We start from the raw sequence: 72,089 nt of genomic DNA on the forward strand, positions 1-72,089 counted from the left end.
GCACTGCCACCTGGGTGCCAGCCTAGCACTGCCAGGGTGCCAATGACATCCCGATCTCTTGCTACACTGGGGAGTTCCGGCAATGGGCCAATGTGAGGCCTTGGCCACGTGTTCCCCATTCAGGCTCCCTTATACAATGCAAGTCACATTGAATTGCCATGTGTTTCTCGGCACTGTGAGCGCTAGAAAACACGCGCCTAAATGCGTTGCTTTGGTATTTTGTTCCAAATCATGCCTATACTCTGATTTAGAAGGGTTTTTTTTTGCTTTGAACTCTTTCAGAGTAACTTTCAGGGTAAAGCTGGCAGAACCATCCGAAGTTAGCATTTAAATCACTTCTGTCAAATGGTTCCCAACTCAGCTCTATTGTCCAGAGGAAGTTAGCACTTCTGGACAATTGCAGAGTAAACCTTTAATATGAGACCTTCCAAGAGGGATTCCAAGCACAACATAGCGATTCCTCCTAAATGTGCGGCTGGGGAACCCAGAGGTTGTGGGTGTCAGGAAAGAGGCTTGCCAAGTAGTTGATTGGTCATAATTAGGTTACAAGCAGCATGAGGTTACATAGAGTCAGCTATTCAAACCAACCACCTAGCCCAACGGGTCTGTGCTGGTATTTATTCTCCACATGATCTTCGTCCTATTCTGATGATCTCTTTCCAACCTGGTCCTCACCTAACTTTAATCTCTTCTCCCTCATGTTTGTGAGGTGATTGCAGCAAAGACAAATAAGGATATAGATTATGTCAAGATTTATTTCTCTTCACTCAGCAAATTAAAGTTGTTCCTCCAATCAGCTTGTGCTAGTTTCAGCAATTGAGAGTAGTGATGTGACAGTGCAACACCTCATCTACTATTCTTTGAATAGGTTGAAGGAAGCAGATTATGAAGACAGAGCAACCAGTAAAATTCAGTGCTATGGCTATACTTTGCCCAGAGCTGCAATGCAAGACTTGGGCAAATACAAACATGTGGATTGGAAACAAAAGGACCAGCTAGTGCATTCAATCTGTCCCTTACTATGATGATGCAACTTAAATACCAGGGGCTGAATTCTACGCCATGGAGATGCTCCATGTATCCAGCAGCCTGGAGGTTTCCCAACATTGACCCACAATGGAAACCCCATTGTCCAGCCAGCGAAACGGAGCATCCCCTGGTGTGCTGAATCAGAAATCTGGCCTGGTGGGATCGAAAATCCAGCCCCATGTTTTTCTCCCTCCCCTAAACCCCCAGTAGCCACAAACACAATCTCTTGGGAGAAGGATAAACTGCAAGACCAATTTGGGGATGCTGTGGAGAAGGAAATCTGAAAAATTCCTCTCCAGGTTGTGAAGGTGTCCAAAGCTGCTCTGGGTTTACACTTCAAATCGCTCCAGCTCTCTAAGCCTATCGTGGTAAATAAGGCATCAGTCTCATGGCCAGGGCCTCTTCCATCCTGTGAGGAGGAAATCAAGGGATATGGTGATAGGGCAGGTGGAGTTGATGGAATGTTCAGCTGTGATATTGAGTGGAGGAATAGGCCTGCATGATCTATTCCTGCTCCCATTTCTAATGAGACGAAAACTGGAGTAATTATTCTAGTTGAGACATAACCAAAATGTATACAACAGTAGAGTATTTTGATTTTGCATTTGATTATCCTGGAAATGTATTATGATTATTTGCTATAGCCTCATGGAACTATCTTTACCAGTTATCACAGTGTGGTAATGACATGCCTGCTGTTGTTTTGAGAGATTCATGGCCATTCTTCTGTTCAACAGCTGTACATTTGCAGCCCTTGATAATAGCCCTCCATAACACTACATGTATCTATACTAAAGGGCATTTGCCAGACAGGAGCCCATTGTCCTTTGCTGAAAAGAATTATCAGTTGAGGTGAATATGAGTTTGAGATGAACAATGTTATGATGAATAAAATGAAAATTTTAGGTAAGCTAAGTTTGATTTATTTGATCTTAGGATGTGGGTATTGCTGGAAGGCCATCCCTAGTTGCCCTTGAGAAGGTGGTGTTGAGCGGCCTTCTTGAATCACTGCAGTCCATATGGTATATAGGTGCACCTTTAGTGCTGTTAGTAAGAGTGTTCCAGGACTTTGACCCAGTGACGGAGAAGGTACAGCAGTCTAGTTAGTTCCAAGATGATGTGTGCCTTGGAAGGGAATTTGCAGATGGTGATTTCAGCTAAAGGTAGGCACATTGCCTGGACCTTAAGAACCTGAGGAAGGTAGGCAGCATGATGGTGCAGTGGTTAACATTGCTGCCTCATGGCACCGAGGTCCCAGGTTCGATCCCGGTTCTGGGTCGCTGTCTGTGTGGAGTTTTCACATTCTCTCCGTGTTTGTGTGGGTTTCGCCCCCACAACCCAAAGATGTGCAGGGTAGGTGGATTGGCCATTCTAAATTGCCCCTTAATTGGAAAAAATGAATTAGGTACCCTGAATTTATATTCAAAAAAAGAACCTGAGGAAGGAAATTGCTGAGGGCTTAGAAATTATTGTCAGCAGAGTGATGGCCTCACACACCAGGTTCAGGAATGTGAGGGGATTTATCCTCAATATCTTCCAAATATGTATACTCTCCTGTAGGAATCACTGAAGAAGTCAGAAGTAGCAATTCTGGCTGCTTTCTCCCTTCCCTATAGCATTGAAGTGTGATAGTGAATCGTAGCACTCCAATTCGCTGAAATCCGTTAACTCCATACAGAGAAGGAATTGAATCTAGGATTTTCCAGACACACTAGTTGTACTTCAGAAGGTTTTTGTATATTTTTGTAACCTGCAACATATATACACTACTGTAAAGAATATATTTTCTCATTTGCAATAAATGCGTAACTTTTACCCGGATGGATAAAATCAAACCGATGGGGTTACCTGTGCTTCAAGAAGGAAAGAAAGGATATGAGAAGGCACTGTTTGTCAGGGAAGGTCTATATTCTGAGCGTTAAGAAGGAGCATGAAAGAAATATAATGGAAAATATTAAGGATAAAATCAAACTATTTAAATATTAAGAGCAAGAGACAATTCTGGAGGGACATTGGACTAATCGTTAGTAGAGACAGAGTGGAATTAATCATTATTTGAGGCATCACTAAAAAAATATAAGTTGAGAGGGTATTTAAGGGAGAGTAGAAATCCTTAGTAGCACAGGGAAAGGTATATTAATAGTTTTGAAAGCTTAGGATGAAGCTCTGCTGGTGGCGTTGGCTGAGAAAACTGTAAATCCTTTCAGGGAGATCTTTCAAGTACCATCCAATGCAAATATCAGGGCACTATTGTGAAGGAAGTGTTCAGGGTTCATATAAAGAAAGCCATCTGGTTCATTAAGTTATAGTCTAGCAGTGTCAGTCTTAACTTTTTCTTTTAGAATGCCAATAGTTTCTCTTCATAATCACCTGAAGCAGTGCGTCGGAGATTAGTCTTTAATTTCTAAAGACTCCAAGAAAATCTTGGAGGGGGGTTGGCAAGCCTGTGAATGAGACGATGACTGGGTTTGCAGTCCCAATAATTTACCTGCAAAAGCAATTGGATAAATGCTTGAAGGGGGGTAGAATGCAGAGTAATGCTCTGGTTTGCTCCCACAGTCCAAAGAAATGCAGTTAGGTGGATTGTCCATGTTAAAATTGCCCCTTAATGTTCAGAGATGCAGTTAGGTGGGGTTATGTGAATAGGGTGGGGGAATAGGCCTACATAGGGTGCTCTTTCAGTGGGTGCAGACTTGATGGACTGAATGGCAGCCTTCTGCACTGTTGGGATTCTATGGTTCTTTGTGTTAGCAGCAAGAATTCCCAAGCTTGTAACAAGAAACAAAACTCATAAAATGGTACATTCTATGCACTTTCCTGTTTGCTTTGAAAATCTGGACAATAAGTAAAGATATGTGGAAGCCATGATCTTATCAAATGGCAGGAAAGGATCAATGGGCAGAATGACCGAATGCTGTTCCTGATCCATATGCTCATATATTCTAGACAGCAAAGTGGAGGGTAGCAGAAATAGGGGTCAACTGTGACATAGTTGATTGATGGAATAGAATAAAATAATCACATTGTCACAAGTAGGCTTCAATTAAGTTACTGTGAAAAGTCTCACGTCGCCACGTTCCGGCGCCTGTTCGGGGAGGCCGATACAGGAATTGAACCCATGCTGCTGGCCTTGTTCTGCATTACAAACCAGCTATTTAGCCCACTGTGCTAAAGCAGCCCTTGGAAAGTGGTTACCGAGGAGCTACAGTGGCTATGTGAGGGTGGCGCAAGACAGTCCATGACAGCAGCAGGGGCTGGACTCTCCGGTACCCCAGCTGCGTGTTTTTCTGTGCGGTGCTGTTCATTGGGATTTCCCATTGAAGCCACCCCATGCAGCCAGGAAGCCCGCGGGCGAGGGATACACTGCCACCTGAAAAAGAGAATCTCAACGGCTGGAGAATTCTGGTCCAGAACTTCAATCGGTGCAGCCCTTTCCAAGAAGCTGGATGGGCTGAATGGCCTCCTTGGCTCATCACCCCACAAAGCAGCCCGGTCGTGATGATGTAATCGCGCACTGGTCAGGGCGGGGCCACGTTCAGGACGCGCGCGCCTATCACGTGACGGCAGCAGGGCCTTGGTCGGTAACAGCCGGAGAGGGGAAAATAAAACAAGTGCTCAGTCGGTAGGAAACTCGAGTCAGACGGGCCTGCTTTGTGCAGAGAGTGTGGGGATTATTGTGGACAGTTCATCCCATTCTTGTCGCTGGGCCGACAATCACCGTTTCACCCACTGACCGCTTTCGGCGGCGGTGGTGAACGTCCCTGACAGCTGCTAAATTGTGAGCTATTAAGAGCAGGTGGGTAGGGGACGCATTATTTTGCAGTTGCTAGGGTTGGTCAGCTGCTAGTGCCCTAGACTAAAGGTGACTAGCAGTTATACAACACTGTTTATAATGTGGTCTATCCTGGCTGCTTCACTGAGGCGAGATAGAGCAGTCGTTTTGAGCCCGTGAGAGAGGAGGGCTATGAGGAGCAAGGGCAGATTTAAGTATTGATTGATTAAAGGCTACAGTTGGAGCATGGACTACGATGGAGGATGCTGCAGAGGCAAGATGGGGGTGAGGCCGTAAAGCGTCTTGTACCTAAGCTGAGGATTTTGAATTTGGTGTGAGTTGGGGATGAGTTCAAGGGCAGAGATAATGGCCAAGTAAGATTTTGTGTGGAATAGGATTTGGACTTTGTGGGGCATTGCTCAGAATCGTGGTGTAGAGGCTATTAAAGGAGTTGACTCTGAGATGATGCATGCACGGATATAGTTTTCAGTGACTGGAGAATATGATGCAGAAGTAGGTTGTCTTGGCAATAAGAATATGGGGTTTGAAGCTTTCTATAATATAGTGTCTCAGAATGGCAGCCTGTGATCATAGTGTCCAAATATTGTAAGTAAATATAAGTGGGGTGGCACAATAGTCAGCACTGCTGCCTCATGGTGCAAGGGACCTGGGTTTGATTCTGACCTCGGGTGATTGTGTGGAGTTTGTACGTTCTCCCTGTGCCTGTGTGGGTTTCCTCTGGCTGCTCTGTTTTCTTCCCACAGTCCAACAATGTGTGGGTTAGGTGGATTGGCCATGGTAAATTGCCCCTCAGTGTCCAAAGGTTTGGTGGGTTTGTGGGGATCTGTACGGATTCTATGATTCTATGAAGTAAAAAAAGTAGGTGAGATCATTCTAGGTCTGTTCCCAAGAAATAATTTCAGCCATCAGCAAGATCTTTTTGCCCCACCTCAAATTCAAATGAGAGGTTGGGGTGTGGCAGTATCATTCTTGAATGAGGTAACATACTGGAAATATACAAGGTTTACAAGCAATTGATTAAACAATAATATGTTGGATAAAAGCAGTTCAACCCCCTGAGCCTGTCCTGCCATTCAATTAGATCATGGCTGCTCTGTGACTTAACTCCATATTTGGTGCCTATCCCTTAAGTTTTTGTTAAGCAAAGATATTATCTATCTCTGATTTAACAACTGATCTACCTTCAACTGCTGTTTGTGGGAGAAAGTTCCAAACCCCTACAACCTGGAGTGAAGCAGTGTATCCTAACATCTATCTTTAATGGTCTGACTATGCTCCCTAGTTTTAGAATCTCCAACTAATTTTACCTTATCTACCCTGTCTTTCCCTGTTAGTATCTTGAATACTTCAGATCACCCCTTAAATCCTAGCTAAAACCGATCCAATTTGAGTCATTTCTCCTCATAACTCAACCCCTGTAATCCAGGTATCATTTTTGTAAACCTACATTGAGCACTCTCCAAGGCAAAAACATCCTTCCTAAGGTGTGGTGCCCAGAACTGCGCTCAACCTGAGGTCTAACCAGGATTTTGTACAGCTGCAGCATAGTTCTCTAGGTATAAAGGGTGGCATTTCATTAGCCTTTTGATTTTCTGCAAATTAGAATTAATTAATTAATCAAATTAGACATTTTGTAGTTGGCAAGGATCTTTTAGCAAAGAGTCTCTCCTTTTTAAAGATTATTTGTCAAGAAGAAAAGGCTGTTTTCTTTCCCCTAAACACAGTTTATTAGCTTATTTTCCACTTGACTAATGTGTTTGCCACTGCTACCAGTGGGGTTAGGTTGGTGTATTTTTGAGTACTGTTGTAATTGGAACAGGAAAGATTTTTTGGTGTCATTCATTTTTTCCAGGATGCTCCAGTACTTCACAGAAAATGTAGTCAGCGATATGGAGGGAGGCTAATATGTCACCAGTCTGCACAAAGCAAGGCCCCACAACCAGCAACTGAAGGACTGGCCAGGGATAGTTTTTGGAGTAGTTATTGAAGGAGGAATGTTGACCAGGGCTCTGGCAGAGCTCTGTTGTTCTAATATCATGGGATCTTTGACATTCAGCTGAGCAGGCAGATGGTGACTTAATGCCCCATGCAACCAGTAATGCCTCTGGTGATGCTGTTCAATTCCCATACTGGCTGAGGTTATTCATGAGGCTGCCTTCTCAACTTTGTCCCTCGCCTGAGGTGTGGTGACCCTCAGGTTAAATCAGCTTTCAAAAGGGAAGAGCGGCCGAGGGTCGTCTGGGACTGGGGGGACATTTATATTTGCACCATCAGCCCTGTGCTGAAGTGTCAACTTAGATTTTGTGCTTGAACCCTGAAGTGGGGGTTAAGCTGAGTAAGGATGCTGTCAGGATGGGACTAGACGTCCACCAGAGTTGGCCTTTTAGTCTCCTAAGCATCCTCTGCCATATTGTTAATCAGGTTGCTGTATTTTGTTGACCTGATGACCTAATGGGATAAAGATCACTTGAGGTCCATGTGGGGAAAAATGAGTGGTCTGGTTTGAAAATGTGCTGCAAGACAAAAGCAATTGTTTGCAGTTGAATTATGGGACTTGCATCAATTCAAGCTCTTTAATGAGTGGGTAAAGATGCGTCTGCATGAACGTCGCACTCGAATGTTCCTGTGCTTTGCTGCTAAACATATTTTCAGAATTTGTCATGCTGTAAACTGGTGTAAGTCTAGCTGCAGTTTACATTTTATTTTCTCAATTGCTAATTATCATGTTCCTGGTTTCTGAACTCATTGGTAAATTGCTAATCCCTGTTTTAGTAAAATAAGTCTCCTATCTTCCCCTTCCTGAATTTGTTAACTGTTGTTGGGTTCCTGTTTTACATCTGACCCCAATCCTGACGTCTTTGATATATATGCTCAATGGCAAGTGGAATTAGTCAACAATTTGGAATGAGATTGCTGACAGATTATCTCCTTTATGCACCCCTGTTGAATTCTCTGTTCCGATCAGCTAATTTAGCACAGGTTGAAAATTGAACCTTGGAAAATAGTTTTATTTCAAATTACAACATGTAACAAAAAAGCTAGCAGACTGAACATAAATCTGACATGTTTTCCTACAGCAATTTACTGAGCTATCACTTGCCAAATGACACTGATTTGAAATTGAGGCCTATCCACAATTCAGATTGAACCATCACCTTTTATTCACAGGTAAACTTTTGATCACACATTGGATGGAATGCCGTAAGCAGTAACCCGCTGAGTTTATCTAATGCATGTGGGAGGTTTATTTCATGCATGTGGAAGACCAACCACAGCTTTCTTATATCCCCTTTTGTTCTCCTAATTGCTTTCTTAAGCTCCAACCACTACAGCAGCAAAATGCAGTTGCAACAGAATATGGTGCTGTATCCCGACCCCGGGTCACTCTCCGTGTGGCGTTTGTGCATTCTCCCCGTGTCTGAGTGGGTCTCACCCCCACAACTGAAAGATGTGCAGGATAGGTGTATTGGCTATGCTAAATTGCCCCTTAATTGGGGAAAAAAAATAATTGGTACCTTAAATTTAAAAAAAGGGTATGGTGCTGTGAATTAGATCAATTATTGATTGCAATACTTGTGAAATCTGGACACTTGCAGATCTTTGCTCATTGGCCGAAAAGTAGGAAGAGAGAGTCCAGCAATTCAACCAGCAGGGTGGGGAAAGGATAGCGAAGTGAAAAAAGCTAAATTGTTCTTTCAGAATGACCACACAGGTTTAGCTGACTTTATTCAATATTGTAACGATTCTATTCTCTAAATGAATTGTTTGTTGCAGGTTAGTGGTTGGAGCTTAAGAAAGCAATTAGGAGAACAAAAGGGGGATATGAGAAAGCTGTGGTTGGTAAAAGTAGGGACAATCCCAAGATATTTTATAAGTAAATCAATGGGAAGAGGATAACCAAGGAAATAAATCTGAGTGGAGCTAGAGGACATTTGTAGGGTGAATATTTCATATCTGTCTTCACCCAGGAGCTGAGGTTGATATTTAAAAAAAAAAAATGTTTTAACTTTTAATTTCTCTCTGGCCTTGGGGGAGGTGTCAAGAGGACTGGAGAACAGCTAATGTGGTCCACTATTTAAGAACAATTGTAGAGATAAGCCAGGGAACTGCAGACCAGTGAGTCTCACGTTGGTGATAGGGAAACTATTGGAGAAAATTCATTTCCAATTGGAGAGGCAAGGCTCAGGAATAGTCAACATAACTTTGTCAGAGGGAGGTCATGCCTAACAAATTCGATTGATTGGATTTTTTGAGCATGTGGCATGTGTAGATGAGGGTAGTGCAGTTGATGCAGTTGACATGGATTTCAGAAAAGCCCATGTAGTAGACTTCTTAAGAAGGCTAATGCACAACGGACACAAGGCAATTTGATACGGTCGATTCAAAATTGGCTTAACTGTAGGAGACAGATGGCTGTTTTAGTGAGTAGAAGCCATTTCCAGTGGTGTTCTACAGGTATCTGTGCTGGGCCCCCTATTGTTTGTCATTTATATAAAATACTTAGATGACTATGTTTGGGGGGGGAGGTAGGATCAGTAAGTTTGCAGATGACACAAAGATTGGCTGGGTGGTTAACTGAGGTTGAGTGTCTTGGGTTACAGAAGGCCAATGGGCAGAAAAGTGGCAGATGGAATTTAACCCTGAAAAGTGTGAGGTGATGCACTTTGGAAGGAGTAATTTGACGAGGAAGTATTCAATGAATGGCCTGACGCTGGGAAGTTCTGAGGAGCAAAGGGACCGTGGCCTGTTTGTCCGTAGATCAGAAGGGTGGTGAAAAGAGCAAATGGGACACTTGCCGTTAATAATAATCTTTATTAGTGTCACAAGTAGGCTTACATTAACATGCAATGAAGTTACTGTGAAAAGCCCCTAGTTGCCACATTCCGGCGCCTGTTCGGGTACACAGAGGGAGAATTTGGAATGTCCAATTCACCTAACAGCATGTCTTTTGGGACTTGTGAGAAGAAACCGGAGCAGCCGGAAGAAACTCACTTAGTCACAGGCAAAACGTGCAGACTCTGCGCAGCCATTGATCCAAGTCGGGAATCGAACCTAGAACCCTGCTGCTGTGAAGCAACAGTGCTACCCACTGTGCTACCGTGCTGTCCTATTATTAATTGAGGCATAAATTACAAAAGCAGGGAGGTCATGTTTAGGTTTTTTTTCCTAAATTTAGAGTACATAATTATTTAAGGAGCAGAGAAGACTGAGGGATGACCTGACCTAGGTGTACAAGATTATGGGGCTGTTCCCCTTATCTGAAGGGTCAGTTATGAGGGGACACAAATTCAAGGTGAGGGGCCGGAGATTTGGGGGCGGTGGGGGGCTGCTGGTATGTTAAGGAAAAACCTTTTTACCCAGAGGGAGGAGACGGGAGGGTGGTAGAAGCGGGTTGCCTCACATTCTTTAAAAAGTTTCTGGATGAGCACTTGGCAAGTCAAAACATTCAAGGCTATATGAGCAAACTGTTGGCAAATGGGATTAGATAGATAAGTCAGATAATTTTTCATGCATCGGTGCAGACCCGATGGCCCCCTTCTGCTCTGCACTGTATCATTCTGTGATTCTGTCAGTGACCACATAGGCTCAACTGACCTTATTCTATGCTGTAATCATTGTATGATTCTCTAATTGAATTGTTTGTGGTCTTTACAATTTTTAAATTCTGAGTAAATAATAGGAGGAATGAAAGTGTAAATCCTCAATTGCAATAAATCTGAAATAAACAATTGATAGGTAAACTTATGATCAAACAGTACTTGTATGTGTATGAATAGCTATCTCGCATTGCAAGAATAATCTGCATTTTGCAATCAGCAGTGATGTTGGGGCATATGCTGTTTATCTTGAAGACAGCTTCCTGCAAAGATCTGTTTTCCTCTTTCCCAATGGTAGTTTAAGTCCGGTACCAAGTATATCTTTGGGTACCGCAGTAATGAAATCAGTTAACAGGTAAGCAGCCAGTCACAATGAAGTATTCTTTGAGAGCAAACCAGGAGATTAAAATAACTTTATATCCGTTTAAATTTTCAGATAAAGAAATGAATGACTGGATTAAGATTTAAACCAAAAGTAAACTGTTTCAGAAACTTAGGAATTTTTTTATCAATTATGGGAAAATTTGACATTTCCACAAATTCTATAATTTAGAAATTGAGCCGGTGCGAGTGTTTGCACTGAGGCCAAAGTCTAAAAGTGGAAGAACTCATAATTCAATTGCTTTCCCATTGATTGCAGTCCGGGGTGCCACACTCTCTGGAGATGCGTTGATCACTGGCAGTGAATTCTGACTTTTGGCATTATTCCAGACATGTGTGGATGCCAAAGTTGCTGTCAGTTTCTTTCTTTAAATAAATTTAGAGTACCCAATTACCTTTTCCAATTAAGGGGCAATTTAGTGTGGCCAATCCACCTATCCTGCACTTCGTTTGGGTTATGGGGGCGAAACCCACGCAGACACGGGGAGAATGTGGAAACCCAGAGCTGGGATTCGAACACGGGTCCTCAGTGCCGTAGGCAGCAATGCTAACCACTGTGCCACCGTGCTGCCCACTGCTGTCAGTTTCAGTGGAGTATGTTGGCAGTTTCACCATTGTCACCACTAAAATCTGGGCCTAAAGTACCATATTTGCCCTGAATACATCCTGGGATTCTTTACAATTGCAGCCAACAGTACGGCAACATGACCTGTTGATAGGTCAGTGAATTTGCTTTTAAATGATGTCTAATTTGGAAGCTGCCTTGCATATAAAATCTCATGGCAGCAGTGAAATGAGAAGTTTTTCACAGGGTTATGGATAAAATGTTGATCAGATCATGAGGGGAAGCTCTCTGCTCTTCAGGTAGTGTCATGGGAATCCTTACTTTCGAATGGCATCATAAGAACATAAGAACTAGGAGCAGGAGTAGGCCATCTGGCCCCTCGAACCTGCTCCGCCATTCAATTAGATCGTGGCTGATCTTTTGTGGACTCAGCTCCACTTTCCGGCCCGAACACCATAACCCTTAATCCCTTTATTCTTCAAGAAACTATCTATCTTTACCTTAAAAACATGTAATGAAGGAGCCTCAACTGCTTCACTGGGCAAGGAATTCCATAGATTCTCAACCCTTTGGGTGAAGAAGTTCCTCCTAAACTCAGTCCTAAATCTACTTCCCCTTATTTTGAGGCTATGCCCCCTAGTTCTGCTGTCACCCGCCAGTGGAAACAACCTGCCCGCATCTATCCTATCTATTCCCTTCATAATTTTAAATGTTTCTATAAGATCCCCCCTCATCCTTCTAAATTCCAATGAGTACAGTCCCAGTCTACTCAACCTCTCCTCATAATCCAACCCCTTCAGCTCTGGGATTAACCTAGTGAATCTCCTCTGCACACCCTCCAGCGCCAGTACGTCCTTTCTCTAGTAAGGAGACCAAAACTGAACACAATACTCCAGGTGTGGCCTCACTAACACCTTATACAATTGCAACATAACCTCCCTAGTCTTAAACTCCATCCCTCTAGCAATGAAGGACAAAATTCCATTTGCCTTCTTAATCACCTGTTGCACTTGTAAACCAACCTTCTGTGACTCATGCACTAGCGCACCCAAGTCTCTCTGAACAGCGGCATGCTTTAATATTTTATCGTTTAAATAATAATCCCGTTTGCTGTTATTCCTACCAAAATGGATAACCTCACATTTGTCAACATTGTATTCCATCTGCCAGACCCTAGCCCATTCACTTAACCTATCCAAATCTCTCTGCAGACTTCCAGTATCCTCTGCACTTTTTTCGCTTTACCACTCATCTTGGTGTCATCTGCAAACTTGGACACATTGCCCTTGGTCCCCAACTCCAAATCATCTATGTAAATTGTGAACAATTGTGGGCCCAACACGGATCCCTGAGGGACACCACTAGCTACTGATTGCCAACCAGAGAAACACCCATTTATCCCAACTCTTTGCTTTCTATTAATTAACCAATCCTCTATCCATGCTACTACTTTACCCTTAATGCCATGCATCTTTATCTTATGCAGCAACCTTTTGTGTGGCACCTTGTCAAAGGCTTTCTGGAAATCCAGATATACCACATCCATCGGCTCCCCGTTATCTACTGCACTGGTAATGTCCTCAAAAAATTCCACTAAATTAGTTAGGCATGACCTGCCCTTTATGAACCCATGCTGTGTCTGCCCAATGGGACAATTTCTATCCAGATGCCTCGCAATTTCTTCCTTGATGATAGATTCCAGCATCTTCCCTACTACCGAAGTTAAGCTCACTGGCATCAGGTCATTAGCTGCTAACAAAGTGCTCCATCAGTATTACACTTGAGTTATCAGCCCAGAAAATTTGCTCCAGTCCTGAAGTAGACTTTGAACCCACAGCCTTTTAACACGCAGATGAAAGCGTTATTGAAGAACCGAGTATTACTAACTGAACCAAGTTGACACATTGACCGAATTATATAGACTGAAAAGGGAGTCTGTTGTCTTGACTCTCGGCCAAGTTAAAAACAAGAATGTGGGCTAGTGAAGTCAATTCCAGTCTAATTTGAGCTTTTGGTTTGTGCAGTATACCCAAGGACACATGATATAGAATACTATCTAATTGTTGTTTATTCTATTTCCCAGTTCTTACTGGGATTATCTACTACAGTTGCTTTGTACTCTTACGGTATAGTGCCTTCGCATATGTTATTGGTAGTAAATGTTCCTCATCAGAATGGGTCTTGTGTTACCATCCCATCTTGTTCTGGGTCTACCTATGGTCTCTTGCATGTTAGGGATCATGAGCATCGCCTGAAATCTGACGTTGTCAGAGCAATGTCCACACCAGAGGAGGTAGTACTGGTCAACTAGCCAGGGAAGAGGCCATTGATTTATTAGATTTCCTTCAAAATCTTGTCCAGAATCTTGATCTTTGATATGGAAAGCCATCTAGAACCAAATGCACAATTTATCCATTTGTTACTTTGTGTAGCATGTTTCTGAGCCATTTGGATATTACTAATCTGTTGAAGAGTCATACTTTGAGACTGTGACTTCTTCTCAACCTCCATATATGTTTTGTGTTCATTCCAGAAGGTGGGAGCTCACTGCGTCAATGGCAATCTGAAAAACTCTCAATTGGAAAAAATCTTGCTAATTAAGTAAGTGACTGTCACTGAATTTCACTGTCTGGGTGGATGATCATCTGGTATGAAGGCAGCAAGAATGATATCGCATCCTGGGGATTGACACTTCTGTCTTGTTCCAACTGACCTGAATAAAAACACTAGAGATTCTTCTTGTTCAAAACTTGATAGGACTTCAGTAAGGATGTGCACAATTTCAAGTGCAATGTGCTGAAAGGTCACTCTTGTGCTGCTAAATTTCGCAACTTGTCTGGTGTGATGTGACTCTTGTAACAAGATTTTGATTTGCCAGATGCTGTTACAGGTAATAGATCTCGCTTGAAGGTGACAGGATGAGGGATATATTTTGCTATTGGGGAGGAGATCTTCTGGCTGTTCATGCTGCTGGGTTCTGCTAATGGTGCATCCTCACTGTGGGTTTCCTGGTGGCATGGAATAGATTCAGTGGGAAATCCCATTGACAACCCATGTTTATGTTTCTGCTTCTCTTCCAGTCTGCAGGGGTCATATTGGACTTCAAACATCATTGGTTTCTCTTTGCAGATGCTGCCTCTTCACAGATGCTGCCTATCTGCTGAGCTTTTTCTGCACTCAATTAAGGAAGAATAATCTTTTCAGAAGGTGTGCAATGAAAGTTGGATTTACTGATTTCTGGGAATTATGGCATTATCGGAATGATGGAATTATCGTAGGAGGGGAGGCTGAGTCGTCTTAAGCTTTTATTTTCTGGGATTTTAGAAGAACAAGGGTGATCTCCTTTGACTGAGGATTTCCAAGATTGAGAGTCCAGAATTAAGGGGTAACAGTCTCAGAATAATGGGCTGGCATTTAGGATTGTGAGTGAAATTTCTAACTCTTGTTTATGTTCTTGTGTTCTTATAGTAAAAAAGCTGTGTTTTGCATTTATCAATTTTGTCTTTCCAGATTTGGCTTTTATGTATCAAGTTTTGAATATTTACCCTAATTTTATCCTCTTAGGTTTGCAGGAAGTGCTGACATTTCTGACTCTTCACTGCTGCTCATTTTGGGTCAGCGCTGACCTCCTATGCAGCTATGTCTTATGGACGAATTGAAGATAGTCGTTTGAGCTACCACTCTCAATCCCAGGACTTCAACACACTCGCTCAAACATGCAGTGCCAACATCCAGAAGATCTCACGGAATAGTAAGTTGAAGTCGGTTCTGCTGCAGGAACCTTGGTTGGTGGTGGGGGATGTTTGGCGTTGGTTCTTTCCGCTAAAAAATGCCTGCTTTGATTATGGTTATTTTTGTTGTTCAATCACGCTAATTTGTAAGGAGAGAAAATTTTGTTGAGAATTTGCTTCCTGGTGCATGTAGCTTTAAAACTACTATAAACTTTACTTACAAAGTGGCTCTGCAATCTAGCCAGGACTAGCATTATCTATTATTTAAGGTATTGCAACATCCCTTCAGGAAAACAGAGGAAAACCAGTGTGCTGTGCCATACTGGAAAATGTGGGGGGTGGGTGGGTGGGTGGATGGATGGATGGATGATGTGTCCGTGCGCATAGAAGTGATAATGAGCAATGATTACTGCCTCAATTTACTGAGGCTGGACTGTTGATAGCTATGAAATATGAGTGTTGGGTTCCCTCTTTTTTTTTAAAAAAAAACTTATTTTCCCCTGCCAAAAAGGTTTTAGTTTTGAATTTCCCAATAAAATGAAAATGTGTGTATTTTGAACTTGCCTCATTGATTAGCACCAACTATCAATTGGAGTGCAACACTTGCTGAAGGACTAATACCTTTTTATTATTTTGCATGGAGACTCAGTAAAACTTCAATTTTTACTGTTCTCTCTGCATGTTCATTGTACGACAGATCCCATTCACAAGCTCTTTCAACAACATTTGAAAGCATAAATAACAGTTGCACCATGGTTAAAATGCCAAAACCCAGTATAATATGCTGCCTTAATTGATATGTAATTTTAGTTATTCGCAGTGGGTAAGTTTCCTTGGTCTGAACCGCCTGCTGTTTGGGGAGAGAAAATGTCGATGGAAATTTGTGCATCCTTTTCGAAGTGTTCCTGTGACCTGTCAGCTTATAGAATTGTACAGCACTTCAGCCATTCAGCCCATCATATCTGCTGGCTCTTTGACCAAGCCATCCATTTAGTTCCATTCCGCTGCACTGTTTTTTTTTCTCTCCCTGCCCCCACTTACCCTGAAAATCACACTTTCCTTTTTTTTGGAAGTATTTATGGTTTTACAACAACAAAATAAACAAACAATGTTTATAAATTCATGTACATAGTGCAAAAGCCGTCTTCCTCCCCTCCCTTACAGGTCCCACCTTTTACTAATAACCCTTCCCTCTGCTGAAGGTTAATTTTCCACAAAGAAGTCACCGAACGGCTGCCACCTCCGGGCGAACCCTAACATTGACCCTCAAGGCGAACTTGATTTTCTCCAAACAGAAAAAGCTAGCCAGGTCTCTGTCGTCGGGGGCTTTGAGTCCCTCCAAGCTCATAATATCTGTCTCCAGGGAAGCAAAGGCTGGAACATCTGCCTCTTTCTTCTCCTGGATTCTCGGGTCTTCCGACACTCCGAAAATCTCCCACCTCTGGACTCTGTACCACCCTTGTTTTTAACACCATGGGCATAACCTCTGCAAACCCCTGCCAGAATCCCCTAAGCTTATGCCCAGAACATGTGGACATGGTTCGCTGATCCTCCCATGCACCTTGCGCACCATCTTCTACTCCAAAGAATCTGCTCATCTGGGCCACTGTCATGTGGGCCCGTTGAACGACCTTAATTGTATCAGGCTGAGCCTGGCATATGTTGTGGACGCGTTGACTCTGCTCAATGCGTCCGCCCAGAGACCATCCTCTATCTCTCCTCCCAACTCCTCTTCCCACTTGCGTTTCAACTCCTCGGTCTGCGTCTCCTCTGACCCCATGAGTTCCTTGTAATTGTCAGAGACCCTCCCTTCTCCCATCCACACTCTAGAAACTACCCTGTCCTGTATCTCCCTTGGTGGTAGGAGCGGGAAGGTTGAGACCTGCCTGCGTAGGAAGGTTGAGTCCCGCACCTGCAGGTACCTAAATTCATCGCCCCTCGCCAATCTAAATTTCACCTCCAGTTCCCTCAGGCGAGAAAAGCTCCCCTCTATAACCATATTCCCCCATCCTCCCAATCCCTGCTCTCTGCCATCTCCGAAACCCTCCAACCATCCTTCCCGGAGCAAACCGGTGATTATTACAGATTGAAGACCACATTGATGCTCCCTCCACCCCCACATGTCTCCTCCATTGCCCCCAGACCCTCTGGGCCGCCACCACCATGGGGCTGGTGGGAGTATCGTGCCGGCAGGAACTGCAGAAGCACAGTTACCAACGCCCCCAAACTGGTGCCCTTGCATGAAGCCGCCTCAACATGCTCCCATACCGGACCCCCCCCCCCCCCCCCCCCAACACCCATTCCCTCAGAATCCTCTTCTATCCATGTCCATCGGTGTCCATGTACATAGATCCCTGAAAGTTGCCACCCAGGTTGATAGGGTTGTGAAGAAGGCCTATGGTGTGTTGGCCTTTATTGGTAGAGGGATTGAGTTCCGGAGCCATGAGGTCATGTTGCAGTTGTACAAAACTCTAGTACGGCCGCATTTGGAGTATTGCGTACAGTTCTGGTCGCCTCATTATAGGAAGGACGTGGAAGCTTTGGAACGGGTGCAGAGGAGATTTACCAGGATGTTGCCTGGTATGGAGGGAAAATCTTATGAGGAAAGGCTGATGGACTTGAGGTTGTTTTCGTTAGAGAGAAGAAGGTTAAGAGGTGACTTAATAGAGGCATACAAAATGATCAGAGGGTTAGATAGGGTGGACAGCGAGAGCCTTCTCCCGCGGATGGAGGTGGCTAGCACGAGGGGACATAGCCTTAAATTGAGGGGTAATAGATATAGGACAGAGGTCAGAGGTGGGTTTTTTACGCAGAGTGGTGAGGCCGTGGAATGCCCTACCTGCAACAGTAGTGAACTCGCCAACATTGAGGGCATTTAAAAATTTATTGGATAAGCATATGGATGATAAGGGCATAGTGTAGGTTAGATGGCCTTTAGATTTTTTCCATGTCGGTGCAACATCGAGGGCCGAAGGGCCTGTACTGCGCTGTATCGTTCTATGTTCTTCTATGTTCTATCCCCTCCAGCGGCTCTGTGGCTAACGCGAACAACAGTGGAGAGAGAGGGCATCTCTGTCTCGTACCCTGATGCAGTCTAAAATAGTCTGATGTTGTCCTATTCGTCCGTACGCTCACGGCAGGAGCCTGATGCAACAATCTGACCCAGTCAATAAAGCCCCGCCCTAATACGAACTGTCCCAGTACCTCCCACAGATATTCCCATTCCACCCGATCAAAAGCCTTCTCTCTGTCCATTGCGACCACTACTCCCACCTCCCTACTTTCCAGGGGCATCATGATCACGTTTAACAACCTTCTTACATTGGCCACCAACTGCCTACCCCTAACGAACCCCGTCTGGTCCTCCCCAATCACGTCCGGAACACAGTCTTCAATCCTAGAGGACAAGATTTTGGCCAGCAGTTTGGTGTCCACGCTCAATTCGGATATCGGCCTGTAGGACCCACATAGCTCTGGGTCCTTGTCCCGCTTCAGGATAGATGAGATCGTGGCCTGTGACATCATCGAGGGAAGCACCCAACGCTCCCTTGCCTCATTGAATGTCCTTGTCAACTGCGGCCCCAATATCCCAGAGAACATTTTATAAAACTCCACTGGGTACCCGTCTGGCCCTGGGGCTTTACCCGACTGCATGGCCTTCAGACCCTCTATCTCTTCCAACCCGATCGGGGGCCCCAGCCCTTCTACCAACCACCCCCCCCCCCCCCCCCCCCCCCCCCCAGTCCACCTTTGGGAAATTCGGCTCCAAATGCCTCATCCCTTCCGGCCCAGTTGGGGGGATCCGACCCATGCTGCCTACTGTAAAACTCCTTGAACGCCTTATTCACCCCTGCTGAGTCTCCTTTCCCAATCTCCCTGTCTGCCTCCCTCCTTTCTAAGCTGCTGCGTGAGCTTTCTGCTGGCCTTCTCCCCATGCTCATAGATTGCTCCCCCTCTCCTTCCTCAGCTGCTCTACTGCCCTCCCTGTAGTTAACAAGCCAAACTCCGCCTGTAACCTCTGTCGTTCCCTTGTAAGCCCTGCCTCTGGGGTCTCCGCATACTTCCTGTCGACATGCAATATCTCCTTTTATCAGTCAGTCCATCTCTGCTCTGTCTGCCTTCTCCCTATGGGCCCGTATCGAGATCAGCTCCCTTCTAACCACCAACTTCAATGCCTCCTAGACCACCGAGCCACAACTTCACCCGTGTCGTTAACTTCCAGGTAGTTCTGAATACATTTCCTCAGCCGCCCGCACACCTCTTCATCAGCCAAAAGTCCCACGTCAAGCCTCTAGTGTGGGCACTGGCTACTCTCTCTGCTAACCTGTAGGTCAACCCAGTGCGGGGCATGATTTGAGATTGTGATCACCGAAGACCCCGTGTCCACTACCCCTGTCAGTAGAGCCCTATTCAAAATTTTTAAAAAATCAATCCAGGAGTACACTTTATGACACGTGAGTAGAAGGAGAACTCCTTCACTTTCGGCTGCCCAAATCTCCATGGGTACACCCCCCCCCCCCCCCCCCCCCCCCCCCCCAATCTGCTCCATAAACACTCTATTTCACTTGGGTATATATCCAATTCCCTTGAATCTGCTTCCAACACCAACATTATGAACTAACAATTGCAACTTGATGCAAACTAAATCACTTGAATATCATTTTAGTTTGTATTTTATTATTGCCTGTTATTATGTGAGCTACAGCCACGTAGTTCCATGTAAGTTTAAAAAAATATGAATTGTGTATATATTAGCAATATGAAAACCACCATAAAAGATTAATGATCTTATACCAATGCTTATTGATAAGGTGGTGGCATGGTAGCACAGTGGTTAGCACTGCCACCTCTCAGCTCCAGGGGCATGGGTTCAATTCCAGCCTTGGGTGACTGTCTATGTGGAGTTTGTACATTCTTCACATATCTGCAGATTAGGTGGATTGGTCATGCTAAATTTCCCCTTAGTGTCCAAAAGATTACATGGGGTTGCAGGGGTAGGGTGCTGAGAGGGTCAGTGTTGACTCAATGGGCAAATGGCCTCCCTCTGCACTGTAGGGATTCTATGATCACCTAAAATTGTAATGTTTTCCACTGTAAATAATTAATCATCATTCCACAACCCAAGTTGGACTCTGACACGTTCAGCTGTACATTTTCTTTTTTAAAAAAAGCTTCCCAAAGAAAATGGAAGCCAAAGGGTGGGAAAATCTCTAACGTATGTTGTTGGTATGTGGAATGCATTAAAATAAGAATAAAATGCACTGTTTAAATCCTTGTGTTAAGAAGCCTCCAGTTTAGTTTTTTAGTTGAAGTGTAGCAATATAATTGTTTTGAACTGTCAGTTGAATATATGTGGAAATAGGCTTCATACAGATTGGAGTTAATGAACCCATGATCCGATAGCACCTATGTAACAGACTGGCACCATGTAGCAGACTGACTGACTGCTTTCATTTAAAAAAAAAAAAAAAAATTTCAAGTACCCAATTTTCTTTTTCCAAGGGGCAATTTTAATATGGCCAATCCACCTGACCACATCTTTGGGTTGTGGGGGTGAAACCCACACAGACGGGAAGAATGTGCAAACTACACATTGGGCTGGGATCGAACCCAGGTCCTCAGCGCCGTAGGTAGCAGTGCTAGCCACCCGACTGACTGCTTTCAATAAGAATAAAAGCAAATTTCTCTAATTAAAGATTGTGCTGTATTCCCTGACCCAAGATCAAAATGAGCCCATCAAGCCATGATTGTATAATTTGCATTGATAGATTGTCCACTTTAAAGTTTCTTATCTTGGAAAAGAGGAACAGTAGTAAGTTGGGCTAATATTGACAGGTCCCCTGTTTTTATATATTAAAAAAAAATCACATCTGTCTTGCAACTAAGACTACTGTCTGCCTTGATTTGGGGGAGAGGAGGAAATGAAGAACACATAAACATGGCACTCCCTAATTGCCACCAAGTTTCAAGGTGGATCAAACTCTCCTGTAGAGTCATGTGTGCAATTTGTGTTGCAGAATCATCAACATGATTTGTAATGTGCAGTAAAAAATTGCCATTAATATAAATGCTGAAAGAGTCTTCCAGAATTGCACATTAAATATTTTTTAAAGGAAGTCAGTTTATAAATATTTTTATAGGAAGTCAGTCTGAACTCTTAATGGACTCCAGATTTATAATAATTGACCCTCTCATTTACATTTTGAGACACTCCGATACACCCTACCTGAATAAAACATTACACTGTCATGCTTTTACTTCTAAAACATGTCCTTTAATCTGCCAATTGTAGGGAAATCTGCCAGTCTAGTTATTAAGTTTAACATTGTTAACACTGTACAACATATTAAAGTGAGTTGGTGGCATAAGATGGGTTCAGCACCGTCTTCTTTTTAAAATAATGTTCAAGTTGAAGAAACTTAAAACTAAGCACTGCTCCCTTTTCTTAATCAGGCTACTGGGTATATATCATAAATTGAGGAATAGAGCATGATTCGAACTTCACTCGTTATCTTCTGTATACAGTTATTGTACAATTCCCTGTTGCAATTTTGTTCAACATTTTCAATTGGAAATTCTCCATGTAAACTCGGCTGTAACAAAGTAATTCTAGAACGAGTTGTGCCTTCCTGACCCCCCCCCCCATATTGTGTGATGCCAAACCTCAAGCATTTAAGCTTGCTGTACTGTACTTGTGGTGTTTACTTCATATTTCAAAACCTAGATTATATGTTGAATTCGTTTGATGCTGATGCAAATGCTGTACCTACCAGGATGATGTTAAAGCCTGGGGCAATATACCCCTTTTCTTTTGTTGAATATTTATAGTTAAATGGATAAAATCTAATTGTTTGGTTGCTATATAATTCAGCAATGGTTATGCTGAACAACAATTGTCTAAAATGTGTATTGTATTGATGATGAGATTTTAATGTCTGTTATTGCCTACAGCTGCACAAATAAATACAATAGTGCAACAACTAGGAACACAACAAGATACAAGTGAACTTCAGGACAGGCTGTAAGTGTATACATATTTATGCACTATTTGTATGGTGTATGATTGTGTTATAATGTATCAAAATATTTGAGACCTACAGCCAGATTGTGTGACCTGAGGGTGATGCTAGGATCATGTATTACTAATGCCTGTTTACAGTACACCCGTGAGTATAGTTAAATTACAAATCTATCAATAATTTAATTGGTTTAGCTCGAGTCATTTGCAGAGTAGACATTGCACTAGCATTTATTTCTTTAAGTTAAAGCATCCGTTCTAGAAGAGTAGTAACCAGCCTAAGAGGAACAATGCATAATTTAAAATCACTTTAAATATTCATTTTATTGAGCCACAGGGCCTGGGTTTAAAGTCAGGAGGATTAAGAACTTGCATGCACAATCCTCTGGGGTGGGTATGCAACTTTGTTATCCTTCCATGTTTGGCTATAGATATTGTTATGGGCCAGGGTTTAGAGAAGCCCAAAATGTATCATGGAGTTCACCTGACCCACAACTTTTAATAGATTGTGGTATGGGGTACGCACGGCCCACTCTACAGGTGTGGAACAGCAAAAATGGAAAAGTATTTTTTAAAGCAAAACAATGTTTATTCTATGAACTCAAGTTAAACTTTTAAAAACATACAGTGAACATCTTAGCAACCATTACTTCAAATACAACCCCCCAAAGACTACAACACTAAGTAAACCTTTTAAGCTTTCCTTTTTAACATCCATAAAACTTGAAACACCTTTCACCAGAAGCACATTAGGTTCACATTCACTACTGAGAACACTTATAATTCAAAATTTACCAAATGATCAAGAGATAGTCTTTTTTTAAAATAATTTTTATTGGAATTTTTTACAGAAAATATAAAAATATAACAAGTATAGCAACAAGCAGTAATATGCAACTAACAGCCCCATAACACCCACAATTCCCCCCATACCGTAACATCACATGTATCACACTTCCCCACCCCCCCCAACAAGAGAACTTAACCATAAATTAAAATTAAATAAATCAAATCCCCCCCCCCCCCCCCCCCCCCCCCCCCCCGGGTTGCTGCTGCTACTGTCCCAGTACCCTATCGGTGAGCCAGAAAGTCGAGGAAAGGTTGCCACCGTTTAAAGAACCCTTGCACCGATCCTCTCAGGGCGAATTTAACCTTCTCAAGCTTAATGAAGCCTGCCATGTCATTGATCCAGGTCTCCACGCTTGGGGGCCTCGCGTCCTTCCACTGTAGCAAAATCCTTCGCCGGGCTACTAGGGACGCAAAGACCAGCACACCGGCCTCTTTCGCCTCCTGCACTCCCGGCTCTACCCCAACCCCAAAGATCGCGAGTCCCCATCCTGGCTTGACCCTGGATCCCACCACCCTTGACACCGTCCTCGCCACCCCCTTCCAGAACTCCTCCAATGCCGGGCATGCCCAGAACATATGGGCATGGTTCGCTGGACTCCCCGAGCACCTGACACACCTATCTTCACCCCCAAAGAACTTACTCATCCTCGTCCCAGTCATGTGGGCCCGGTGCAGCACCTTGAATTGGATGAGGCTAAGCCGTGCACACGAGGAGGAAGAATTTACCCTCTCCAGGGCATCAGCCCATGTCCCGCCTTCGATCTGTTCCCCCAGTTCCCCCTCCCACTTTGTTTTCAGCTCCTCTACTGATGCCTCTTCCACCTCCTGCATAAGCTTGTAGATATCGGATAGCTTCCCCTCCCCGACCCAGACCCCCGAGAGCACCCTGTCACTCACCCCCCTCGCGGGGAGCGCAGGGAATCCCTCCACCTGCCATCTAGCAAATGCCTTTACCTGCAGATATCTAAACATGTTTCCCGGCGGGAGCCCAAATTTCTCTTCCAACTTCCCCAGGCTCGCAAACCTTCCGTCGATAAACAGGTCCCTCAGCTGTCTAATGCCCGCTCTATACCATCCCCGAAATCCCCCATCCATGTTCCCCGGGACAAACCTATGGTTCCCCCTTAACGGAGCCTCCATCGAGCCCCCCACTTCTCCCCTATGTTGCCTCCACTGCCCCCAAATCTTGAGGGTAGCCGCCACCACCGGACTCGTGGTATACCTCGTGGGAGGGAGTGGCCACGGCGCTGTTACTGAGGCCCCCAGGCTTGTATCCCCACAGGACGCTCTCTCCATCCGTTTCCATGCTGCCCCCTCCCCTTCCATCACCCACTTACGCACCATCGACACGTTGGCTGCCCAGTAGTACCCCGAGAGGTTGGGCAACGCCAGCCCCCCCCCCCCCATCTCTACTCCGCTCCAAGAAGACCCTCTTCACCCTCGGGGTGCCATGCGCCCAAACAAATCCCATGATGCTGCTGGTCACCCTTTTATAAAAAAAAAAAAAAAAAAAGGCCCTAGGGATAAAGATGGGCAAGCACTGGAAGAGGAACAAGAACCTCGGGAGAACCGTCATTTTGACGGATTGCACTCTGCCCGCCAGCGATAGCGGCACCATGTCCCACCTTTTAAATTCCTCCTCCATTTGTTCCACTAGTCTAGTGAAGTTAAGCTTATGAAGAGCCCCCCAACTCCTGGCCACCTGCACCCCCAGGTACCTGAAACTCTTCACTGCCCTCCTGAAGGGGAGCCTCCCAATTCCCGCCTCCTGATCTCCCGGGTGCACTACAAATACCTCGCTCTTTCCTAAGTTCAGCTTATAGCCCGAGAAGCCCCCAAATTCCACTAACAGCTCCATCACCCCCGGCATTCCCCCCTCTGGGTCCGCCACATACAACAGCAGGTCGTCCGCATACAGCGATACCCGGTGCTCCTCCCCACCCCGCACCAGACCCCTCCACTTCCCTGACTCCCTCAACGCCATGGCCAGCGGTTCAATCGCCAGTGCAAAGAGCAGGGGGGACAGGGGACACCCCTGCCTGGTCCCACGAAAGAGCCTAAAATACTCCGATCTCCTTCCATTTGTGACTACACTCGCCATCAGCGCCGCGTAAAGCAGCCTCATCCATTTGATGAATCCCTCCCCAAATCCAAACCTCTCCAGCACCTCCCACAGGTACCCCCACTCAACTCTACCAAACGCTTTCTCTGCGTCCAGCGCCACCACGATCTCCGCCTCCCCCTCCACTGCCGGCATCATGATAACATTGAGCAGTCTCCGCACATTCGTGTTGAGCTGCCGCCCCTTGACAAATCCTGTCTGATCTTCATGAATTACCTCTGGCACACAATCCTCTATCCTGGTAGGCAGGATCTTCGCCAGCAACTTAGCGTCTACGTTAAGGAGCGAGATAGGTCTATATGATCCGCACTGCAAGGGGTCCTTATCCCGTTTTAGGATCAAAGAGATCAGTGCCCGCGACATCGTCGGGGGCAAAGCCCCCCCCCTCCCACGCCTCATTGAAAGTTTGCACCAGCAGGGGACCCACCAGATCCACATATTTTTTGTAAAATTCTGCCGGGAACCCGTCCGGCCCCGGGGCCTTACCTGACTGCATTTGCCCGATCCCCCTGACTAGCTCCTCCAACTCTATCGGCGCCCCCAGCCCCTCTACCAGCCTCTCTTGAACCCTTGGGAAACATGGCCTGTTCATGAAGCTCTCCATCCCCTCTCTCCCCCTCGGAGGTTCCGACTGGTACAATCCCTCGTAAAAGTCCCTAAAGACCCCGTTTACTTCTGTCCCCTTCTGCACTACATTTCCACCCCCATCCTTCACTCCCCCAATTTCCCTAGCCGCATCTCGCCTACGGAGCTGATGCGCCAACATCCTGCTCGCCTTCTCTCCATACTCGTATACCGCGCCCTGCGCCTCCTCCACTGTGTCTCTGCCTTTCTGGTGGTCAACAAGTCAAAATTGGCCTGCAACCTGCGCCGTTCTCCCAGCAACCCTTCCTCCGCATATCTCCTGTCCACCTCCAGAAGCTCTCCCACCAGTCTCTCCCTCTCCTTCCTCTCCCTCCTTTCCCTGTGGGCCCGGATGGAGATCAGCTCCCCCCGGATCACTGCTTTCAGAGCCTCCCAGACCATCCCCACCTGGACCTCCCCCGTATCGTTGGTATCCAGATACCCCTCAATGCTTCTCCGAACCCTCTTGCACACCTCCTCCGCCAGCATCCCCACATCCAGGCGCCAGAGCGGGCGCTGGTCCTGTGCCTCCCCCCATCTCCAGATCAACCCAGTGCGGGGCATGGTCCGAAATCGCTATGGCCGAATACTTGGCATCCTGCACCCTCGGTATCAATCCCCTGCTCAGGACGAAAAAATCTATTCGGGAATAAGCCCTATGGACATGAGAGAAAAAGGAATACTCCCGCGCTCTCGGTCTCCCAAACCTCCAGGGATCCACCCCTCCCATCTGGTCCATGTATCCCCTCAGCACTTTGGCCGCCGCCGGTCTCCTACCCGTCCTTGAACTGGACCGGTCCAGTGTGGGATCCAGCACTGTGTTAAAATCTCCCCCCCATGATCAGGCCCCCTGCCTCCAGGTCCGGGATGCGGCCCAACAATCGCCTCATGAAGCCAGCATCATCCCAATTCGGGGCATATACGTTCACCAGCACCACCTTCTCTCCCTGCAGCCTACCCCTCACCATGATGTATCTGCCCTCCTTGTCCGACACCACCTCAGCTGCCTCAAACGCCACCCTCTTCCCCACTAGAAACGCCACCCCCCGGTTCTTCGCATCCAATCCTGAATGATAAACCTGCCCCACCCACCCCTTCCTCAGATGGACCTGGTCCGCCACCTTCAGGTGGGTCTCCTGGAGCATAGCCACGTCCGCCTTCAACCCCCTTAAATGGGAGAACACCCTGGTTCTCTTAACCGGCCCGTTCAGCCCCCTCGTGTTCCAGGTAATCAGCCGGATTAGAGGGCAACCCGCCCCCCCCTCCCCCACCGACTAGCCATAGCTTGGCAGATGTTAGCCCCAGGCCAGCACACCCCGCTCAACCCGTTCCCCATGGCGATAGCGCCTCTCCTCTTCCTTTCCCCCGGCCCCCATCGGCTCCTTCCTAGTCGTTCCAGCAGCAACCCGGTATCCCCCCCCCAGGCTAGGACCCCTCCTAGCCGCGACGCACCCTCCATGGTACTTCCGTGAGTCAGCTGACTTCTGCTGACCCCGGCAGCTCCCGCCAAAGCCTATCCCCTCCCGGCTTGGGGTCATCCCCCTCTTGCCACACCTCCTTGGCATTGCTGCAGCGTGGGAAAAAAGACCCGTAGAGGCCCCGCCCCCACCGCAAGCTCCACCCCCTACCCCGCAGCGCGGGAAACCAGAGGAAAGCCCGCGCTTTCACACTGCCACACCCTACCCTTCTGACGCAGTTCCCCAAAATCCAGTTTCCCCTCAATCCCCAGCCCCGTATAGAAGAGAACATATAGAACACAAACCCCCAACACTCCCCACCTAACCCACAACCATGCCCAACAAACAAACCCACCCGTAACCAGAGCAAACAGAAAACCAGCATACATAACACACATGTCAAAGTTGAAACAGTTGGAACAAAACAGCCACAGCGGAAACAACGGCGGCCAAAGTATGTCCCCAGGCCCTAGTTCGAGTCCAGCTTCTCCGCCTGTACAAAGGCCCACGCCTCCTCCGGGGACTCGAAGTAATGGTGCCGGTCCTTGTATGTCACCCACAGGCGCTCAGGCTGCAGCATTCCAAACCTGACCTGCTTAGCATGAAGCACCGCCATTGTCCGGTTGAACCCGGCCCGCCGCTTAGCCACCTCCGCACTCCAGTCCTGGTAGATCCTCACTACCGAATTCTCCCATTTACTGCTCCTCTCTTTCTTGGCCCAGCGCAGCACACACTCCCGGTCACTGAATCGGTGCAACCGCACCAGCACCGCCCTCGGGGGCTCACCTGCCTTGGGCCTCCTGGCCATCACTCTGTGCGCTCCCTCGAGCTCCAGGGGCAAATGGAAGGACCCCGCTCCCATCAACGAGCTCAACATCGTGGTCACATACGCCGGGAGATCCGACCCCTCCAGCCCCTCCGCCAGGCCCAGGATCCTCAGATTCTTTCGCCTCGTGCGAACGTCCAGCTCCTCCAAGCGGTCCTGCCACTTTTTATGAAGTGCCTCGTGCAACTCCACTTTCCCAACGAGGACCACGGCCTCCTCCTCTCTTTCAACGGCCTGCCGCTGCAACTCCCGAATAGACTCCTCCTGTGCCGCCTGGGTCCCAAGCAGCTTGGTCGTAGTTGCATTCATGGAGTCCAGCAGTTCAGCCTTCAGCTCAGCAAAACAACGTAGGAGCGAGGCCTGTTGCTCCTGCGCCCACTTCCACCAGTCCTCGGGTGTTGCGCCGGCCGCCATTTTGTTTTTCTTCCCCCGTTTTCTTGGGGGAGTTACTGCAGCCTTTTTCCCCATATAGTGTGGGGCAAGTTCTTCCAGGCACCTTCCCCCACCAGGATGCGTAGAAACAGCGCCGTTTGGAGCCCTCAAAACGGCCCAAAAGTCCCTAAATAGCAGGAGTGCCGGCCGCCATTTTGTTTTTCTTCCCCTGTTTATTTGGGGGAGTTACTGCAGCCTTTTTCTTCTTCCCACTCCGGGTGAGCACCACATAGTGTGGGACAAGTTCTTACAGGCACCTTCCCCCACCGGGATGCGTAGAAACAGCGCCGTTTGGGGCCCTCTAAATGGCCCAAAAGTCCCTAAATAGCGGGAGCTGCCGAACGTGCGGCTTAGCTCCGCATAGCCGCAACCGGAAGTCCCAAGAGATAGTCTTTTGATGGCAGAGAGAAGAGCAGTACACCTGCTTGGTCTGGCTTTAGCTCCGGTACTGAAAACGAAACTATAAAGCACCCTGCAGCCTGCTCAAAAATGAAGTGAAAAGCTGACTGACAGCCCAGCTCCACCCACTCTCTGACATTGCTGCAGTAGTAAACACCCATTTCTTTTATTTAAAAAAAAAAATAATTTTTATTCAAATTTTCACAATGTCAATAACAAAATACAAAAAGAGAAGAAAACCCCCCCCCCCCCCCCAATTTCACCCCCCTCCAATTTAATAAACCCCGCCATATCGGTGATCCAGGACTCCACGCTTGGGGGCCTCGCATCCTTCCACTGAAGAAGAATCCTCTGCCGGGCTACCAGGGACGCAAAGGCCAGAATACCGGCCTCTTTTGCCTCCTGCACTCCCGGCTCCTCTGCTACCCCAAATATTGCGAGCCCCCAGCCCGGCCTAATCCTGATCCCACCACCCTCGACACCGTCCTCACTACGCCCTTCCAAAAGTCCTTCGACGCTGGGCATGCCCAGAACATATGGCTGTGATTTGCTGGGCTCCCTGAGCATCTAGGCTGAGCCTCACACAAGAAGAGGAGGAGTTCACCCTTCCTAGGGCATCCGCCCATGTCCCCCCCCCCTCGATCTCCTCCTCCCATTTACCCTTCAGTTCCCCCACCGAAGCCGCCTCCTCCTCCTGCATGATTTGGTACGTTGACGAGATCCTCTCCTCTCTCCAACCCACAACTGTCCTGGACCCTGCACGGCGGCAACAGTGGGAACTCCACCACTTGCCGCCTGACGAACGCCATTACCTACATATACCTGAAGGTGTTCCCCGGGGGGAGCCTGAACTTCTCCTCCAGCTCACCAAGGCTTGCGAACTTCCCGTCCACAAACCGGTCCCCCATCCTCCTAATACCTGCCCTGTGCCAACTCCGGAACCCACTGTCTATTCTCCCTGGGACAAACCGGTGGTTCCCCCGTATCGGGGATCACACAGAGGCCACCACCTCCCCCTGTGTCGTCTCCATTGACCCCATATTTTGAGGGTATCCGCCACCACCGGGCTTGTGGTCCATCTCGTTGGAGGCAGTGGCGCTGTCAGCAGCGCCTCCAGGCTCGTGCCCACACAGGACACCATCTCCAGCCTCTTTCATGCTGCCCCCTCCCCCTCCATCACCCACTTGCGCACCATCCCTTTGGCGGCCCAGTAATGCCCACAGAGGTTGGACAGCGTCAGCGTGTCCCACCTCTTAAACTCCTCCTCTATTTGCTCCACCAGCCTCGTAAAGTAAAGCCTCTGCAAGGCCCCCCAGCTCCTCGCCACCTGGACCCCCAAGTACCTAAAACTCCCCTCTGCCTTTTTCAGTGGGAGCTCACCAATCCCCCTCTCCTGGTCCCCTGGGTGAACAATGAACAGCTCGCTCTTCCCCATGTTGAGCTTGTACCCTGAGAAATCCCCAAACTCCATGAGAATCCTCATCACCTCCGGCATTCCCCCCACCGGATCCGCCACATACAACAAGTCATCCGCATTGAGCGACACCCGGTGTTCCTCCCCACCTCTCACCAGTCCCCTCCAATTCCTAGACTCCCTCAAAGCCATGGCCAGGGGTTCGATCGCCAGTGCAAAGAGCAGGGGGGGACAGGGGACACCCCTGCCTCGTCCCTCGGTGCAGCCGTAAATACTCAGACCTCCTCCTATTCGTGGCCGCACTCGCCACCGAGGCCTCGTATAGCAACCTCGCCCATCTGACGAACCCCTCCCCAACCCGAACCTTTTCAGCACCTCCCACAGATACCCCCTATCAAAAGCCTTCTCCGCATCCATCCCTGCCACTATCTCCGCCTCCCCTTCTACAGCCAGCATCATTGACATTCAAGAGCCACTGTACATTAGTATTCAACTGCCTCCCTTTCATGAACCACGTCTGATCCTCGTGAATAACCTGCGGCACACAGTCCTCTATCCTCGTGGCTAAAATCTTCGCCAACAACTTGGCATCTACATTTAAGAGTGTGATCGGCCTGTATGACCCACACTGCAGGGGATCCTTGTCCCGCTTCAGGAACAAGGAAATCCTGAGACACTAACACGCACTTTCTTTGGTGTCTTCCACTTGATCTGGCATCTAGAGGTTTGGACATTGATATGTGAAATTCTCTGGTGGTCTTCAAATAAAATGTGTAACATTGAAACTTTTTGCCAAGTTTCAAGTTGAGTTTGTCATGTGTTCAGCATGTTAGGATTTCTTGGGTTGCTGGTGCTTCTTTATAAGTCTCATGAGTTCTGTGTGCCTGCGCCACGCTATCAGAAGGATGTGAATGCATTGGAGAAAGTGCAGAAGAGGTTTAAAAGAATGGTTCCAGGGATCGCAAACTTCAGTTATGAAGATAGATTGGATGGAGAGGTTGGGACTCTTCTCGGCGAGAAGGCCAAAGAGGAGGTTTGATAGAGATGTTCAAAATCACGAGGAGGGTGGTCAGAGATAATACCAAAAGCAAATGGAATGTTGGTCTTTATTTCCAAGGGAATGGAGTATAAAAATAGGGAAGTCTTTCTAAAACTAGTTAAACTACACTTGGGATACTTTGAACAGTTATGGTCCCCGATCCAAGGAAAGAAGTACTGGCATTGGAGGCAGTCCAGTGAAGGTCCATTAGGTTGATGGAGCGAGAGAGGTTAAGTAGATTGGGCCCATACTTATTGTTTAGAAGAATGATAAGCGACCTTATTGAGACCGAGCGATTCTCAAGGGCTATAACAATTCTGTAATCTAGCAATGAGGGCAGCAATGGAAGTTTGATTAGCCAGCAGTTTAGTGGGAATAGGGTAAAGGAAGGAAGCAATGTTTAAGACCAGCCTAATGAGGATGTGAGGGGAAATGGGAGGAAATCTAAAGAAATATTGGTCTGAGCCGTGGCTCAGGCGAATAGCTTTGGCTTGGTGGGCAAGGGAGCTGGTCAAGAAATGGGACCACTGAATAGATATCTCCATATTTTAAGCAAAAGTCACTTGTTAAAGGGGGCAGGACAAAGCGTTTAAAAGCTGGTGTTGGGAGAGGAAAGAAGTCTGCATGCAATACGCTGATAAGTAGTTGATTTTTAAAATAGTGTTCATTTGGACCGATTTACACTATAAACTATTCCTATTAGCTTGGGCAGCACAGTAGCACAAGTGGATAGCACTGTGGCTTCACAGCGCCAGGGTCCCAGACTCGATGGGCCGAATCGCCGCCTTCTATGTTTGTTCTGTGTTCTATGTATTATGTATTGCCAGTATTTCTGATTATATTGCTAATGTAAATCATTTTTAAAATTTCTATTTGGCTAAATGTTTTTATCCTTTTTATACATAGGCAACAGTTGCAGCACTACACAAACCAAGTCGCCAAGGAAACTAATAAACATCTGAAAGAACTTGGATCTCTGTCTTTAGCATACAATGAACAGGTGAGTTTGGTTGAACAGAAGGTGACCTCTCCGGTTGGGGACCTGAATTGGAATCCAATCCAGACAAAGAAATGGTGGTCCTCACTCCTATAACCGTGACAATTTCAAGTGGAAGTGAGTCACCACCTCGTCACGAGGGTGAAGATTAAAATGTATCATAATGAACTGAGGAGTCCTATGAGGAGGTTGAAGCCAATTTGTGTTAATGAAATCAGATGTGCCATTCACCAAAACAGATTCATTTCTGCACAAAACTTAGAGTACCCAATTCATTTTTTCCAATTAAGGGGTAATTTAGTGTGGCCAATTCACCTGCCTCGCACATCTTTTGCCACAGTGTTTGTGTGGCAAAACCCACGCAAACACTGGGAGAATGTGCAAACTCCACACGGACAGTGACCCAGAGCCAGGATCGAACTTGGGACCTTGGCAGCGTGAGGCAACAGTGCTAACCACTGCCACCGTGCTGCCCTTATTTTTATAGTGTTTGGATACATCTGCCTAAAAGTTGCTTGAAATATATAGGTCTTTAAACACTTTTGTCAATGGCTAGCAATCCTATGCAGTTAGAAATATTAGAATGCTCCTGTCTGCATATGTTATGCACCATAACTAAAGCTATATTTGAATTTTTTTTTAAAATCTGGAATTATAAAGTCAAATGAAGATCCAAGTTCCATCTTCACATTGCAGATGTACCCCATGTTGTGTGGCACCGTACCACCGTACTAAATGGATAGATTTTGAACAGATCTAGCAACTCGAGACTGGGCAACCATGAGAAAATGAAATGAAAAATGAAAATGAGATGTTGTAGACTGTCAGCAGCATCAGCGTAGTACTCTACAGCAATCTGTAACCTCGTGGCCTGGCATATCCACCACTGCCATTACCGTCAAACCAGGGGATTAACCCTGGCTCAATGAAGAATGCAGCGGGGGCATTCCAGGAGCAGCGCAAGGCATACGAAAGAATGTGGTGTTGACCTGGTGAAGCTACAACACAATACTACTATAAGCAACTGATCCAGTCTAAGCTCTGCAGTCCTGCTACATCCAGTCATGAACGACTTGTGGACAATTAAACAACTCACTGGAGGAGGAGGCTCTACAAATATTCCCATCATCCACGATGGGGAACCCAGCACATCAGTGCAAAAGATGAGGCTGAAACATTTGCAGCCATCTTCAGCTGAGTGGATGATCCATCTCTGCCTCCAGAGGTTCCCTGCATTGCAGATGCCAGTCTTCAGTCAAATCCATTCACCCCACCTGATATTAAGAAATAGCTGAAAGCACTGTATACTGCAAAAGCTATGGGTCCTGGCAATAGGCCTCGAGTTTAGCTCCAGAACTTGCCACCCTGTTTTAAGACAGCTACAACATTACCATCTACCCAACAATGTGGAAAATTGCCTAGATATGTCCTGCACACGAAGCAGGACAAATCAAATCTGACCTGTTACTGCCTCATCAGTAAAGTGGTGGCAGGGATTATCAACAGTTCTGTTAAGCAATACTTAATTTAGCAATAACCTACTCACTGCTCATTTTGCGTTCCACCTGGTTCACTCCATTCCAGATCTCATTAAAACCTTAGTTAAACATGGACAAAAGATCTAAACTCCAGAAGTGAGGTGTGAGAGACCTGACATCAACACAGTATTTGACGGTGTGGCATCAAGGAGCTGTAGCAAAACTGGAATCCATGGGAATTCACTGTTTGGAGTCAAACCTAGCACAAAGGAAGATGGTTGTAGCTTTTGGAGGTTGATCATCTCCATTCCAGGGCATTGCTGTGAGTTCCTCTAGGTCCAACCACCTTCAGCTGCTTCATCAATGACATTCCATCCATCGTAAATCAGAAGTGGGAGATGTGCAATCATCCTGAACGATGATCGGGATCATTCGCAACTTTTTGACACAGTCCATGTCATATGCAACCTGAACAACATTCTGGCTTGGGCTAATGAGCAGCAAGTAATATTTGTGCCAGACAATGCCCATTGCCAGCATGGGAGTATCAAACCATCTTTCATTGACATTACTAGCACAGAATCCCCCCTATCAACATCCTGGGGTGTTGTTGCCCAGAATCTGAACTGGACTAGCCATATAAATATTGTGGCTACAAGAGCAGGTCAGAGGCTTGGAATTCTGCAGCAAGTAACCTCACCACCTGACTCCCCAAAGCCTGTCCATCTGCAGGGTGCAAGTCAGGAATGTGATAGAATACTTTCACTTGCCTGGATATGAGTGCGACTCCAAGAAAACTCCAGAAGCTTGACACCATCCAGGACAAAGCAACCCACTTGATTGGTACCCCCATTCACAAACACACATTCTCTCCACTGCCAGTGCACAGTGACAGCAATGTGTACCATCTATAAGATGCACTGCTGGAACTCACCAAAGCTCCTTCAGCAGCACCTTTCAAACCCATGACTGCCCCATTGAGAAGAACAAGGGCAGCAGATACATGGAAAACAACCTGGCAGTTCCCCTCCAAGCTACTCCCATCCTGACTTAGAAATGTAGCACAGTTCCTTCAGTGTTGCTGGATCAATATCCTGAAACACTCCCGAATAGCACTGGGTGGACCTACACTGCATGGACCACCACTTTTGAGGGCAGTCAGCAATGGCAATAAATGTCCCATTAATATTTGTAATTCTTTGTTTACACCCAAAGCAGTGTCTTGTATGTAATGATTAATAACTCGAGCATTTTAATTTTCTGCATTATTGAGGGGAACAAAATTTCTCTAAAATATCAAAGTTGTAAGAACGTAAGCACATCTATCAATGAGTTCCACTGATGGCTTAGGTTAATGGCCTTCCACCCCACCGATCCCTGATGTACAGAAATGGGGCAACTTACCCAACCAGTTTGCCAGTATTTGTACTCCTGTCTCCTCTCATTCTCTCTTGCCTCTACCATCCAATATAGCTTTCAGTTCCTTTTCTCTCATGCACGCGTCTAGTTTCCTTTTGAAACCAAAAACTTTCTGTGATAGCAAGTTCCACATTCTTAATTAGAGTGATGAGAAATTTCTCCATTTCCCGAATTGATTTTGTAGTACCATCTTGAATTTTGGATTCTCCCATAAGTGGCGATATTCCCTGTCCAAACCTTTTTTTAAAAAATAATTTTTATTGGAATTTTTTACAGAAAATATAAAATATAACGTCAAACAATGAAATGCAACAAAATAACCCATAATAACTGTAACACACCCCCCCCCCCCACAGACCGTATCAACGCATGTATCACATCCCCCCCCCCCCCCCACCCCAATGAATAACAAGAGAACTTTAAAAAAAAAATTAAATTAAATAGACAAACATAGTCATCATTCCCCCCCCCCCCCCCCGGGTTGCTGCTGCTACTGTCCCCGTACCCTATCGTTGAGCCAGAGAGTCGAGGAAAGGTTGCCACCGCCTAAAGAACCCTTGTACTGATCCCCTCAGGGTGAATTTGACCTTCTCTAGCTTAATGAAACCCGCCATGTCATTGATCACGGTCTCCACGCTTGGGGAACCTCTCATCCTTCCATCGTAGCAAGATCCTTCGCCGGGCTACTAGGGACGCAAAGGCCAGCACACCGGCCTCTTTCGCCTCCTGTACTCCCGGCTCCACCCCAACCCCAAAGATCGCGAGTCCCCATCCTGGCTTGACCCTGGATCCCACCACCCTCGACACCGTCCTCGCCACCCCCTTCCAGAACTCCTCCAGTGCCGGGCATGCCCAGAACATATGGGCATGGTTCGCTGGACTCCCCGAACATCTGACACACCTGTCTTCACCCCCAAAAGAACCTACTCATCCTAGACCATGTGGGCCCGGTGCAGCACCTTGAATTGGATGAGGCTAAGCCGCGCACACGAGGAGGAAGAATTAACCCTCTCCAGGACATCAGCCCATGTCCCGTCTTCGATCTGTTCCCCCTCCCACTTAGCTTTCAGCTCCTCTACTGACGCCTCCTCCACCTCCTGCATAACCTTGTAGATATCAGATATCTTCCCCTCTCCGGCCCAGACCCCCGAAAGCACCCTGTCACTCACCCCCCTCGCGGGAAGTAAAGGGAATCCCTCCACCTGCCGTCTAGCAAACGCCTTTGCCTGCAGATACCTGAACATGTTTCCCGGGGGAGCCCAAATTTCTCCTCCAACTCCCCCAGGCTCGCAAACCTCCCATCAATAAACAGGATATCTGATGCCCGCTCTGTGCCAACCCTGAAATCCCCCATCAATGTTCCCCGGGACGAACCTATGGTTCCCCCTTAACGGAGCCTCCATCGAGCCCCCCACTTCTCCACTATGTCACCTCCACTGGCCCCAAATCTTGAGGATAGCCGCCACCACCGGACTCATGGTATACTTCGTGGGAGGGAGCGGCCACGGCGCCGTTACTGAGGCCCCCAGGCTTGTTTCTCCACAGGACGCCCTCTCCATCCGTTTCCATGCTGCCCCCTCCCCCTCTTATCACCCACTTGCGCACCATCGACACATTGGCCGCCCAATAATACCCCGAGAGATTGGGTAACGCCAGCCCCTCACCATCTCTACCCCGCTCCAAGAAGACCCTCTTCACCCTCTGGGTCCCATGCGCCCAAACAAAGCTCACGATGCTGCTAGTCACCCTTCTAAAAAAGGCCCTAGGGAAAAGGTGGGCAAACACTGAAAAAGGAACAAGAACCTCGGGAGAACTGTCATTTTGATGGACTGCACTCTACCCGCCAACGATAGCGGCACCATGTCCCACCTTTTAAATTCCTCCTCCATCTGCTCCACCAGCCTGGTAAAATTAAGCTTGTGGAGAGTCCCCCAACTCCTGGCCACCTGCACCCACAGGTATCTGAAACTCTTCACTGCCCTCTTAAACGGGAGCCTCCCAATTCCCTCCTGATCACCCGGGTGTACTACAAATACCTCACTCTTGCCTAAATTTAACTTGTAGCCCGAGAAGCCCCCAAATTCCGCTAACAGCTCCATCACCCCCGGCATTCCCCCTTCTGGATCCGCCACATACAACAGCAGGTCGTCCGCATATAGCGATACCCGATGTTCCTCCCCACCCCGCACCAGACCCCTCCATCTCCCTGACTCCCTCAACGCCATAGCCAAAGGTTCAATCGCCAATGCAAAGAGCAAGGGGGACAGGGGGCACCCCTGCCTGGTCCCACGGTAGAGCCTAAAGTACTCCGACCTCCTTCCATTGGAAACTACACTCGCCATCGGAGCCGCGTAGAGCAGCCTCACCCATTTGATGAATCCCTCCCCGAATCCGAACTGCTCCAGCACCTCTCACAGGTACCCCCACTCAACTCTATCAAACGCTTTCTCTGCATCCAGCACCACCACTATCTCTGCCTCCCCCTCCACTGCCGGCATCATAATAACATTTAGCAGTCTCCGCACATTCGTGTTGCGCTGCCGTCCCTTGAGAAATCCTGTCTGATCCTTGTGTATCACCCCTGGCACACAATCCTCTATCCTGGTGGCCAGGATCTTCGCCAGCAACTTAGCATCAACATTGAGGAGCGAGATAGGCCTGTATGATCCACACTGCAAGGGGTCCTTATCCCGCTTCAGGATCAGGGAGATGAGTGCCCGTGACATCGTCGGGGGCAAAGCCCTCCCTCCCATGCCTCATTGAAGGCTCGCACCAACAGGGGGCCCACCAGATCCGCATACTTTTTATAAAATTCCACTGGGAACCCGTCCGGCACCGGCGCCTTACCTGACTGCATTTGTCCAATCGCCCTGACTAGCTCCTCCAACTCTATCGGCGCCCCCAGCCCTCTACCAGCTCCTCTTGAACCCTTGGGAAACATAGCCTGTTCATGAAGCTCTCCATTCCCTTCTCTCCCCATCGGAGGTTCCGACCGGTACAGTTCCTCGTAGAAGTCCCTAAAGACCCCATTTACTTCTGTCCCCTTCTGCACTACATTCCCACCCCTATCCGTCACTCCACCAATTTCTCTAGCCGCATCTCGCCTGCGGAGCTGATGCGCCAACATCCTGCTCGCCTTCTCCCCATACTCATACTGTGCCCTCCTCCACTGTGTCTCTGCCTTTCTGGTGGTCAACAAGTCAAATTTGGCCTGCAAACGATGCCATTCCCCCAGCAACCCCTCCTCCGGTGCCTCCGCGTATCTCCTGTCCGCATCCAGGAGCTCCCCCACCAGTCTTTCCCCCTCCTTCCTCTCCCTCCTTTCCCTGTGGGTCCGGATGGAGATCAGCTCCCCCCGGATCACTGCTTTCAGAGCCTCCCAGACCATCCCCACCCGGACCTCCCCCGTGTCGTTGGTATCAAGATACCTCTCAATACTTCCCTGGACTCTCCTACACACATCCTCATCATCCAACATCCCCACATCCAGAGCAGGTGCTGGTCCTGTGCCTCCCCCATCTCCAGGTCAACCCAGTGCGGAGCATGGTCTGAAATCGCTATGGCCGGATACTCGGCAACCTGCACCTTCGGGATCAATCCCCTGCTCAGGACGAAAAAATCTATTCGGGAATAAGCCCTATGGACATGAGAGAAAAAGGAATACTCCCGCGCTCTCGGTCTCCCAAACCTCCAGGGATCCACCCCTCCCATCCAGTCCATAAACCCCCTCAGCACTTTGGCCGCCGCTGGTCTCCTACCCGTCCTTGAACTGGACCGGTCCAGTGAGGGATCCAGCACTGTGTTAAAGTCTCCCCCCATGATCAGGCCCCCTGCCTCCAGGTCCGGAATGCGGCCCAACAAGCGCCTCATGAAACCAGCATCATCCCAGTTTGGGGCATATACATTAACCAGCACCACCTTCTCTCCCTGCAGCCTACCCTTCACCATAATATATCTGCCCTCCTTGTCTGACACCACCTCAGCCACCTCGAACGCCACCCTCTTCCCCACCAGAATTGCCACCCCCCCGGTTCTTCGCGTCCAATCCTGAGTGTAAAACCTGCCCCACCCACTCCTTCCTCAGACGAACCTGGTCCGCCACCTTCAAGTGGGTCTCCTGGCGCATAGCCACGTCCGCCTTCAGCCCCTTCAGATGAGAAAATACCCTAGTTCTCTTAACCGGCCCATTCAGCCCCCTCACGTTCCAGGTAATCAGCCGGATCAGAGGGAAACCCGCCCCCCTCCCCCGCCGGCTAGCCATAGCTTATCGACTGCTCGCCCCAGGCCAGCTCGCCCCGCCCGACCTGTTCCCCATGGTGATAACATCTCTCCTCTACCCCCCCCCCCCCCCCCCCCCGGGCTCCTTCTTGGCCATTCCAGCAGCAACCCGGTACCCCCCCCCCCCCTACACTCACACAAGACTAGGACCCCTCCTAGCCGCGACGCACCCTCCATGGTTTTTCCGTGAGTCAGCTGACTTCTTCCCCCTGTCCAAACCTTTTATAGTTTTAAAGACTTCTCCTGGCTGCATTTTAGTAATTTTCTTCAAGAAAATAAACTCTCGAATCTTTCCCAATACCTCTAATCTCTACATACAAGGTTTGTATAGTGTAGTGTACATAATTGGTCACTCTGGTATTCTATACAAACCTGTAAGTGCTACCTGGAGGTTTGGCCAGGAGGATCTCTGCTAAATTTATCAAATAGGTACTCGTAGGAAGTTATCCAACCAACTTGAGACTTCATTGCGTGTTGGCAGCGCTTATGACTTTGGCTATGTTTTAAACAGAAAATGTAGAGTAAGTGAAAAATTAGTTCAGTAGTTTGGGAAGTTGAAAGCTTCCTACTTTTCCATCTAGAATTATTTCACAATAGGTTGAGGGGAGATTTAATAGAGATATTCAAAATCTTAAGTGGGTCTGGGCTGTAGATGGGGAGAAGCTGTTCCCACTCTGAAGTCATTAGTAAAAGAAGCAAAAGCGATATTACACAGGAAGTGGCTAGGGTTTGAGATGGGCTGTCTTGAGCGTGTAGTGGAGGCAGGTTCAATTAAAACATTTGAAAGGGAATTGGACTGTATCTGAAGGAAGAATGTGCTGGGTCATGAGGAGGTGGGGGTATGGTGCTAGGTGAGTTGCTCATTTTGGAGAGTTGAAGAGCCGGTGTGGACGGCTTCCTTCTGTGCTGTAATAATGCTAAGTTTCTGTGATGTGAAATGAAACATTTCAAATCTTAAAGCCAGTGCTTTGTTTTAGATTGTCCACAAGGGTCGGTATGTAAAATAAATCATGCACTTTTGAAAATTCTAAAGAGTAATTTTCCTTTTGCAATTTAGCGTCAGCAGCGAATGCAGAAGGAACGTCTCATGAATGAATTTTCTGCAGCACTGAACAACTTCCAAGCAGTGCAGCGGAAAGCAGCAGAAAAAGAGAGAGAATCTGTAGCGAGAGCAAGAGCAGCGTCACGCCTCTCCGTAAGTGGAAAAACATCCTTGAAATCGAACTTGATATAGTAGACTGGCAATCTAATTTTCTGCCCTGTATAAGGATGAGTTCAATGTATACACCACTCCCAAGTTCCTTGGGCTTTTTAACCAGTTTTGCATAGTCACGAATGGAGATATTGGGACAAGTAATCAAAAGCTTGATCAAAGAGGTGAGTTTAAGAAGTGTCTTAAAGGAGGCAAGAGAGGAGTGAATTCAGATGTTTGGAGCTGAAGGCACAGCTTGCAATGGTGGAATGACATTCGGGGATGTGCAGGATGCATACAGGGCATGCCTCAGTTTAAACCAATAGTATTGTTTTCAAGATCATGATTTTGAGATGCCGGCGTTGGACTGGGGTAAGCACAGTAAGAAGTCTTGCAACAGCAGGTTAAAGTCCAACAGGTTTGTTACGAAGAGGTCCTCTTCATTCACCTGAGGAAGGAGCAGTGCTCCGAAAGCTAGTGTTCGTAACAAACCTGTTGGACTGTAATCTGGTGTTTTCAAGATCAGGAACAGTACTGTTACATTTTGCACTGCTCTAACCTGAGCTCAAATGTGACAAATAATTTGTGCAAAACCGAGTACATCCAAAGGTATAGAGCATTAATTATAATTCTAATGAATAGAAGTGAATCTTAGTGGGTAGAGGTGAGAACTGTATTTTATTCTTTCATGGGATGTGAGCATTGCTGACAAGCCCAGCATGTGTTACCCATCCCTAAATTCCCTTGGTAAGGTTGCAGTGGCTTGATCTGCTTCAGTCCATTTAGTGTGGGAGCATCCACATTGCTGTTAGCGAAGGTGTTCCAGGAGTTAGATTTATTAACAGTGAAGGAATGGTGAAAAGCAAATTGCTGACAATGCTGGAATCTGAAACGAAAGAGAAAATGCTGGAAAATCTCAGCAGGTCTGGCAGCATCTGTGGGGAGAGGAAAGAGCTAACGTTTCGAGTCCGATGACTCTGTCAAAGCTAACAGACAAAGTGTGAAATATTTATACTGTGGAGTGAGAATGAAAGGTGAGGCATTAGCCACAGATACCCAGGGAAACCGGGTGCTAATGGCCACAGATACCAAGGAGAAAGAGTGCTAATGGCAGTCCCCAGAGAGGACAAAAAATGTGAAAGGTCAAACAGCAGGGAAATTAACATCAGAGGGTGAACTGTAGATGTGGGGTGAGGGGAGGGGGGAAGCAAAGAGGAGAAAGATGAAGGAAAGGTGGATAAGATTGGGGGGGGAGGGGGGCAGGGGAATTACATATATATAAAAAAAGAAATGGTAAAAGACAGTTGAGATGAAATGAAAACAAATGGGTCAAGGTGGGGTAGAGCTGATCATCTGAAGTTGTTGAATTTGATGTTCATGCCGGAAGGGTGTAGTGTGGAAGATGAGATGTTGTTCCTCCAGTTAGCGTTGCACTTCACTGGAACATTTCAGCAGGCCAAGAACAGACATGGGAGCATTGCTTCGGAGAGACCAAACGCAGACTGCGTGATCGCTTTGCTGAGCATCTTCGGTCTGTGCGCATTCAGGACCCTGACCTTCCTGTTGCTTGCCATTTTAACGAAAGACCATGCCCCCCCACCTCTGGTGTTTGTTTTTCTGCTGTTTGTTTTGTCCTATCTGGGGACTGCCATTAGCACTCGTTCCCCTTGGTTTCCCTGGGTTTCTGTGGCTGTGACAGATCTTTCATTTTCACTCCTCAGTATAAATAGTTCCCCCTTTCTCTGTTAGCTTTGACAAAGAGTCATTTTACTCTCCACCTTAGCTCTTTTCTCTCCCTACAGATGCTGCCAGACTTGCTGAGATTTTCCAGCATTTTCTCTTTCGTGAAGGAATGGTGATATAGTTCCGAGTCGAGACGGAGTGGTTTGGAGGGGAATGTGCAGGTGATGGTGTTCCCTTGCATCTGCTGCTCTTGACCTTCTAGGTGGTAGAGGACACAGGTTTGGAAGGTGCAGTTGAAGAAACCATGTTGAGTTGCTGCAGTGCAGTTTGTAGATGGTCCACGTTGCTCCACTGTTTAAATGCTTTGATTTTTATCTGCAGAACCATTTCAACAATCTATGGTTGCTGAATTAATTTCCTAATTGAGCCTTGGTCAGTGTTGAATTCATGAACTATTAGGGTGACTAACAGTAGCTCATCTTGTTTCTCCTTCCCAGTTCCTCTCCCTGCCCATCCCTTTTGCACACCCAAAGACCTGTAGTATACTGCATAGTGGAGCCATTTAATTGAGTTTTTGGGGTGAGGCAGTGGTTGAAAATGCAGTTTTTAAACTATTATTGTCACTAAGTGTGACCAATAAGGATTCTTTTCTTAACAAAAAAAATTGAGGCCAAAGTTTGCTTTTCTGGACATTTTGTATCTAGGAGAAAGAACAGCAGTGAAAAATATCTAATTGGTGTCAGTTTCAGTAATAATGTCGCGCAATTCTTTTGTATCTACGCTAGTATGTTTATTTTGCTGGTTACTGAAGGACCTTTGGTATTTGAGCAACTGGCCAGAAATATGTTAGTATTTTTATTAATCGTTTTGCTGGTTGTTGCAGGGTGTTGGGTATTTGAGCAAGTGGCAATAATCTGGATTATAAACCTGAATGTGTAATATGGGCAAAAGGATGCAACACTTTATTTGCCAGGTTCATGCTTAATTGGGATTGTCTGTTGTTTTCTATATTAACGCCGTTGTGCGATAATCATAGGTTTGAGCCGGAGGGGATGGATAGTGTATACAGGAGGTGGATGGAAGTGGGCTGGTCAAGGTGAGGGGTATACAGGAGGTGGAGGGAAATGGGGCTGGTCAAGGTAAGGGATTTGTATTTGGAGGAAGGGTTCGTCAGTCTGGAGAAGCTAAGGGAGAGGGTAGAGCTGACGAAGGGTAGTTAATTCCGGCATCTGCAGGTTAGGGACTTTGCGTGAAGGGTTTGGAAGTGGTTCCCTAGTGCAGTTTTCTGCTCCTCTGCTTATTGGGCAGAAATATGACACTACATTAAACAACTGCCGTCAAGGTTTGGGTGTACTTCTCTTATCCTCTTTGCTGTGACCTTCCCCAAATGCTTACATTTAAATAATATGCAGCCTTTTGTTCCAAAATTGATCTGTTTCCAGAGTGGCTTCAGTGATGATGAGCACAAGGAGGAACCACTTGTGTCATTTGAAAGGTATGGATGTGCACTTCATCATTAAAACATTTTACTTTGAAATATTTTACTGAATAGGGAAAGGACACTTTCACTTCTGGGATCCATTTACAAACCCACCTCTAACTAATTGGATAAACATTGCTTCCCTCTGCGGGTATAGGTCATTAATGTATTTCAGGTTGTTTCAACCTAGTTCCTAGTGGCTTGATGCAAATTTTAATCAGAAGTTCTGTGACAATCTTGTAAGGGGTCTAGTTTGGGGGCTATGGTGACGGCAGTGTTGCCAATGGCTCAGAGTTGTCATTCAAGGAGCCCAGTGGTGCGGTCCACGGTGAAGAAATTGAATCAGCTGAGGAGACATTTTAGGATGGAAGGAATGACAGTATTAATGCTGCTGTGCGAGAGTCATGGGTTTGAGCCGGGGGGGATGGGCAGTGTATACAGGAGATGGAGGGAAGTGTGGCTGGTCCAGGCAAGGGATTTATATTTGGAGGAAGGGTTCGCCAGTCTGGAGGAGCTAAGGGGTTGGGCTGCTGAGGGGTAGTGAATTCTGGTATCTGCAAGTTAGGGACTTTGCGTGAAAGGTCTGGAGGTGGTTCCTTAGGTTGCCGGGATACACCCTGCTGGAGCGACTGCTGCTTCTGGATCGGGAAGGGGAGGGAAGAATTGGGGTACATAAAAGTGGCTGGGGGAGCAGAGAGCTGAGCGGGTTGTGAAGATCAAGGAGAAATGGGAAGCTGAGTTGGGAGGGATTGGGAAGTATTGGGGATTGGGGAGTATTCCCTCCACTGCAAAAGGTAAACGGGATCTCTTGTGCAAGGATGAGCCTGATGTAGTTTAAGGTAGTGCATCTGACTCGGGCGAGAATGAGCGGGTTCTTTCGGGGTAGCAGATGAGTGTGAGAGGTATGGGTGGAAAAAGGGGAAAAATCTTGTTGATTGTTGGGAAGTACGTTTCTCGGGGTGTTTATTTGCTGTAACGTGCTTTGATACATGTTTGTAATAAAATATATATATATTTTTTAAATGGCCTGATGTTTGGAAAAGATTCTTGCTGCTATATGGTTCCTTTTGAGAATGAATCGAGCAAATGTCCTTGTACCGCACAGTGGAGCACTCCATAGCATTAACATACCGTACCTTGGTAAATGCTCATTCATCAAAGAAGAACATTGTTCAAAGTTGTGAAGGATGATGTTTTTATTTTCTTAGTAATGAAGACTGGAGTCCGACGCAAGCTCAGTCCCAGGAGGTAGCAGTAACTGAAGAAGACCTGGAACTTATCAAGGAACGAGAGACAGCAATCCGGCAACTTGAGGTTTGTTTTTCATTCTTTCATCTGTATATGTATAAATATTGTGTCTTTAGGTTTTGAGATGAAAGTGTAACACAAACTGACAGTTGTGCTAATTTCTACTAATATCTGTTTATCTTGCACAGATCTTTTGGAATTCTTGTATTTGAATCTACGCTTCCATTTTAAAAGTGAACTTCTGCATAGCTGGGAGGGAGGAAGCTGTGCATTGCTTTAGATAATATAATATCACCAGATTTTAAATGATCTAGTGTCTTGTCATCCACGCACCTAATGTTGTACATGTACCAGACATGGATGGTATTTTATGTATGGGCAAATTCATCAATACTGGACATGGTCTCTGTAGGGTAATTTAAAGCACTGCTACAAATTGTTGACATCCTGTTGTGAATTTTCACCTTGATAGTGTAAGCAATTTGTTCAAACAACTTTATCCTCTTATCCAGGCTAACATCTTGGATGTCAACCAGATTTTTAAAGACTTGGCAATGATGATCCATGATCAAGGAGACATGATTGGTAAATTAATTCTCTTGATTTCCTTTTTTTTTTTGTTCACCTTTTTGCATTCATCAAGTTGAGTTATTGATACCAGAAATTCCCCTCCGTCAGCATCATGAACTCCCAGACCAAGTTAACAGCACTCTTGGATACAGAGTAAAGATTCTAGTGCTCTGCAGAACCAGTGTGGTTGGCCCAACCCTGAGAATTACTCACTGCACTAGTGTAACATATTTTTTCCACACCAGCCATCCTACAGCTGCTCTGAATGTCCATACCAATTAGTGCCTATTTTTTAAACAAACCTTTGCATTCATTAAAGGCCCTATCATGACCTCTGACATCCTTACTTGCAGCCAAATTCATCATTATTGGAATTGTACTGTGGAGTGATCATCACATGGCACTAAGTGATTACAAGCCTGATGACAAAACTGCAGGGGATTAACTTTTTGCGTTCCAGTAATTCCAGTTACTTTTCAGTGACATTCTGAATGGCTGAAGGCTCCTTGTCCTATCCGTACTTGTCCTATCCGTACACATGTAATGATAGCAGTAGTGTTGTCCCAGAAAGAAGAAGTAAATGACCAAAAAGGTGGAAGCTTTTGAAAATAATTATTTCTAAAGAGGTATCAGTTTCAATTGGAGCAAGTACAGTGAGTTAAATGGCTTATTTATGAGTTGTAATTTGTTTCTGTGACCCTCAACCCTTAATGTACACAACCTCATCCCTGTCATTTTACTGTAAAGAGATTAATGAAAGTCTGGTGGTTTGTATTTGACACATCTAATTGGCTATCACATCCACCATCAGTTGTTGACTCTTGAGCCTCCCCTATCCCTGTCTTCCAGTAGATCATCCACATTGCCATTGTTAAAGATTCCTCAAAGAAAACCTGTTTCCTAATTCATGCCGAACACTTGTGCTAGGTGGTATTTATGTCTTGAGTTTTGGATACGACATGAAACTGTCTCTGCTTTTTCTTTCAGATAGCATAGAAGCAAATGTGGAAAGTGCAGAAGTGCATGTTGAACAAGGAACTAATCAGTTGCAGAGAGCAGCTTATTATCAGGTAGGATTACACACTCTGGTAATTTACTTTAAATTGCAAGTTTTCCACCAATAACATCCTCATAAATCATTTAATTTTTGCTTTTCTGAATTTTTAAAAATTATACAGCAAGAGGCCATTTGGCCCATCATATCAAAGCCAACTCTACTAGAATAGTTCAATACTAATCATATTGCCCCACTTATTCTCAATTTTCCTCTGTTTCAAATAGATTCCATGTTCTCTGCTTCAACCACTTTTGTGGCAAAATATTGTACTGTTCTAATTACCTACTACAAAAGAGAAATGTCCCCTAACTTGGTCAACATTTCAATTGATGCCTCATCATTGGCTCAACGAACCAAGGCAATAGTCTTGCCCATTTCAACCTATCAAGACTCTTGATAATTTTTAAACAACTATTATGTCAACCTCCATTATTATGTCCGCCTCGGCACTTTATTCATACCGTTTGTTGCCTCGACAATTCCAACACTCCTGTCTGGTTTTCCACATTCTCCACATAAACTCGAGGATATCAAAAACTGCTGGCTGTGTCTTCACTAGCAGCATATCGGTTCTCCGATTGCCCCAGTTCTTGAAAAGCTACATCAGCTTCTAGTCAAACATCATTTTAATTTTAAAATTCTTGTCCTTCTTTTCAGATGCCTCCACACTGTGTGTGTATACACACGCGCGCACACACACACACACACACACCACTGTAATCTCCTCCAGCCCTCTAATCTTGGCCTTTTGTGCAATCCAAATTTTGATTGTTCCACCTTGTGTGACTGTCGTACAGTTTTTTTTTTACAATGCTCCTGTTACAATGCTCCATTAAAGTAAAGACACTATAAGTGTGGTTTTTTTTTTTTTTTTGCTCCATTGAAAATAGTCTTCATATGTCCAGTCTCCTCTTGACTGTAATTTCCCATCCATGGTGTCATTTTGATGAATCTTGTAGGCATTCTCTCTTTTTGGTTTTCATGTTCTCTCTACAAAGACGTTCCCCAAAGTTATACTCTAAATGTGGCCTAATTAATTTCATGCAGTCTTATTGCATTCTCAATTCCAAATGTCCTGTCCTGTATCAGTTATTGTCACATTGTGGAAATCTTGCACTCAGAACTTTTTTCATTGTACTCTCTCTTGCTTTAACTTACATAGACTTAGAATTTACAGTGCAGAAGGAGGCCATTCGGCCCATTGAGTCTGCACTGGCTCCTGGAAAGAGCACCCTACCCAAGGTTAACACCTCCACCCTATCCCCATAACCCAGTAACCCCACCCAACACTAAGGGCAATTTTGGACACTAGGGGCAATTTATCATGGCCAATCCACCTAACCTGCACATCTTTGGACTGTGGGAGGAAACCGAAGCACCCGGAGGAAACCCACGCACACACTGGGAGGATGTGCAGACTCCGCACAGACAGTGTCCCAAGCCGGAATCGAACCTGGGACCCTGGAGCTGTGAAGCGATTGTGCTATCCACAATGCTACCGTGCTGCCTCCCCGTGTGTGTGGGTTTCCTCCGGGTGCTCTGGTTTCCTCCCACAGTCCAAAGATGTGCAGGTTAGGTGGATTGGGCATGATAAATTGCCCTTGGTGTCCAAAATTGCTCTTGGTGTTGGGTTGGGTTACTGCTTATGAGGATAGGGTGGAGGTGTTGACCTTGGGTAGGGTGCCCTTTCCAAGGGCCGGTGCAGACTCGATGGGCCGAATGGCCTCCTTCTGCACTGTAAATTCTATGATAATCTATGAGAATAAAATTTACTTGTTCATCTTTGTATTTCTGTATTTTCAGAAAAAATCCCGCAAGAAATTGTGCATCCTGATTTTAGTTCTCGCAGTGGTTGGTGTCATTTTGGGCCTCATCATTTGGTGGGCATCCAAATAAAGAGCTTCCATGGAAAACACTGAACCTCTCTACGTAGGGGAAAAGTTGGAACTGTACACTTAACGCAAGTCAATGGACAATTTTCTCTGCCAGCTCATTGAGGGTGTAACTTATGAATATGTTGTGAATTTCATGAAATGAGAACCACATGAAATGAGAACCAATATCTAGAAAGCAGTTGCATCTATTTTATGTGCACAATAATGTAATATGTACCCCTTGTTTCAATATGTTTGTGCACTGTGAATTTAAAAGAACTTCTACTTGCTTAAAACAACAGTCTGTAAAGCTATATCAAATGTGTTTTGTAATGATGTGCAAGTGGCTTGGACTTTGAATGTCACTCAGCTAGATTTTACATTTGGGGGAGTCTAACATGGACAATGATCCTTTTTTATCAATTTTGCAAGTCAAGAAGCTACTACCACTGCTCTCCTCCTCCATCTGGTCAGTACCACTATGTAATTTCCTTGTCAACATTGTCCTAAATTTACCTAATGCTTTACAGTGTTAAAATATGGATTATCCATCTTTTTGGCATCTATCACAATGCCACTAGATCATGGATTTTGCAGTGATGCATTTTTAAAATTGGCAAACATTAGATCACTGATTCCTGACCAGTGATTTGAAAGCTGAAACATTGCCATCAGACTGTTTCTGTCAAATAGATTTGAGTTGATCACCATTTTTTGTTTGTTTGTTCCTTGTTTGTCTAATATAATGCAGGCATGTACTTTGCAAAATTCATGTGGATTTCAGTCTTCCAGTTTTTCAGAATCCTTTTGTTTCGATCATTTCTGCATTTTAGTTTTCCAATGGTAGCATTCCAGGATCAAACCACGGGGCTTGTGATGAAAAGTTTTAAGTTGCCTTTTACAGCACTGTCAATTGTGTTTGGCTTGAGTAGAGTTGTGCATTAAAATATGAATATATTAATGATTCTTCCAATGTTATGGCTTAATTCTGGTGCAGCAGCAGAGTGTGAGAAATGAATGATGTCACCCTTAAAACCTCCTTTCACCTTTTTTCTACAAATCCATTAGCGCCTATTTGCCTCAGAGCAGTACACCAGATTTGTTTTTAAAGAGCACTTCAATTTGTTGGTCTAATTTCTGTCCACAAGGTAGTTTAGTTGGAACAGAGGGAGCATGTACGGCGTGTCATCTTTGGTTAGGTTGGGGTGAGTTTGATTATTTAATGTAGGTGTCATTACTTGATATGATAGACCGGTGAAAATCAGTCTAATAGTGTAGAGCTTGTGGGACTCCCTCGAGACCTCCTGCTGAATACAGTGCAAGACATTTCACTGGAACTGGTCACCATGGTAATAGAGCCTCTGGTCAGAAATGGGGTTGGGGTAGAAATTGTAAGCTAAACTTCATCCATAGGATGACGGATGAAAAGGAATACACATCTCTAGTTTAAGAGAAAGTTTGAAGAAGTCCATTATAAAGTTAGGTGTCTTTATAGGAAAGGCTTTTTTCCCCACTTATCTAATCATGCACATTTCTCAATGCAAAAATAGCACCAAGCACCAAGATAATCTGTTCTGAATTTTTCAAAATGCTTTTCCCAATGTGCTTTCACAGATTGAATATCTATGCACTCTATTGTTTTTGCAGAATGCAATACAAATAACTCCATTGTGGTGAATATTTTTGTTTGGGGCCGTGTTCAGTTAATGTCTACTCTTAGCCATTCCATTCTCTGTACTATACATTTGTATCACATATGAAAAAGCCAATATTTGGCTAATTGCTTTTGGTATTCTGTTATGAATAAATGTCCCCTTCAGCCTGATTGTGTAAATATTTGTATTTGGTAATCTGAGTAAAATTATACCACAGATATGTAAAGTGTGGTGTGTACTTGGCAGGTTCTCTATAATTCATCAGAATCATAAAATCCCTGCAGTGCAGAAGGAGACCATTCGGCCATCGAGTCTGCAGCGTACCCAAACTTAGTCGCCCAACCTATCTCTGTAACCCCACCTACCTTTGGACACCAAAGAACAATTTAATATGGCCAATCCACCTAGCCTGTACATCTTTGGACTGTGGGAGGAAACTGGTGCACCTGGAGGAAACCCGTCCACATATGGGAAGAATCATAGAATCTGCAGTGCAGAAGGAGGCCACTCTTGGAAAGAGTACCCTATGCCTGTAATCCAATAATCCCACCTAGTGTTTTTGGACACTTGAGGACAATTTAGCATGGCCAATCCATCCAACCTGCACATCTTTGGACTGTGGGAGGAAACCGGAGCATCTGGAGGAAACCAATGCAGACACTGGGCGAATGTATAAACTCCATAGTCACTGAGGCAGCAGTACTAACCACTGTGCCGCTCCTTTGCATGTTTTAAAAAAATTATCCAGCTGGCCCAGTATCAGCCACTTTGGAATGTTGTCAGAGTTGACGTGCCAAACTAATATTATTGCCCCATGTCATGTTAACCAACCTGCTCAAGATGGTTGAAGATGTGATTATGACTCTGTAGAAAGATTTTCAAACCTGCTTGTGCCTTTTGTTTTTACATGTCTTCAGGATTTGGTGATTTATTTATTTCTCCACCCTCCTGTGTCTTTCTAGCCAAATGATTGCCCTTCAATTTGACATCATATCATTGCTAATCCATGGCACATGTTTAAGCACTCAATTTAAGCACTGTCATTGAAGTACTTTCCAGATGGCCTTTGAAGGAGGTAGAAAGCAAAACATATTCTGGACATGGAGGAAAAGTCCATTTGCCTTCGAGCTTGTTATAACCACTCTTTCAATGCCTCAATACATCATTAAGCTGAAGATTTTGCCATCATTTTCCATCAGACTTGTTTTACAAAGAGCCATGAGATCACTAACCAGTTAATTTTTAAAATATATACGGTAAATCCTCAAGTTGTAATTGTGTTCTTGAAAATTGGTGTTCTTGAAAATTGATGAGTGAATTATGGGTTCCCATAAAAATCATCTGTATTGAAACTTGAGTTAGGTTTCCGTTGTAGGAATTCAAATACTGTACTATCCCTGCACAGCACAACATTCCCAGCTGAAGTAACCTGCAAAATGAAATGTTACTAAATATAAAAAAACACTAAAAATTGAAGAGCTATGGGACTAGTTGGGATAGCTATTGTATTTCAAAAAGCTGAATGGTTTCCTGTGTTGCATAATTTGATTGTTCCCCGATTAGACACAAGTAGCCGGGGTCTGACCTTTTCCCTAGACTGCACAGAAAATTTCTATTGTATTTTCCTCTATTTTCGTCATACAGCAAAATGCATTAAAAAAACTCTTAACTTTTCAGTCATGAGACACTTTTCCACATTTTCACGTATTTCTCTTTTCTCTGGCACGGTGCATTTAGTTGCCCCAATGATTTTTCTTCCCAAGCATTCTTCACCTTTTGAAAATATTTAATCCTGTGTCACAGGGCTGCCAATCTTCAGATGGCTTTCCAGTATTCTCTGTGAATTGTCACAGATTCATGTCAACTGGCTTTCTGGTACCTGACTATATTGAGCTGCAATGAATGCACAGCTCCAACATTGACGCTTGCAAATTGGAAAAACAGGCCCTAAAGAATAAACCACTTTAACATTAAACCGTTTTAGGCAGGGTGACTTTAAACGAGAGACTTACTCATATTTAAGGAAAGAATGTTGGTTAAGATTATGCAAGCTTCCTGCCCTTCGGTTAGGCTTTTGTAGTTTTCTTTATCAATTGGAACAAACGGGCAGTTATGAATTTGGTAAAATGGCTTGAAACAGACTCTAACTCATTGCCCAGTGTTAAGCAATAAACCCAATTTTCCTCATTCTGTTACCTCAAGCATTAACTGTTCATGCTTTCCTGTCACTTCTGACTTTACTAACTTTGTTAGAAATTGAGCTGAAAGATATCAATAAGGTTGGGTAATTCAGAAATAGTCAACAGGCTAAAACCAAGTCTGGAGATTGTGAGAAAGACCAGTTTTTAAAAGTTTGTTTTATCGGATTAGAGTTAAACTTTTTGAAATATGGCTAAAGACAATTGATTCCGTTCATTTTATTGATTGCTCAAAGATGAAGTGATTTTACACCCAGAAATGATTTTCAACTATTGTGACCCATTAATCTGTAAGCTCAATTTGTTTCCATGATTTGTGTTTTATGAACAAATTCTTTGTCCTGTATATCAACTGCCAACAGTGTAGATTTTTTAATGCTCTGTAAGCTCATTAAAGTTGGCTATTAGGATTGGAATTGGATTTGGATTTTGTTTATTGTCACGTGTACCGAGGTGCAGTGAGAAGTATTTTTCTGCAAGCAGCTCAACAGATCATTAAGTACATGAAAATAAAAGAAATACATAATAGGGCCACAAAGTACGCAATGTAACTGCATAAACACTGGCATTGGGTGAAGCATACAGGGGCGTAGTGCTAATCAGATCAGTCCATAAGAGGGTTGTTTAGGAGTCTGGAAACAGCGAGGAAGAAGCTGTTTTTGAGTCTGTTCGTTCATGTTCTCAGACTTCTGTAGCTACTGCCTGATGGGCAAAGTTGGAAGAGTGAGTAAGCTGAGTGGGAGGGGTCTTTGATTATGCTGCCCGCTTTCCCAAGGCAGCGGGAGGTGTAAATGGAGTCAATGGATGGGAGGCAGGTTTGTGTGATGGCTTGGGCTTTGTTCACCTCTCTCTGAAGTTTCTTGCGGTCTTGGGCCAAGCAGTTGCCATACCAAGCTGTGATGCAGCCAGATAGGATACTTTCTGTGGTGCATCTGTAAAAGGTGGTAAGAGTTAACATGGACATGCTGAATTTCCTTTGTTTCCTGATGCAGTATAGGCGCTGTTGTGCTTTCTTGGTGGTAGCGTCGATGTGGGTGCACCAGGACAGATTTTTGGAGATGTGTACCCCTAGGAATTTGCAGCTGCTAACCATCTCCACCTTGGCCCTGTTGATGCTGACAGGGGAGTGAGTGTACAGTACTTTGCTTCCTGAAATCAATGACCAGCTCTTTAATTTTGCTTGCAAAACATTAAGGACATCTTCAAAGAAATTGCATTTTTTTAAATGCAGAAATGATATAGAATTCTCAGACCTGAGAGCTAGCTTTTAGTTCTGGTGTGGTGTTCAATGTATTTTGTCAGTATTCCAATAATGCTGCCTCACCTGAAGAATATACTTGGAGACTGGAGTCTGTTTGACCAAGGGTATGGTTGACTTCCACGAGAAACCTTTTCCCATTTCAAGAAACTAGATGCAGGAAAAGAACCCGCATTTCAATATCGTATCATGCCCTCAGCAATCTCCCAATGCAAAAGGAGGAAAAGAGCTTTTCAATTCATCCCATTGCCATGCTTTTTTTTAAAAACACAGTCCTGTCAGTTTTGCATGTTCCCCTAGTTTTCCATATTCGCCTATACAAATATGCTTTTGAAAGTTATGAATTGAATTCCATATGGTGCATTTATTGTAGCAGCTGATCCTCTTACTCTTTATAAAGAGTTTAATTTTTGAATTGTGTTTGCTTGATCTGATGACCAATTTATAAACTATTAATGTGTATGTATAAACAGCCAATGAACAAATTACTTGAGTTTTTTTCTTTGGTGGCCTGGCTGCGAGACAGATATTAGACCCTGGCACTCAGAGTACTATCATGGGGTCTTTAACATTGTTTCATCCTAACAACATAAGAAATAGGAGCAGGAGTGGGCAATTAAACACATTGAGCAAGATTCTCTGGTCTCTGCGGCATGTTCCTCGGATCGACCTGTTGTTGGCTGGCAGTGGGATCTTCTGGTCCCACATCTATCAATGGGATTCCCCATTGCTTCCACCCCACGCTGCAGGGAAATCCGCAGCGGGCGTATGTCATCGGCAGGACTGGAAGATCTTGCCGACGTGGGCAACGCAAAGATCTCGTGCCCCCCCCCCCCTTCCCCCCCAAGCATTCACCATCATGCCATGCAATCATGGCTGATATCTCAGCTCCAATTTCCAGCCCACTCCCCTTATTCCCTGGATTTTATAAGCAACTGAAAGATTTATCGATCTCTGCTTGAATTTCCTCATCAATAGAGAATTTGTAACATCTGGGGTAGAGAATTCCAAAAGTTCACAATCCTCTGAGTGAAGATATTTCTCTGCAACTCAATCCTAAATAATCAATTATGCCCTCCTGTTCTAAATTCCCCAACTATGAGGGGGCGAAGGGGGGTAACAGCATCGGGTGTTTACCCTGCAAGTCCCTTCAGAATCATGTATGGTGCAGTGACCATCACCTCATTCTTCAAACTCCAGAGAGGCAGGGCCCAATTTACACACACAACCAGCTTCTCGTCTCAGGAACGAATCTTGTGAATCTTCGCCATGCTGCCTCCAAAGGCAAGTGTATCCTTCCTTAGTTATAGAAATCCAGGTGTGATGTTGGGGCTGGGGGCAATGTGGGTGGGCGGTCCGGGGCAGCCGATGTGGGACACTACTTTGCCAGTCCAGGTCTGCGGGCTGAGTCCGCCATGGAGCATGGCACGGCAGCTGCTGGCTGCCACTGTGCGCATGCGCGGTCTCTGAACTGGAAGTGCTTGGGGACATATCAGCAGCGAGAGCTCGGGCTGGAGAATCCTGCTCCTCAGCTCCAAGTGCACCCTCTAGTGTCAAAATGGGATATTACAACTACTAATTGCCCCAGGCTTAATTCCACCCCCCCCCCGTCTATCTTTTCCATATTTTCTATCGCCTACAAGCAATGCCTTTGAGTATGGGGAATAAGCTACAAGTTGCCTGGATTCCTTGGCAACAGCCAAATATACATAGATTTGTGAAATAGTGTCCATTGTTTCATTCCTCCTCCACTATTGGGTATCATGCTTGTGCTTGGGAAAGAATTGCCCATAATTATTACTTGCTGCTCTGACGACAGCACAGCTGCACCCTCTACCAAATCCCACTGATGTTTTTTGGTTTATACCTTTTTCCAGCTAACATTGAGACAGCTGCAGCTAAAAAGTGCAGCTATGGGCGGCACGTGGCACAGTGGTTAGCATTGCTGCCTGAGGCGCTGAGGACCCGGGTTCGAATCCCGGCCCTGGATCACTGTCCGTGTGGAGTTTGCACGTTCTCCCCGTGTCTGCGTGGGTCTCACCCCCACAACCCAAAGATGTGCAGGGTAGGTGGATTGGCCATGCTAAATTGCCCCTTAATTGCAAAAAAAAAATTGGGTACTCTAAATTTATTTATTTTGTTAAAAGTGTAATGTATACAATGTAAAACACATTCAGAGTGTCAAAGCTGATGAACTGAGCTAAGAACCTACAAATGAGGTTAAATTAAAACTAATTGGGCAGACGATGCAATCTGGGATTCATCATAAGTATGATGCACAGTAGATTAAAAAATGGGAAAAGATCTGCTTCATAATTAGCATCAAGCCAGCTTAGAAATTTTTATATTTAATTAATAAATTGCTCTAAATTATAGATAATACGCTTGTACCCAAGTAACGTGAATTAATGTTGCAAAGTAAATTCAGCAATTTAAAGCTTAAATTTGAAGCTATTTTCCTTTGTAAAATTATTATACCACATCTAATAGCAATGATTCTTAATTAAGTTAGTCTTTTTAGGAAATAGGTTGCTTTTAAATATATCTGCTTGGCAAGCGATAGTTCAGAATGTTTTTGAACCAGATGCACCTTGACGTCAGAGGTGAGGTCTGGGTATTGTTGCTGTTTTGTCAGATTTTTAAATTATGTCAATGTTCTACTGTATCTTGCTTATGGAAGATGCCAGATGCATAATTATTTGCTTTAAGAAGTACAGCAAATATACCCAATTCTATGTACATTTTATCACTTTAGCAGGATGGAATTAAAAAGGAATAGGAGGAAGCCTTTCAGCCCCTTGAGGCTGTTCTGCCATTCAGTTACATCATGGCTGATGTGCATCTTAACTCCGTTTTTTGAGTAATACAGTGTGCCGTGGTTCGCACTGCAGCCTCAAGGCTCTGTGGACCCAGGTTCGATCCAGGCTCTGGGTCACTGTCTGTGTGGAGCTTGCATATTCTCCCCATGCTGGCGTGGGTCTCACCCCCACAACCCAAAGATGTGCAAACTAGATGGATTAGCCATGCTAAATTGCCCCTTAATTGGAAAATAGAAAATTGGGTAGTCTAGTTTTATTTTTAAAATCTTAACTCCGTTTACCCACGTCTCACGGCGCTGAGGACCCAGGTTCCATCCCAGCCCCGGGTTGCTGTCCGTGTGAAGTTTGTCAATATTTTTGTGTCTGGTAAAATGTCCTGGTGATTTTTCTCCAGGGTTTCATACAGCAGAGTCCTGAAGATTGATCTTCAATTCCTGGAGACTCCGGGCCAATCCTGGAGGATTGGGAACGCCATCCAGGCAGCATATTCCTGAGGATATTGAGTATTATTTTAAAAAAAAGGAATTAACTAGGAACGATGAAACTAGTTTGTTACCCAATTTTAGTCAGTGAGATAGACAGTACTACCCCAGTCAGTCTTTGTTGTGTGCAAATCAGCTGTACTCTTTGTCTCAATATATGAAATGGAAAAGTCTTTGTGTGCAGTTGTACTAAGCTACAGATACACTCTGCTTGCCGGTACCCAACACCACAAGGGTTTGATGCCTTATGGGAATTTATTACTGTTGGAAAGCTGAGTAAAAAAGCAGAGTGTGTCAACACTAATAGAGGATATTATACACAACGGTGAAATGCTGTTAGATTGATGAGCCCAATCCTTCTGCTGCAGCTGGACACCAACAGAAATGAGCATAAATTGGCAAAAGAAAATCAGCAATTATTTTGAAAAATTTTAAAATTCAAATACCTTTCTCCCCTGCCTCTTTAAGGATGATCCTCATTAGTTAAACACCAGGATCACCAGCAGATGGTGCCCTTGCATCAGTGATGAAGCTGCTGGATCTAATAAATACCTCCATCTGTTTTATTGTTAACTTCCTAACCACCAGGGGTGCAATCTTAATAGGGATGAAGCATGAATGTAACACCTGTGCTTTGTAAACCCCTCGTGTATATACTACGGAAGTTTTAATAATTGAACGTGTGTGGAGCTGTAGTGCTAATTAGACTTTTCCTTCAGAAGACAAACCAATGAATAAAATGCACTTGCTGCTATTCAGAGTAATTGATGGAGTATTTCCTCACAACCAATCTGTCCTCCACCAAATCGCTTCCAGTACTAAGACTACAGCTCCCGTCTTGAGCCCCATGCACTCACCAGTAATGTTTGAACATAAAGGGCCGGCCATTTGAAACGGAGATGAGGTGAATATCTATCACACAGAGGGCCCTGAGTCTCTGTAACTCTTCTTGAAAAAGTGGGGGAAGCAGAGTCTTTGAATATCTTTAAGACAGGTGGATAGATTCTTGATAAGCCTGGGGGTGGTCGGTTATCGGGGGTGGGAGTAGGTGGGATGCAGATTTGAGGTTACTATTGAAGTGTTGGCTAGTGTAGACTTGAGAGATGAACAGCCACTTCCAACACTGATGAAGGTTCAACTCAATTTTAACAACTTCTAACTAACTAACACACGATGACTGTGGATGTAAATGATGCTGACTTAAACTAGAGACCTAGGCCTTGTCCAAACCAGTTGATTCTCTCAGCACGTGTTGTTAGTCTGTGCTGTTGATTGGTCCCTGTGTGTGTCCATCAGTGTGTGTCTGCACCATGATATACTGCTGTATATTATGACATCCCCCCTTTTATAAAAAAATGTTGATATAGGCCTGTGATAATAAATAGTGTGGGTTTGTGGAGAATGTACCTAGCTACGTGTGAGGTGCGAAGACATATGTACAAAGCTATATACAGGGAACAAGACTATTTACAGAGGAAGGTGCCTGGTGCAGATGACTACCATGAACTGGAACAAGCAACGAATCTATTTACAAATCACTGGATAACGAATGCAACAATAAAGGAAATAGAGGGAAAAAAACATTTCAGAGAGTCCACATGTGTACAGAGTTCATAAGTTCAGTCTCTGAGGTGGGCGACGAACTCTGGTTGACCGCCTCAAGGGTGGGGCAATGGCTGGCGCCTCAGGAGCCGGGAGGGCTGCAGTACTGTCAGGGGCAGGCAGAGTGACTGGAAGCGCCACACAGTCCATGGCGGGATCAGTCGAAGAGCTGGTCGGAGGATCCCGTGACGACCCTGGAACCAGGCGAAGAGCACGCCTGTTGCTTTGCCGAATGGATCCATCCGGTAAGCGGACTGGGAAGGAGCGGGGGGAGCCACCTGCCTTAGAACGACAGCAGGCACAGACCAGCCACCAACCGGGAGGTGGATGCGAACCTTGTCGCACGGATGGATGTCGGGAAGGTCAGCAGCCCGTGAGTCGTAGCAAGCTTTCTGCTGCAGTTGAGACATGTGCATGCGGTGGAGCACGGGGACATAATCGAGGTTGGGAGCGAGAATGGATGGCACCGTCGTTCTGAGGGTGCGGTTCATTAGCAGCTGAGCAGGCGACAGGCCGGTGGAGAGCGGGGTGGAGCGATAGGCCAGCAGAGCCACATGGAAATCTGAGCCGGTGTCGGCAGCCTTGCTGAGGAGCCGCTTAACGATGTGGTCCCCCTTTTCCGCCTTCCCATTGGATTGGGGGTATAGGGGACTGGACGCAACGTGCTCGAAGTTGTACAGTCGGTCGAAGCCGGCCCATTCCTGGCTCGCGAAACAGGGGCCATTGTCTGACATGACCATCAGCGGAATGCCATGTCGGGCAAATGTCTCCTTACAAGCCCTGATCATAGCCGAGGATGTGAGATCGTGCAGCCTGATGACCTCCGGGTAACTGGAGAAGTAGTCGATGATGATGACGTAGTCCCTGCCCAATGCATGGAACAAGTCGATGCCCACTTTGGTCCAAGGCGATGTGACGAGCTCATGGGGCATCAGGGTCTCCCGTGGTTGGGTGGGCTGAAATCGCTGGCAGGTAGAGCAGTTGAGCACCACATTGGCGATGTCATCATTGATGCCCGGCCAGTAGACTACTTCTCTGGCCCTGCGGTGGCACTTCTCGATTACTAAATGGCCTTCATGGAGTTGCTGCAACACTAGCTGCCGCATGCTTTGTGGGACGATGATGCAATCCAATTTCAGGAGCACCCCGTCAGGTCATCGCGGACGTTGTAAAATTGTGGGCATTGGCCCATGAGCCACCCGTCTGACATTAGGCACATCACTCGCTGCAGAAGTGGATCAGCCGCTGTCTCGCGGCCAATTTGCGTCAGTCGTGCATCTGTAGCTGGCAAATGGGAGGCTGCAAACTGAACGTGGGCATCTATTTGGCAAATGAAGTCGTCATGATCACACGGAGTTGTGATCGACCTTGAGAGGGCATCAGCAACGGCAAGGTCCTTGTCAGGGGTATAGATCAGTTGAAAGTCGTACCTGCGCAGCTTGAGTAGGATACGCTGGAGGCGAGGCTGTAGAAGCCAGGTATTTTGCAAATTCATTGTCATAGTTTTAAAGTAACACAGAAGTCTGATAAGACAACCACTTTTCATTACATTTCTCCAAGGACAAGGGCTGAATCCATGGCAACGAGGTGGCAGGAGTGAAGGTTCTACTGTTTTCACACCGTTCGAGATTAGGGTGAAACACATCCCATGACTTGCGGAAGCTGCTGAAACATTTTAGACTATGTTGCCTTGTTTTTAATAAATGGACAGTTAGAACATCGAATCAAATATATATTTGTTTCAAACATTCTCAAAACAACAATTTTATAAAAGCAGCATAATTTACTTTACTAGATTGAAATAGACAGTTTGAATTATGTTTTTGGAGTCATGTCCAGCATGGCATGACGAGATAGCATGAGGCCTCCATTGTTACAGTAGTCAGGTCAGCATGAAACCAGTTTTTGCTGGCTTTGACAATGAGTTTGCAAAATATGTGTTTTCTTTAATTTTAAAACTGGGGCTTAATATTTACGCTTAAACAGCTATCTTTTACCTATATTAGGGTATTAGAAATACCTGGCTTCTACAGAGGTGTCATGTCACTCAAGTCCTTTTTGATAATATTTACAAGGGGGCGGTGGTCGGTTTCAACCGTGAACTGCGGAAGCCCATAGACGTAGTCGTGGAACTTCATGACTCCAGTGAGAAGGCCGAGACACTCTTTCTCAATTTGCGCACAGCGCTGCTCTGTGGGAGTCATCGCCCGCGATGCATACGCAACGGGGGCCCATGACGAAGTCTCATCTCGTTTCAGGAGCACTGCACCAATCCCCGACTGACTGGCATCAGTAGAGATTTTGGTCTGTTTGGTCGGGTCAAAAAAAGCCAACACTGGGGCTGTGGAAAGCTTGGCCTTCAGCTCCTGCCATTCACGCTCATGAGCGGGGATCCATTGGAAATCTGTGGTTTTGCGAATCAGGTCTCTGAGGGCTGTGGTGTGTGAGGCGAGATTCGGGATGAACTTCCCGAGGAAATTCACCATACCCAGGAACCGGAGGACCGCTTTCTTGTTTCGGGAGTCTTCATGGACGTGATTGCTGCAATCTTGATTCCTTGTCCGGACGCACCCCCGGTGGGAGATGTGATCCCCCAGAAAGTTGATACTCGACTGGCCGAAGGAGCATTTGGCCCTATTGAGGCGGAGGCCGTGTTCGTGGATGCGCCTGAAAACACGCTGAAGGCGGGCAATGTGTTCCTGCGGGGTGGTTGACCAGATAATAATGTCGTCGACATATACCCGGACACCGTCGATCCCCTCCATCATCTGCTCCATGATCCGGTGGAAGACTTTGGACGCAGAGATGATGCCGAATGGCATCCGGTTGTAGCAGAACCTGCCAAAGGGTGTGTTGAACGTACACAGCTTCCTGCTTGACTCATCTAGTTGGATCTGCCAGAAACCCTTCGAGGCATCCAGTTTTGAGAATAGTTTGGCGTGGGCCATCTCGGACGTGAGCTCCTCACGTTTCGGAATCGGGTAATGCTCCCACATGATATTCTGATTCTGATCTTTAGGATCAATACAGATCCACAGCTCGCCGGACGGCTTCTTGACACAGACCATGGAGCTTACCCAGTCTGTGGGTTCTGTGACCCTAGAGATGACTCCTTGGTCCTGGAGGTCCTGGAGCTGTTGCTTGAGGCGGTCCTTAAGGGGCGCTGGGACTCTGCGAGGTGCGTGAACGACAGGCTTGAGTAAGATTTTGTACGTGTACGGGAGCGTGCCCATGCCTTCGAAAACATCATTGTATTGCTGGATGATGGAGTCGAGTTGCGCCTTGAAGTCTGTGTCAGAGGATGCAGACACATCGCTTCAAGAGAGTGAGTGTACTCTCTGCACTAAGTGGAGCAGCTTGCATGCCTGTGCACCAAGCAAGGAGGCTTTTGAGGCAGCAACAATCTCGAACGGGAGAATGACTGTGTGAGCACGATGTGTCACCTCAAGGCGGCAGGAGCCGCTGGCGGCGATGGCATTGCCATTGTAGTCGAGCAATTTACGGATGGCAGGACAGCAGGCTGTACGCAGAGCGTGCGAAAATCAGATGACGCAAACAGATTGGCAGAAGCGCCAGTGTCCAGGCGGAACCTGACAGGGGACCGGTTCACCGTAAGGGTGGCGCACCATTCATCATCCTGGCTGACGCTGTGGACATGGACAGGTTCAGTGCCACGCTTGGGGGACATCCTGTTCGTAGTAACGACGCCGATTTTGAACGGGACCTGTGGGTCATTGCAGGCACAGTCGGAATCAAGGTCTAGAGTAGGTTCACTGATGGCAGGCTGGATAGCCCTGACGTCTCTGTGGGGCTGGGTGGACCTTCGAAAAGCAGTAGGCATGGAAGATCTGCACATTGCAGCGCAGTGGCCTCGTTTGCCACACTGCAGGCAGCGTTGGGACTTCGCGGGACATTGCCGCTTTAAGTGGGCGGAGCCGCAGTTGCCGCACGCCAGAGCATCGGGACATTCGTCGCACCACCATGTATGCGCGGGGCGATCCAGCGTAGCGCACACCTGCGCGAAGCGGTCCGGACGTCAGCACGCTCGCTGCGTTAAAGCGCGGGACTCCGCGAAAAGCGCACAAAATGGCCGCCATCGATCAGATCCAGAGCCTGGAAAGATTTAATCATTTGGACCCGTTCTGCCTCGGAAGGGGCTTGCCGCGCCGTTTCAGCAGCCTGGATGCAGGAGTAGCCCATGGAGGCAATTCATGAAGTACACAGGTCTCAATGGCCGTGCAGAGAGTGAGCTGCTTTACTTTTAGTAGCTGCTGGCGCAGGAGCTCAGATTGAACACCAAAAACAATCTGGTCACGGAGCATGGAGTCAGAGATGGACCCACAGTTGCAGGACTGCGCAAGGACGCGGAGGTGGGTAATGAAGGACTCGAAAGGCTCGTCCTTACCCTGAATTCGCTGCTGAAACATGTTTCTCTCGAAGCTCTCGTTGACCTCAACTGCGCAGTGGCTGTCGAACTTCAGAATTATGGTCTTGATCTTCGATTTGTCATCCCCCTCATCGAAGGTGAGCGAGTTGTAAATGTGCAGAGCGTGGTTACCGGCTGTGAAGAGGAAGAGAGCAATCTTCCGTGCGTCCGAGGCAGCTTACAGGTCCCTGGCTTCGAGGTACAGCTGGAATCGCTGTTTGAAAAGTTTCCAGTTTGAGCCCAGATTCCCTGCAATGCGGAGAGGCGGCGGCGGGCGAACGGAGTCCATTGTGTCGGATGGCGCGAGACTGGTGGAAAGCAAATCACTGAAAGGTAGGTCTCAGAAGTGCTAGCATCCCTCAACTTCTGGTACCATGAATTGTTGGCTAGTGTAGACTTGAGAGATGAACAGACACTTCCAACATTGATGAAGGTTCAACTCAATTTTATTAACTACTTCTAACTAACTAACACACAATGACTGTGGGTCTAAATTATGCCAACTTAAACTAGAGACCTAAGCCTTGTCCGAACCAGTTGATTCTCTCAGCAAGTGTTGGGAGTCCGTGCTGGGCTGAATAAGTTCTTGTTACACTCAGAGGCAGCACCCAGAATGAGCGGGAACCATGGTGCCCTCTGCCTTTATAGTGTGTGTATTCTAACTGGTGATTGGCTGCGGTGTTTGTAGATGTTGATTGGTCCCTGTGTGTGTCCATCAGTGTGTGTCTGCACCATGATATACTGGTGTATATTATGACAACTATCAGATCAGCTATGATCTTAATAAATGGTGGATCAGGGTCGAGGGGCCGAATGGCCTACTCCTGCTCTTTGTTTATATGTTCGTTGTACACTTTCCACCAGCTGCTTACCCTCCCTGAGCTCCTGTCCTCCTCCCACAGGGAAGGAAAAACTGGCATGAGATTTACAGCTCAGAAGTGGGTTAATTGGACCAACTGGTCTGTGTCGGGTGTTCATATTCCTCGTGACTCTCCGATCACCTTTCGAACTCATCAACACATTCATGTAACACCTTTCACAACTACAGGATGTTCCAAAGCCAATAGTATGTGTTTAAAATGCAGTTGAATTGGCACACAACCTCCAACAACAAAGTGAATGAACATTTGCTTTCCCCAACAGCTGATTTCTGAAACAGGATTTTATGGCTGTTTCAGATGATCATTTAGGAGCTAAATGATTGTCAGCTTGTTTATAAACATGAATCTGCAAGTGCTCACTTTTTGTTTCATGCCTTCTGTCACCACTTGAACGATTCCAGAAAAGTTCAGTGTGTTCATATTCCTATATACAGACAGGGTAGATAGCAAGAAGCTTTTTCCCAGAGTGGGGGACTCAATGCCAGGGGTCACGAGTTCAAGGTGAGAGGGGAAAAGTTTAAGGAAGATATGCGCGGAAAGTTCTTTACACAGAAGGTAGTGGGTGCCTGGAACGCATTGCCGGCGGAGGTGGTAGAGGCAGGCATGACAGCGTAATTTAAGATGTATCTAGACAGATACATGAATGGGCAGGGAGCAGAGGGATACAGATCCTTAGAAAATAGGCTACAGTTTTAGACAGAGGATCTGGATAGGCGCAGGCTGGGAGGGCCGAAGGGCCTGTTTCTGTGCTGTAATTTTTCTTGGTTCTTTGTTCTTTGTTTTCATTCACACAGATTTTTAGTGACTGCCACACAAACCAATGAATGCATGCTGCATATTTAAGACAGAAATTTCCTTTCAGAGTCACTTGAACTGGTGAGTGTTTTGAAATGGTTTGGAATGTGCCTTGATGTGAAATCACCAACTAATTTGGGAGTCAGGCTGGCAATCGGACTGGGGAACCATGTTAAGGCATGAAATGAAAATCGCTTATTGTCACGAGAAGGCTTCAATTAAGTTACTGTGAAAAGCCCCTAGTCGCCACATTCCGGCGCCTGTCCGGGGAGGCTGGTACGGGAATCGAGCCGTGCTGCTGGCCTGCTTGGTCTGCTTTAAAAGCCAGCGATTTAGCCGAGTGAGCTAAACCAGCACCATAATTACTGCACTATGCAAAACCAAGTTTAAAGACTTTGCCGGTAGTCTTAACGGATGCTTGCAGATCTGTTAAACTTTCATCTTTTCTTTTCTTGTTAGAAGCTGTCTCATTAGTTCATGTCTAATATCACATTTTAACTAGCATCTGGAAATCTGTAAGGTGTGTTCTTTTCCTTTATCCAAGGCAATGACCGGGGTCAGGCATAAGACCATAAGACATTGAAGCAGTAGTAGGCCATCGCCCCATCATATCTGCTCCATCATTCATTGGGATCATGACTGATCTGATAGAATCCTCAGCACGGTAGCACAATGGTTGGCACTGTTTCTTTACAGCGTCCCAGGTTCGATTCCCAGCTGGGTCACTGTCTGTGCGGAGTCTGCAACTTCTCCCCATGTCTGCGTGCGTTTCCTCCGGGTGTTCCGGTTTCCTCTCACAAGCCTCGAAAGACGTGCTGTTAGGTGGATTGAACATTCCGAATTCTCCCTCTGTGACCCGAACAGCCGCTGGATTGTGGTGACTGGGGAATTTTCACAGTAACTTCATTGCAGAGTTAATGTAAGCCTACTTGTGACAATAAAGATTATTTTTTAAATAACTCCACTTTCCTGCCTTATCCCCATAATCCTTGATTACCTGACTGATTAAAAACCTGTCTATCTCAGTCTTAAACATACTTAACGACCCAGCCTTTCCTGTTCTCTATGGTAAAGAATTCCACAAATTCACTACCGTCTCGGAGAAGAAGTCCCTCTTCGTCTCTGTCTTAAAAAGACTGAGATTATGCCCTCTGATCCTAGACTGACCCATATGGGGAAACAACCTCTCAGCATCTACCCTGAGAATCCTATATGGCTCAAAAGATCACCTCTCATTCTTCGAAACTCCAAAGAGTACAGGCCCAATCTACTCAACCTCTCCTCATAAGAAAATCCCTTCATACCCGGGATCAACCGAGTGAACCGTCTCTGGACTGCCTCTAATATCGGTATATCTTTCCTTCGATAAGGGGGGCAGTATTCAGTCAACTCCACCTCACAGTCTCCAGTTACCCCTGAATGTTAGCTATAATAAAACTAGTTCCTAAGAAGTTAAATGTGATTACAAAAATTTGCATTCAGCACTTAACTGTGTTTATTGTGAAATTTTGCACTTAATTTTGTTTATTGTGAAATGTTGCGATGCATTGGGGCAACGATGAGCAGGGACACTGACCTGAGAGCAGAGATTTGCCCGAATAGTGGGGTCGTCATGGGAGATTGCATAATCTATTTCACGTATATGGAATTATATATGGAATTAGCTGAGGCTGTCTAGCACAGGGCTAATTCGCTGGCTTTGAAAGCAGACCAAGGCAGGCCAGCAGCATGGTTCAATTCCCGTAACAGCCTCCCCGAACAGGCGCTGGAATGTGGCGACTAGGGGCTTTTCACAGTAACTTCATTTGAAGCCTACTTCTGACAATAAGCGATTTTCATTTCATTTTCATATACTGGTTTAATCTGCTAGATTCACAGCTCTTTTTTTGAGAAAATATTTTATTGAGGCATTTATAATTTTAACACTTTTCAACAATAACATCCAACAGAACCGACAACGAAATTACCATCATTCCCCCCAAACACAAACCCCAACCAACATGGCTTATAAAAACACACCTCCAGCCCTGCCCGGCCTTCCCGCCATTGGTTTTCCTACCTTTGTTCGTTACTTCCATGCTTCCCCTTTTCCTCCCTCCCCCATCCCTTCCCCACTACCCCACCCCCACTGCTGAGTCTAATTTTTCTCGAAGAAGTCGATGAATAGTAACAATATTTTATTGTCACAAGTATGAAGTCACTGTGAAAAGTCCCGAGTCACCACATTCGGGCACCTGTTCGGGGAGGCCGGTACGGGAATTGAACCCCCGCTGCTGGCCTTGCTCTGTATTACAAACCAGCTGTCTAGCCCACTGAGCTAAACCAGGCCAACGGCTGCCATCTCCGAGCGAACAACTGTAATGAACCCCTCAAGGCAAATTTAATTTTCTCAAGCCTGAGAAGCCCCGCCATGTCACTAACCCAAACCCCCAAATTCAGGGGCTCCGAGTCCCCCCCGTCTCCGGTCCACCAGGGAAGGAAAGGCCAAAACATCGGCCTCTCTCACCCCCTGGGCTCCCAGGTATTCCGACACTCCAAAGATCGACGCCTATGGACTCGGAGCCACCCTCCCTTGCAGGACCTCTGACATGATGTCTGAAAATCTCTGCCAAAAACTCCTCAGCCTCGGACATGCACAGAACATGTGTACATGATTCGCAGGACTTTCCCCATATCGCCCACGCCTGTCTTCCACCTCCTCAAAGAACTTGCTCATCCGGGCCACAGTAATATGAGCCCTGTGAACCAGCTTGAATTGGATCAGGCTGAGCCTGGCACACAATGAGAATGCATTAACTCTCCGCAGGGCCTCCTCCCATAAGCCAGCCTCCAACGCCCCCCACCAAGCTCTTTGTTCCAAACTCGGAAAACCCTCATCAATAAATAGATCCCCAAATCTCTATATCCCTGCCACCCCCGAAACCCCCGTCCAGCCCTCCCGGAGGAAACCGATGGTTATCGCATATCGATGCCCACACCGACGCCCCCTCCAAACCCCTGTGCTGCCGCCATTGTCCCAACATCCTCAGGGCTGCCAGTACTACAGGGCTTGTTGAGTACTGAGCCAGTGAGAACGGCAGAGGTGCCATTAACAATGCCCTCGATCTCGTGCCCTTATAGGATGCCGCCTCCACCCGCTCCCACACAGACCCCATCCCTACTATCCAATTCCTGACCATCGATATATTCGCCGCCCAGTAAAAGTTAATGAAGTTCGGAAGAGCCAGCACCCCCATTTCCACGCCCCCGCTCCAGCAGCACATTCCTCACCCACGGGGTTTTACCGGCACAAATAACTCCAAAATTACCACATTCATCTTCCTAACAAACACCTTGGGGATAAAAATTGGAAGACACTGAAAAACAAACAGCGACCTTGGGAGGACTGTCATTTTCACAGTCTACCCTCCCGCCAGAGACTGTGGGAGTGTGTTCCACCTCTGAAGGTCTCCCTTCATCTTCTCTACTACTCTACCCAGATTCAATTTGTGGAGCTGACCCCATTCCCATGCCACCTGGATGCCCAAGTACCTAAAGCTCCTTCCCACCACCTTGAATGGCCCCTCCAATCTCCTCTACTGCCCCCTTGCCTGGACCGCAAAAACCTCACTTTTGCCCATATTCAATTTATACCCCGAAAAACGGCCAAATTCCTCTAATATCCTCATAATCCCTCCAACCCCCCCCCAATGGGTCTGATATATATAAGAGCAAGTCGTTCGCATAGAGCGAGACCCTATGCCTTGCCCCACCCTCGGACTATCCCCTGCCAGATCTATCCTCGCAGTGCCATTGCCAAAGGCTCTATTGCCAGGGCAAACAGCAGTGGAGTGAATGGGCATACTCTGCCTCGTCCCTGGGTACCGCCTAAAATACTCTGAACTCACCCAATTCGTGTGCTCGTTTGCCACGGGTGCATGATAAAAAGGAACCGGACCCAGTCCATAAATCCCTGCCCAAACCCGAACCGTCCCAGGACCTCCCATAAGTATCCCCACTCCACCCGATAGCTCTGAATAAGTTGATAAATAACTTGTCATATCCTACCTCAGCTTGTTAGAAAGCAAGAAGTTAGCACTGACTGATATGCCATCAATTAAGACGGAGAATGCAAAGTGAATTAACTATGGCTTTAATTGACCTACAACAGAGCTGGCAGCATGCCCCAGAATGAGGCAGTGTGAGAGGTCGCAGCTTATATACCCAGGCCCGAGGGGGAGGAGCCATGGGCAGAGCCAAACTCATGTAATATAGTGGCACTACAGTACAACATGTAATATAGTGGCACTACTGTACAACACACAATATGTGGCAGCACAATACAACACAGTGGTTTCACCACATTCACCCCCAAGCGAACAAGTTGCGTCAGAGATTGAGTCTGACGGGGGCTTTGATTGTCTGCCATGACCGCCTGAGTTCCAGATGTGGTGTGGGCATCATAGTCGGCGGAAGCGTTGAGGCCTGCGTGTCCGGGAGCAAGACAGCTTCTGTGTTCTCAGGCGGGTGGGCAGCAATGGGGGAAAGGGTTATAGGGTCAAGTCGAGTAGTGGAGAGGGGAGGAATAGAGTCGGGGAGCCGGTGACAGTCGGGTGCCAAATCCTGAAGGGAGACTGTGTCCTCTCGCCTGCCATGGTGAGCCACGTAGGCGTACTGGGGATTCGCATGGAGGAGAAGGACCCTCTCTACCAGAGGATCCGACTTATGAGTCCTCACATGTCGTCGGAGGAGGACGGGCCCTGGAACCGTCAGCCAGGTCGGGAGCAAGACCCCTGAGGTGGACCTTCTGGGGAAGGCAAACATTCTCTCGTGGGGGGTCACATTAGTAGCGGTGCAGAGAAGCGACCGGATGGATTGGGAAGGACCTCCTGCCAGCGGGACACTGGGAGACCTCTAGACCGTAGGGCAAGAAGGGCGGCATTCCAGACCATCGCATTCTCCCTCTTCAACTGTCCGTTCCTCCGGGGATTGTAGCTGGTCGTCCTGCTTGAGGCGATGCCCTTGCTAAGCAGGAACTGACGCAGTTCATCACTCATGAAGGAGGAACACCAATCACTATGGATGTAAGTGGGGAAACCGAACAAGGGTGAAGACTGCTCAGGGCCTTGATCACTGTGGCAGAGGCCATGTCTGGGCATGGGATGGCGAAAGGGAAACGTGAATTCTCGACAAGGATGTTGAGGAAGTACACGTTACGGTCAGTGGAGGGGAGGGGCCATTTGAAATCAATGCTGAGGCATTCAAAGAGGCGTGAGGCCTTTACCAGGCGTGCTCTGTCTGGCCGATAGAAGTGTGGTTTGCACTCAGCGCAGACCTGGCAGTCCCTGGTAATAGTCCTGACCTCCTTGATGGTGTAAGGCAGGTTGCGAGCCTTGATATAATGGAAACGCCGGGTGATCCCCGGGTGACAGAGGTCACTGTGGAGGGCCCGCAGTCGGTCTACTTGTGCGCTGGCACAAGTACCGCGGGAAAGGGCATCTGGGGGCTCATTGAGCTTCCCAGGGCGATACTGGATATCATAGTTGTAGGTGGAGAGTTCGATCCTCCACCTCAATATCTTATCGTTCTTGATCTTGCCCCGCTGTGTATCACTGAACATGAAGGCAACCGACTGTTGGTCAATGAGTAGAGTGAATCGCCTGCCGGCCAGGTAATGCCTCCAATATCGCACAACTTCCACAATGGCTTGAGCTTCCTTTTCGACTGAGGAGTGTCGAATTACGGAAGCCTGGAGGGTACGGAAGAAGAAAGCCACAGGCCTTCCTGCCTGGTTGAGGGTAGCGGCCAGGGCAAAGTCAGACGCATCGCCCTCTCCCTGGAACGGGATGGATTTGTCCAAAGCGTGCATAGTGGCCTTGGCAATATCTGCCTTGATGCGGCCGTAGGCCAGGCGAGCCTCAGCTGTCAGGGGAAAAATGGTAGATTTGATGAGTGGGCGGGCCTTGTCTGCATAATTGGGGAGCCACTGGGCATAGTACAAAAAGAACTCCAGGCATCTCTTCAGGGCCTTGGGGCAGTGGTGGTGGGGCAGTGGTGGGGGGGGGGGGGGGGGGGGGGGGGGGGACGAGTTGCAGGACGGGGCGCGTGCGGTTGGGCTCGAGCCCTAGGACTCCGTTTTCCACGACGTAGCCAAGGATGGCTAGTCAGGTTGTGTGGAAAATGCATGTCTCCTTATTATATGTCAGATTAAGGAGCTGGGCAGCGTGGAGGAATTTCTTGAGGTTAGCGCCATGGTCCTGCTGATCATGGCTGCAGATGGTGACATTATCTAGATACAGGAACGTGGCCCGCAGCCCATACTGGTCAACCATTCAGGTCCATCGTTCGCTGGAAGACCGAGACCCCATTGGTGACGCCGAAGGGAACCCGGAGAAAGAGGTAGAGGCGGCCAGCCGCCTCAAAGGCAGTGTACTGGCAGTCCTCCGGGTGGATAGGGAGGTGGTGGTACGCGGACGTCAGGTCCATGGTGGAGAAGACCCGGTACTGCGCAATCTGATTGACCATGTCAGATATGCGTGGGAGGGGGTACGCACGAGCTGCATATATCGGTTGATGGTCTGATTGCAGTCGATGACCATCCGATGCTTCTCCCCAGTCTTGACGACCACCACTTGAGCTCTCCAGGGTCTGTTACTGGCCTCTATGATCCCTTCCTGCAGGAGCCGCTGAACCTCCAACCTGATGAAGGTCATGTCCCGAGCACTGTATCGTCTGCTCTTAGTGGCAATGGGCTTACAGTCTGGGGTGGGGTTGGCGAAGAGCGAGGGAGGGGTGACCCTAAGCGTCGAGAGGCTACAGACGGTGAGAGGGGGCAGGGGTCCATTGAATTTCAGGGTGATACTCTGGAGGTTGCACTGGAATTCGAGACCCAGAAGAACTTCCGCGCAGAGGTGTGGGAGGACGTAGAACCTAAAATTTTTTGAAATCTACAGCCCGTACTGTGGTGAATGTATAATTCACACTATGTATCACTGTGTCCCTGTGGGCTCCATCTGTGAGCTGTTGCACGGCTCTGCCCACAGGGGGAGATGAGGAGCTTGTACAGGGCTCCACCCTTGGCTCCGCCCATGGCTCCGGCCATGGCTCCTCCCACAACCGGAAGTATAAAGTGCTGCGGTCTTGCGAGCCTGCCCTCAGTTCATCTGGTCGCAGACAGGCTCAGTTGTAAGTCAATTAAAGCCACAGTTTACTTCTACTCGTGTCTTGAGTGAATTGATGGTCGCATCACGTACCGTGAGAGTCACGACACAGTATCCATGGATTTGCACGGTATGCGACCCAGAGGCCAGGCAGACGCTTTGGGCTGCGGGTAAAATGGGAAGGGAGTAGCGCCGTACCATGTCCAGGTGTATGAAGCTGTCTGTGCTCCCAGAGTCAAAAAGGCAGGCCGGCTCGTGGCCGTTGATCCGGACCATCATCAT

The 72,089-nt window shown here is 46.6% G+C and overlaps 1 protein-coding gene across 14 annotated transcripts; it reads left to right on the top strand.

Annotated features, from left to right (window-relative positions):
• The first annotated feature begins 4,530 nt into the window (after positions 1-4,530).
• Positions 4,531-50,427, top strand: LOC119965368 (syntaxin-12-like). Of its 14 annotated transcripts, none has more exons than XM_038796079.1 (12): positions 4,531-4,651; positions 13,899-13,966; positions 14,446-14,572; positions 14,930-15,116; positions 22,048-22,117; positions 32,183-32,276; positions 40,506-40,643; positions 43,766-43,818; positions 45,012-45,117; positions 45,564-45,636; positions 46,609-46,691; positions 48,482-50,427. In XM_038796079.1, the coding sequence occupies exons 4-12, from the start codon at positions 15,005-15,007 to the stop codon at positions 48,572-48,574; spliced, it is 822 nt and encodes a 273-aa protein (XP_038652007.1). In that variant the 5' UTR covers positions 4,531-4,651; positions 13,899-13,966; positions 14,446-14,572; positions 14,930-15,004; the 3' UTR covers positions 48,575-50,427. The 14 variants fall into 14 exon arrangements, with proteins under 14 accessions (XP_038652007.1, XP_038651980.1, XP_038651991.1 ...); XM_038796052.1 differs by having other exon boundaries at positions 14,495-14,572; XM_038796088.1 differs by having other exon boundaries at positions 4,635-4,825.
• Positions 50,428-72,089: the final 21,662 nt, after the last annotated feature.

The sequence above is a fragment of the Scyliorhinus canicula genome, chromosome 1, assembly GCF_902713615.1.
Source record: "Scyliorhinus canicula chromosome 1, sScyCan1.1, whole genome shotgun sequence".
NCBI lineage: Eukaryota > Metazoa > Chordata > Chondrichthyes > Carcharhiniformes > Scyliorhinidae > Scyliorhinus > Scyliorhinus canicula.

Coding starts and splice junctions, on each gene's coding strand:
- LOC119965368 (XM_038796079.1), top strand. CDS start 15,005: ATGTCTTATGGACGAATTGAAGATAGTCGTTTGAGCTACCACTCTCAA. Junction 45,118..45,563: donor CAGCAATCCGGCAACTTGAG/GTTTGTTTTTCA, acceptor CCTCTTATCCAG/GCTAACATCTTGGATGTCAA. Junction 45,637..46,608: donor TGATCAAGGAGACATGATTG/GTAAATTAATTC, acceptor TTTTTCTTTCAG/ATAGCATAGAAGCAAATGTG.